We start from the raw sequence: 71,530 nt of genomic DNA on the forward strand, positions 1-71,530 counted from the left end.
CCTTATCTCCCAGTGTAACCTTTGTACCTAATGACCTGTCGACCTAAACCCACGTCAACCTAAACCCATGTCGACCTTGCTGCCTGTCGACCTAGTTGCTGTAGACCTAATGACCGTATCCTGTATTTAACATGTGGACAGCCACCTGTTGTACTACACATCCCAGCATGCCCTAATAGCAAAACTGTAACAGGGTATGCTGAGATGTGTAGCTCCACATCTGCTGGAGGGGGTTAATTTTGCATACTCATTTTGCACCTCCCATTATTTTAAATTTTCGCAAAAATGAGCATTGACAGTAAAAAATATGGCTGCCAGAGCCTCGTCCTGGCAAGGAAATCACTTCCGCTTTCTGTGCGCACTCTTTCCGGTTAATGCACAGTGTTCCAGCAGTCATGATGGCCGCCCGAGCCTCGTACTGGCATGACAACAACTTCCGCTTCCTGACTCCTTTTCCAACATGGTGGATGAGGCCACTCGCCGGGTGGTGTCTGAGATTCCGCTTCTGAAGACCGGAGCCAGCCCCAGAGACAAGGAGCTGTGGGTGCAGCGGCTGAAGGAGGAGTACCAGGCGCTCATTAAGGTGAGACGGTGTCACATAGTAATCTGTCCTCGGAAACATGTACATGGTAAAAAGGTTCCGGCTGGAGGTATGGTCCCCGCCTGTCATATCTCCCCTAACCGTTAATCTACTGTATACAGCACCATATGTACGGCCTGCACTGCACTTGAACGCTGCAAGTAGTGGAGCTCGGGCAGTGATGGCTCCAGTGCTCAAGTCATACCTCCCAAACCTCTCCAGGAGGACACAATGCTCTGCTCCTGGGCTTCCCTGGTAATGTATGATTGCCAGCACCTGTGGTGACACCTTTCTTATCAGTTACCTAGCTCCCCACAGGTGCTGGCAATCCTACATTATCCATACCTCCCAGCATGCCCCTCTCCAGGAGGACACAATGCTCTGTTCCTGGGCTTCCCTGGTAATGTATGATTGCCAGCACCTGTGGTGACACCTTTCTTATCAGTTACCTAGCTCCCCACAGGTGCTGGCAATCATACATTATCCATACCTCCCAGCATGCCCCTCTCCAGGAGGACACAATGCTCTGTTCCTGGGCTTCCCTGGTAATGTAGGATTGCCATCACCTGTGGTGACACCTTTCTTATCAGTTACCTAGCTCCCCACAGGTGCTGGCAATCCTACATTATCCATACCTCCCAGCATGCCCCTCTCCAGGAGGACACAATGCTCTGTACCTGGGCTTCCCTGGTAATGTAGGATTGCCAGCACCTGTGGTGACACCTTTCTTATCAGTTACCTAGCTCCCCACAGGTGCTGGCAATCATACATTATCCATACCTCCCAGCATGCCCCTCTCCAGGAGGACACAATGCTCTGCTCCTGGGCTTCCCTGGTAATGTATGATTGCCAGCACCTGTGGTGACACCTTTCTTATCAGTTACCTAGCTCCCCACAGGTGCTGGCAATCCTACATTATCCATACCTCCCAGCATGCCCCTCTCCAGGAGGACACAATGCTCTGTTCCTGGGCTTCCCTGGTAATGTATGATTGCCAGCACCTGTGGTGACACCTTCCTTATCAGTTACCCAGCTCCCCACTGGTGCTGGCAATCATACATTATCCATACCTCCCAGCATGCCGCTCTCCAGGAGGACACAATGCTCTGTTCCTGGGCTTCCCTGGTAATGTATGATTGCCAGCACCTGTGGTGACACCTTTCTTATCAGTTACCTAGCTCCCCACATGTGCTGGCAATCCTACATTATCCATACCTCCCAGCATGCCCCTCTCCAGGAGGACACAATGCTCTGTTCCTGGGCTTCCCTGGTAATGTAGGATTGCCAGCACCTGTGGTGACACCTTTCTTATCAGTTACCTAGCTCCCCACAGGGGCTGGCAATCCTACATTATCCATACCTCCCAGGATGCCCCTCTCCAGGAGGACACAATGCTCTGTTCCTGGGCTTCCCTGGTAATGTATCTTTGCCAGCACCTGTGGTGACACCTACATTATCCATACCTCCCAGCATGCCCCTCTCCAGGAGGACACAATGCTCTGTTCCTGGGCTTCCCTGGTAATGTATGATTGCCAGCACCTGTGGTGACACCTTTCTTATCAGTTACTCAGCTCCCCACAGGTGCTGTCAATCATATATTATCCATACCTCCCAGCATGCCCCTCTCCAGGAGGACACAATGCTCTGTTCCTGGGCTTCCCTGGTAATGTATGACTGCCAGCACCTGTGGTGACACCTTTCTTATCAGTTACCTAGCTCTCCACAGGGGCTGGCAATCCTACATTATCCATACCTCCCAGCATGCCCCTCTCCAGGAGGACACAATGCTCTGTTCCTGGGCTTCCCTGGTAATGTATGACTGCCAGCACCTGTGGTGACACCTTTCTTATCAGTTACCTAGCTCCCCACAGGTGCTGGCAATCATACATTATCCATACCTCCCAGCATGCCCCTCTCCAGGAGGACACAATGCTCTGTTCCTGGGCTTCCCTGGTAATGTATGATTGCCAGCACCTGTGGTGACACCTTTCTTATCAGTTACCTAGCTCCCCACAGGTGCTGGCAATCATACATTATCCATACCTCCCAGCATGCCCCTCTCCAGGAGGACACAATGCTCTGTTCCTGGGCTTCCCTGGTAATGTATGATTGCCAGCACCTGTGGTGACACCTTTCTTATCAGTTACCCAGCTCCCCACTGGTGCTGGCAATCATACATTATCCATACCTCCCAGCATGCCGCTCTCCAGGAGGACACAATGCTCTGTTCCTGGGCTTCCCTGGTAATGTATGATTGCCAGCACCTGTGGTGACACCTTTCTTATCAGTTACCTAGCTCCCCACAGGTGCTGGTAATCATACATTATCCATACCTCCCAGCATGCCCCTCTCCAGGAGGACACAATGCTCTGTTCCTGGGCTTCCCTGGTAATGTATGATTGCCAGCACCTGTGGTGACACCTTTCTTATCAGTTACCTAGCTCCCCACAGGTGCTGGCAATCCTACATTATCCATACCTCCCAGCATGCCCCTCTCCAGGAGGACACAATGCTCTGTTCCTGGGCTTCCCTGGTAATGTATAATTGCCAGCACCTGTGTTGAACAAGTTAATTGATAAGAAAGGTGTCACCACAGGTGGCGGTAATCATACATTAAGAGAGAAGTCCAGGAGCAGAGCACTGTGTCCTCCTGGAGAGGGGCATGTTGGGCGGTATGCTAAAGCATATATTAGGTGCAGTGCTGGGCTCATTGCTAGATCTGTGGCTACAATGTAGGATCTTTGCTGGCTATCATGTATCCTATGTGTTTGGTGCAGGGCTTAGTATGCAGTGTGGTGCATAGCATGGGTGCAATACATACTATGGGTGCAATGCAGGGTGTTTGGAGGGGGGGGGGCATTATATCCCCAACGTTTATGTTTGGGGGGGGGGACGGACACTACATCACCACCTTTAATTTAGTTTATATGTCACCCTTTATTCCAACACATTATTTAAACTGAGCGGTTTTAAATCTCTCATGCTGAATCTCCCATTATGAGTATCTGGCACTAATTTCTCACCAGCCATGGTGGGCACACTACAAAGGTTACACTGGGAGATAAGCCATACAAGGACCCAATGAATATATGGGAAAAATATCACACTTATACAATATGATGTATCGCAGGGTTGCCTATCTTTGGGCTGCCCTCTCCGGGAGAGGGCAGCCAGTTGTTCTTTTGAGGCAGGGGGCCGGAGCAGCTGACGGATTAGGAAAGGGGTGGGATGGGGGCGGTGTTAAAAAGGCATAACTTGTTTGGCCGTGTGGCCAGCGTGAGTGCATCCTTGTAGCCACACCCTTGTCGTGCAATTCTGGTATATCAGGCATTACACAGTGTGGGGTGGGGCTACAATGACGCACTATTAGTCATTTGGTCCCACGGACCCCATGCTGACGGGCATAATTCGGGGAGGCTTGCCTACTTTTTTGAGGGCCAAGAGGGGGACCCGATTTCCGGGATCCTCCCAGCTATTCCAGGAGGGTAGGCAACCATGATATATAGGCCTTTATTCTGGTTCACGCGCAAAGGCAAAATTCTTCTAAAATTTACAAAACCATTTGCACTGCAGGTGGGGCAGATGTAACATGTGCAGAGAGAATTAGATTTGGGTGAGTTATTTTGTTTCTGTGCAGGGAAAATACTGACTGCTTTATTTTTACACTGCAATATAGAGCTAGCTTTGATGTAAAACTCCACCGAAATCTATTTCTCTCTGCGGATGTTACATCTGCCCCACCTGCAGTGCACATGGTTTTGTCCATTTGAGAAGGAATTTGCCTTTGCGAGTGAGCCAGAATAAGGGCCATAGTCTGGATCAGGCATTTCCAGACTCAGTTTCCAAAGTGCACCAACAGCCCAGGCCCCAGTAACATCCATGCCCAAGGACAGGTGAACCAATCAGTACCTCAGTTATTCTTATTGAACCATATGTGTCCTGAAGGCTGTATACAGCATCTTCCTTCTGTGTTCTGTATTTATAGATTTCCTTCATAGTGTACACAGCACCCTCTGTGTTCTGCGCAGACCCCACATTCTGTACACAGCACCATCTGTGTTCTGCGCAGACCCCGCATTCTGTACACAGCACCCTCTGTGTTCTGCGCAGACCCCGCATTTTGTACACAGCACCCTCTGTGTTCTGCGCAGACCCCGCATTCTGTACACAGCACCCTCTGTGTTCTGCGCAGACCCCACATTCTGTACACAGCACCCTCTGTGTTCTGCGCAGACCCCACATTCTGTACACAGCACCTTCTGTGTTCTGCACAGACCCAACATTCTGTACACAGCACCTTCTGTGTACAATTCTCATATACTATATACCCCTGCAACAACATTTCCTGGAAGTAAGCGTCTTGAATCCTGTTGGAGAAACTCTGCCATATAAATAAAATGATCAGAAGTACGTTATAAGATATATACTTGAAGTGTTTATTTTGTTGCTTGTTTCTTTTCAGTGTATTTGTGTTATTTAGTCTACTCTGTTGGAAAACTAAACAATCAATAAAATATATTTGAAAATACAAGGGTTGGAGTTTGGGTTAGGCACGGTGGTGGGTCAGGGTTGGAGATAGGAATTGGGGTTGGGAGGAAATACTTATCAGGGTGTGTCAGGATACTGACTGCTGGGATAAACCCTTATCAACCCCTCATCCCACCCTGTCCCTGCCACGCTACCCTGATATATAGGTGCCCTGTTAGTATCTTTTCCGCTATTAGTGACGTAAGTGTCTGTCGTTTCTGCTGCACAGTATGTTGAGAATAACAAGAAAGCCGACAATGACTGGTTCCGACTGGAGTCCAACAAGGAGGGCACCAGGTAAGATCTGCTGACCCCCACCCCATCGTGTCAGCATCAGGCTGGTGATGACCGATTCTCTACCCTTTCTCTTTTGCAGGTGGTTTGGAAAGTGCTGGTACATTCACGAGCTGCTGAAATACGAGTTTGACGTTGAGTTTGATGTGAGGTTACGTACACAAGCCGCTACGCCACCATTTATTCCTTGTTCTAATTGTCCCAACGGCTGATGGCTGTGTTTTACTCTATATAGATCCCAGTGACGTACCCAGCCACAGCTCCTGAGATTGCCATTCCAGAACTAGATGGGAAGACAGCGAAAATGTACAGGTACGCGGTGATGGGGCATCTGCCACAATGGGCCGTAATGGGGTCACCACAGGGGCATCTGCCACAATGGGCGATAATGGGGTCACCACAGGGGCATCTGCCACAATGGGTGGTAATGGGGTCACCACAGGGGCATCTGCCACAATGGGTGGTAATGGGGTCACCACAGGAGCATCTGCCACAAATGGGCGGTAATGGGGTCACCACAGGGGCATCTGCCACAATGGGCGATAATGGGGTCACCACAGGGGCATCTGCCACAATGGGTGGTAATGGGGTCACCACAGGGGCATCTGCCACAATGGGTGGTAATGGGGTCACCACAGGGGCATCTGCCACAATGGGTGGTAATGGGGTCACCACAGGGGCATCTGCCACAATGGGCGGTAATGGGGTCACCACAGGGGCATCTGCCACAATGGGCGGTAATGGGGTCACCACAGGGGCATCTGCCACAATGGGCGATAATGGGGTCACCACAGGGGCATCTGCCACAATGGGCGATAATGGGGTCACCACAGGGGCATCTGCCACAATGGGCGATAATGGGGTCACCACAGGGGCATCTGCCACAATGGGCGGTAATGGGGTCACCACAGGGGCATCTGCCACAATGGGCGGTAATGGGGTCACCACAGGGGCATCTGCCACAATGGGCGATAATGGGGTCACCACAGGGGCATCTGCCACAATGGGCGGTAATGGGGTCACCACAGGGGCATCTGCCACAATGGGCGGTAATGGGGTCACCACAGGGGCATCTGCCACAATGGGCGGTAATGGGGTCACCACAGGGGCATCTGCCACAATGGGTGGTAATGGGGTCACCACAGGGGCATCTGCCACAATGGGGGGTAATGGGGTCACCACAGGGGCATCTGCCACAATGGGTGGTCATTCTTCCAGCAAGTACCTGGCTTGTTCACGGTCTGGTTACTGCTTGTTCGTGTTTGATGCTGGTTCCTCTCACTGTTACTTCTATATAAAACAGTAACTGCTGCTGGTTCTATCTGGACACTGTATTGTTGCTGCAGCCGCATTCAATTGTTATATTTTGTAATATTCCAGAAGTAATTATATATTCTTCTTATATGCAGAGGAGGAAAAATCTGTCTGACCGAACACTTCAAACCACTGTGGGCGCGGAATGTCCCAAAATTTGGAATTGCTCAGCTCATGGCTTTGGGAGTAAGTAAACTACATTATGTATGAACTACAGGTCAGTCATTGCAGGAGGTGCAGGAGGGGGGGTACAGTCAGTGCAGAAGGTGGTGGGTGCAGGAGGGGGGGTACAGTCAGTGCAGAAGGTGGTGAGTGTGTTGGGGGGGGGTACAGTCAGTGCAGAAGGTGGTGAGTGTGTTGGGGGGGGGGGTACAGTCAGTGCAGAAGGTGGTGAGTGTGTTGGGGGGGGGTACAGTCAGTGCAGAAGGTGGTGAGTTTGTTGGGGGGGGGGGTACAGACAGTGCAGAAGGTGGTGAGTTTGTTGGGGGGGGGGTGTACAGTCAGTGCAGAAGGTGGTGAGTGTGTTGGGGGGTACAGTCAGTGCAGAAGGTGGTGAGTGTGTTGGGGGTACAGTCAGTGCAGAAGGTGGTGAGTTTGTTGGGGGGGGGGTACAGTCAGTGCAGAAGGTGGTGAGTTTGTTGGGGGGGGGGTTGTACAGTCAGTGCAGAAGGTGGTGAGTGTGTTGGGGGGGTACAGTCAGTGCAGAAGGTGGTGAGTGTGTTGGGGGGGTACAGTCAGTGCAGAAGGTGGTGAGTTTGTTGGGGGGTACAGTCAGTGCAGAAGGTGGTGAGTGTGTTGGGAGGGGGGGTACAGTCAGTGTAGAAATTGGTGAGTTTGTTGGGGGGGTACAGTCAGTGCAGAAGGTGGTGAGTGTGTTGGGAGGGGGGGTACAGTCAGTGCAGAAGGTGGTGAGTGTGTTGGGGGGGGGGGTACAGTCAGTGTAGAAGGTGGTGAGTGTGTTGGGGGGGGTACAGTCAGTGCAGAAGGTGGTGAGTGTGTTGGGAGGGGGGGTACAGTCAGTGCAGAAGGTGGTGAGTGTGTTGGGGGGGGGGGGGGGTACAGTCAGTGTAGAAGGTGGTGAGTGTGTTGGGGGGGGGGGGGCTACAGTCAGTGCAGAAGGTGGTGAGTGTGTTGGGAGGGGGGTACAGTCAGTGCAGAAGGTGGTGAGTGTGTTGGGGGGGGGGTACAGTCAGTGCAGAAGGTGGTGAGTGTGTTGGGGGTACAGTCAGTGCAGAAGGTGGTGAGTGTGTTGGGGGGGGTACAGTCAGTGTAGAAGGTGGTGAGTGTGTTGGGAGGGGGGGTACAGTCAGTGCAGAAGGTGGTGAGTGTGTTGGGGGGGGGTACAGTCAGTGCAGAAGGTGGTGAGTGTGTTGGGAGGGGGGGTACAGTCAGTGCAGAAGGTGGTGAGTGTGTTGGGAGGGGGGTACAGTCAGTGCAGAAGGTGGTGAGTGTGTTGGGGGGGTACAGTCAGTGCAGAAGGTGGTGAGTGTGTTGGGGGGTACAGTCAGTGTAGAAGGTGGTGAGTGTGTTGGGGGGGGGGGTACAGTCAGTGCAGAAGGTGGTGAGTGTGTTGGGGGGGGGGGTACAGTCAGTGCAGAAGGTGGTGAGTGTGTTGGGGGGGGGGGGTACAGTCAGTGCAGAAGGTGGTGAGTGTGTTGGGGGGGGGGGGGTACAGTCAGTGCAGAAGGTGGTGAGTGTGTTGGGGGGGGGGGGGGTACAGTCAGTGCAGAAGGTGGTGAGTGTGTTGGGGGGGGGGGGTACAGTCAGTGCAGAAGGTGGTGAGTGTGTTGGGGGGGGGGGTACAGTCAGTGCAGAAGGTGGTGAGTGTTGGGGGGTACAGTCAGTGCAGAAGGTGGTGAGTTTGTTGGGGGGGCGGTACAGTCAGTGCAGAAGGTGGTGAGTGTGTTGGGGGGTACAGTCAGTGTAGAAGGTGGTGAGTGTGTTGGGGGGGGGTACAGTCAGTGCAGAAGGTGGTGAGTGTGTTGGGGGGGTACAGTCAGTGCAGAAGGTGGTGAGTGTGTTGGGGGGGGGGGGTACAGTCAGTGCAGAAGGTGGTGAGTGTTGGGGGGTACAGTCAGTGCAGAAGGTGGTGAGTGTGTTGGGGGGGGGGGGGTACAGTCAGTGTAGAAGGTGGTGAGTGTGTTGGGGGGGTACAGTCAGTGTAGAAGGTGGTGAGTGTGTTGGGAGGGGGGGTACAGTCAGTGCAGAAGGTGGTGAGTGTGTTGGGAGGGGGGGTACAGTCAGTGCAGAAGGTGGTGAGTGTGTAGGGAGGGGGGTACAGTCAGTGCAGAAGGTGGTGAGTTTGTTGGGAGGGGGGGTACAGTCAGTGCAGAAGGTGGTGAGTGTGTTGGGGGGGGGGGTACAGTCAGTGCAGAAGGTGGTGAGTGTGTTGGGGAGGGGGGGTACAGTCAGTGCAGAAGGTGGTGAGTGTGTTGGGGGGGTACAGTCAATGCAGAAGGTGGTGAGTGTGTTGGGAGGGGGGTACAGTCAGTGCAGAAGTGTTGAGGGGGGGTACAGTCAGTGCAGAAGGTGGTGAGTGTGTTGGGGGGTACAGTCAGTGCAGAAGGTGGTGAGTGTGTTGGGGGGGGGGGGGGTACAGTCAGTGCAGAAGGTGGTGAGTGTGTTGTTGGGGGGGTACAGTCAGTGCAGAAGGTGGTGAGTTTGTTGGGAGGGGGGGTACAGTTAGTGCAGAAGGTGGTGAGTGTGTTGGGAGGGGGGTACAGTCAGTGCAGAAGGTGGTGAGTTTGTTGGGGGGGGGGGGTACAGTCAGTACAGAAGGTGGTGAGTTTGTTGGGGGGGGGGGGGTACAGTCAGTGCAGAAGGTGGTGAGTTTGTTGGGGGGGTACAGTCAGTGCAGAAGGTGGTGAGTGTGTTGGGGGGGGGGGTACAGTCAGTGCAGAAGGTGGTGAGTTTGTTGGGGGGGGGGTACAGTCAGTGCAGAAGGTGGTGAGTGTGTTGGGAGGGGGGTACAGTCAGTGCAGAAGGTGGTGAGTTTGTTGGGGGGGGGGGGGTACAGTCAGTGCAGAAGGTGGTGAGTGTGTTGGGAGGGGGGTACAGTCAGTGCAGAAGGTGTTGAGGGGGGGTACAGTCAGTGCAGAAGGTGGTGAGTTTGTTGGGGGGGTACAGTCAGTGCAGAAGGAGGTGAGTGTGTTGGGGGGGGGGGGGGGGTACAGTCAGTGCAGAAGGTGGTGAGTTTGTTGGGGGGGGGTTACAGTCAGTGCAGAAGGTGGTGAGTGTGTTGGGGGGGGGTACAGTCAGTGCAGAAGGTGGTGAGTTTGTTGGGGGGGTACAGTCAATGCAGAAAGTGGTGAGTGTGTTGGGTAGGGGATACAGTCAGTGGAGGAGGTGGTGGGGAGAGGGGTTAAAGTCAGTGCGAGAGGTGGGGGGGTAACACAACTGTGCAAAATAATGTATAAGATGAGACTAATAGAAAATTAATTGTTAAAAACTGTCCACATAGGTAGGTAGGTAGACTGGTAGAAGTATTAGCGTACTTGTATTTTTTATACCCTGATGCTTGTAGTAATAGTAAGTAGGATCTGTATGTACATGGTATTATTTGAAATCTAATATTCAATAGTGAATGAAACTGTTTGTAATAAAATACCTGCGAGTGACTATCTTATTATTGGGCAGTACGGATGGTGTAAGGGTTAGTATTACTGCCTCACAGCACTGAGGTCATGGGTTCTATCCCCACCATGTGTTATATATACGGGGCAGTACGGATGGTGTAATGGTTACATTACTGCCTCACAGCGCTGAGGTCATGGGTTCTATCCCCACCATGTGTTATATATACAGGGCAGTACGGATGGTGTAATGGTTAGCATTACTGCCTCACAGCACTGAGGTCATGGATTCTATCTCCACCATGTGTTATATATACGGGGCAGTACGGACGGTGTAATGGTTAGCATTACTGCCTCACGGCACTGAGGTCATGGGTTCTATCCCCACCATGTGTTATACATACGGGGCAGTATGGACGGTGTAATGGTTAGCATTACTGCCTCACAGCACTGAGGTCATGGGTTCTATCCCCACCATGTGTTATACATACGGGGCAGTACGGATGGTGTAATGTTTACATTACTGCCTCGCAGCGCTGAGGTCATGGGTTCTATCCCCACCATGTGTTATATATACAGGGCAGTACGGATGGTGTAATGGTTACATAACTGCCTCACAGCACTGAGGTCATGGGTTCTATCCCCACCATGTGTTATATATACGGGGCAGTACGGACGGTGTAATGGTTAGTATTACTGCCTCACAGCCCTGAGGTCATGGGTTCTTTTCCCACCATGTTTTATATATACGGGGCAGTACGGACGATGTAATGGTTAGTATTACTGCCTCACAGCCCTGAGGTCATGGGTTCTATCCCCACCATGTGTTATATATACTGGGCAGTACGGATGGTGTAATGGTTACATTGCTGCCTCACAGCGCTGAGGTCATGGGTTCTATCCCCACCATGTGTTATATATACGGGGCTGTACGGATGGTGTAATGGTTACATTGCTGCCTCACAGCGCTGAGGTCATGGGTTCTATATCCCCACCATGTGTTATATATACCGGGCAGTACGGATGGTGTAATGGTTACATAACTGCCTCACAGCACTGAGGTCATGGGTTCTATCCCCACCATGTGTTATATATACGGGGCAGTACGGATGGTGTAATGGTTAGCATTACTGCCTCACAGCACTGAGGTCATGGGTTCTATTCCCACCATGTGTTATATATACGGGGCAGTACGGATGGTGTAATGGTTACATAACTGCCTCACAGCGCTGAGGTCATGGGTTCTATCCCCACCATGTGTTATATATACGGGGCAGTACGGACGGTGTAATGGTTAGTATTACTGCCTCACAGCCCTGAGGTCATGGGTTCTTTTCCCACCATGTTTTATATATACCGGGCAGTACGGATGGTGTAATGGTTAGCATTACTGCCTCACAGCACTGAGGTCATGGGTTCTATCCCCACCATGTGTTATACATACGGGGCAGTATGGACGGTGTAATGGTTAGTATTATTGCCTCACAGCACTGAGGTCATTGGTTCTATTACCACCATGTGTTATATATACGGGGCAGTACGGATGGTGTAATGGTTAGCATTACTGCCTCACAGCACTGAGATCATGGGTTCTATCCCCACCATGTGTTATATATACAGGGCAGTACGGACAGTGTAATGGTTACATTACTGCCTCACAGCGCTGAGGTCATGGGTTCTATCCCCACCGTGTGTTATATATACGGGGCAGTACGGATGGTGTAAGGGTTAGTATTACTGCCTCACAGCACTGAGGTCATGGGTTCTATCCCCACCATGTGTTATACATACGGGGCAGTATGGACGGTGTAATGGTTAGCATTACTGCCTCACAGCACTGAGGTCATGGGTTATATTCCTACCATGTGTTATATATACAGGGCAGTACGGATGGTGTAATGTTTACATTACTGCCTCGCAGCGCTGAGGTCATGGGTTCTATCCCCACCATGTGTTTTATATACGGGGCAGTACGGACGGTGTAATGGTTAGTATTACTGCCTCACAGCGCTGAGGTCATGGGTTCTATCCCCACCATGTGTTATATATACGGGCAGTACGGATGGTGTAATGGTTACATTACTGCCTCACAGCGCTGAGGTCATGGGTTCTATCCCCACCATGTGTTATATATAAGGGGCAGTACGGATGGTGTAATGGTTACATTACTGCCTCACAGCCCTGAGGTCATGGGTTCTATTCCCACCATGTGTTATATATACTGGGCAGGACGGATGGTGTAATGGTTACATTACGGCCTCACAGTTCTGAGGTCATGGGTTCTATTCCCACCATGTGTTATATATATATACGGGCAGTACGGATGGTGTAATGGTTAGCATTACTGCCTCACAGCACTGAGGTCATGGGTTCTATCCTCACCATGTGTTATATATACGGGGCAGTACGGATGGTGTAATGGTTAGCATTACTGCCTCACAGCACTGAGGTCATGGGTTCTATCCCCACCATGTGTTATATATACGGGGCAGTACGGATGGTGTAATGGTTACATTACTGCCTCACAGCACTGAGGTCATGGGTTCTATTCCCACCATGTGTTATATATACCAGGCAGTACGGACAGTGTAATGGTTAGCATTACTGCCTCACAGCGCTGAGGTCATGGGTTCTATCCCCACCATGTGTTATATATACGGGGCAGTACGGACGGTGTAATGGTTATAGCATTACTGCCTCACAGCGCTGAGGTCATGGGTTCAATTCCCACCATGGCTCTAACTGTGCGGAGTTTGTATATTCTCCCCGTGCCTGCGTGGGTTTCCTCCGGGTACTCCGGTTTCCTCCCACATTCCAAAAATATACTGGTAGGTTATTTGGCTCCTAACAAAATTAACCCTAGAATGTCTGTGTGTGCGTGTACATGTGGTAGGGAATATAGATTGTAAGCTCCACTGGGGCAGGGACTGACGTGAATGTTCAAATATTCTCTGTACAGCGCTGCGGTATATGTGTGCTGATGAAACTGTTAATATATAAATAAATATTACCAATGTCAGTGTAAAGCGAGGCTGATGACACTGTCTATCTTGTGTCACACAGCTGGGACCGTGGTTGGCGGTGGAGATACCGGATCTGATCAGCAAGGGACTGGTGAAACACAAGGATGACTGAGAGTACAGTTCTGCCATGTTGCCATCCAGCGTGACTGCGACAAGGGGGCCTCCCACGTCTCCCTCCCGCAGCCTATTTATCTGCTACTGAACTTATACAATAGCGTGACACAGATTTACAGACTTTTGCCAAGAGCGATTATGCAGCCATTCTCATCCAGTGTAATAAACATTGTGCAATGCTGACGGTTCCTTGCTGTATTCTGTTACCATGGTGATAAGGTTCTGCACTTCTGGTTATCTTACTATACATCTATCTCCAGTGCATTCAATATGCAGGCCCGCAGCTGCTGTGGAACTGCACATTCCAGCATAGCATGTTGTAATAGCAAAACTGTGGCAAGGCATGCTGGGATTTGTAGTTCTGTTCCACAGCAGCTGGAGTCTGCATACTGTCTGACAGAGGAAATGACTACATCCTAGAACTAGTGCTGTCTGTGTGACCAAGAATGCAGGCATGGAGGATGTGTAGTAGATATGCCTAATAGTGGAGTTGTTGGCAACAATGCCTATGTGGTACGGTGGTACATTCACCTGGGGCACCTGAATACAGTGTTGCACCCCATTGAGGTTGTTGTATTCTGTTCCAGCTATGGTGCGGGTATGGGGTTGATGACCAGTAGATGCCCTCAAATACTGCTTAGAGCAAAGTACCTGATGGAGGGAACACGCCTGCACAACAGGTGCAGTGCCATAAAGAAATGTTGGGCACCAGACCATCTCATGATGCCCCTTTCAATATCCTCAATGGTTACACAGTCTCATCCAGCACAGTACTTGCAGCAAGTGGTAAATTCTGTCTATTGTAATTACAGTCGGATATAGGCCCTTTATTCAGAGCTGATCACAGTACACATTTGTTCTCACCATGTGCACTGCAGGTGGGGTAGATGTAACATGTGCCAAGAGAGTTATATTTGGGTGGGGTGTGTTGAAACTGAAATCTAAATTGCAGTGTACTCTCACAAACCTAACTCTTTGCACATGTTACATCTGCCCCCCTGCAGCGCAGCATGGTTTTGCCCATTTTGAGAACAAATTTGTACAACAAATTCAGTCCAACAAACACAGTAAACAGATGCACTCCAGATTCAAGGCTCGTCCTCATGGGATATACATCCCAACATACAGGGTCTTCTCTGCATCCTGACACCCTCTGCAGCTATTGCATACATTATACTGTCATCTGATGGGCTGGCAGTCCGGGACTCTGCTGCAGCTATTGCATACATTATACCTGTCATCTGATGGGCTGGCAGTCCGGGACTCTGCTGCAGCTATTGCATACATTATACTGTCATCTGATGGGCTGGCAGTCCGGGACTCTGCTGCAGCTATTGCATACATTATACCTGTCATCTGATGGGCTGGCAGTCTGGGACTCTGCTGCAGCTATTGCATACATTATACCTGTCATCTGATGGGCTGGCAGTCCGGGACTCTGCTGCAGCTATTGCATACATTATACTGTCATCTGATGGGCTGGCAGTCCGGGACTCTGCTGCAGCTATTGCATACATTATACCTGTCATCTGATGGGCTGTCAGTCCGGGACTCTGCTGCAGCTATTGCATACATTATACCTGTCATCTGATGGGCTGGCAGTCCGGGACTCTGCTGCAGCTATTGCATACATTATACCTGTCATCTGATGGGCTGGCAGTCCGGGACTCCGCTGCAGCTATTGCATACATTATACTGTCATCTGATGGGCTGGCAGTCCGGGACTCCGCTGCAGCTATTGCATACATTATACTGTCATCTGATGGGCTGGCAGTCCGGGACTCTGCTGCAGCTATTGCATACATTATACCTGTCATCTGATGGGCTGGCAGTCCGGGACTCTGCTGCAGCTATTGCATACATTATACTGTCATCTGATGGGCTGGCAGTCCGGGACTCTGCTGCAGCTATTGCATACATTATACTGTCATCTGATGGGCTGGCAGTCCGGGACTCTGCTGCAGCTATTGCATACATTATACTGTCATCTGATGGGCTGGCAGTCCGGGACTCTGCTGCAGCTATTGCATACATTATACCTGTCATCTGATGGGCTGGCAGTCCGGGACTCTGCTGCAGCTATTGCATACATTATACCTGTCATCTGATGGGCTGGCAGTCCGGGACTCTGCTGCAGCTATTGCATACATTATACCTGTCATCTGATGGGCTGGCAGTCCGGGACTCTGCTGCAGCTATTGCATACATTATACCTGTCATCTGATGGGCTGGCAGTCCGGGACTCTGCTGCAGCTATTGCATACATTATACCTGTCATCTGATGGGCTGGCAGTCCGGGACTTCGCTGCAGCTATTGCATACATTATACCTGTCATCTGATGGGCTGGCAGTCCGGGACTCCTCCCCTCAGGGCCATGTATAAATGACCTCTCCCTCACTATGGGTCAGTTGTTCTCCAGGCCAGGGGCTGTATCCAGCACATCACATAGATCCTCTCACACATGGCTGCGCTCACTGGTCAGCGGCAGGGTCACACTGTACCCTCTCTTCTCCCTACAGGAATGTCACAGCCAGTGGAGGGACCCTCTGTATTACAGGGTGGATGGTGGGGTATCTCAGAGACCATTACCATAATGATGCCCTCCTGGCAGTGCCATGTGCTGCCTAATGCCAAGTTACCAACGGAGCTCTCTCTTCCCAATCCTATCAAAATCATCAATGGTCGATGAAAACAATGTGTACCATCGCTAGGGGAGCATCAGCAATTATTTACATTTTTTAATTTTCAAGGTGGTGACTATCAGTTGGTTATACATTGCATAGACGGCTACATGCAATGTCAAGGGCTGTTTGTGCCCATCGATGGTGCACATACTGATGATCGTCTTACTCTACACCGAATGCTTGGAACATCGATGGTATAGGACTGCAAACTTTACATGGAGGCCACGCCCCCTGCGCGGCTAGCTCCCATAGCCCTCCCATGGCTTGGTAAGGGGCGGAGCTTCAGTACTTTGTGGCCGGGTATGATACCCACAGTTAAGATGGCCGCCGTCAGGTTACGGTTGCCGTGTTCTGGGCGGAACAGCTTTGTGTACGTGCGCATGCGCAACTCCCAGGTCGCTGCTCTCCATGGTAACGGGTGTAAATAGTGGGTGGGGCTGTGGCACTCAGCACGCATGCGCAGGAAGAAGCAGCGAAGGGAAAATGGCTGAGGATGCTGCGGTTGCTAAGAGGCCAGGGAGGGGTAGGCCCTGACACCGACACATCGCGGGACCGCGGCCTCAGGTAATCTATGTCTCCGCCGGGAGCAGGTGTCACTGTGCCCAGCTCTGACCAGTATACTGTGGATTAGGGACCCGGTGTACCCCTGCGCGTGTGGGGGACCAGTGACCCGGTATACTGACCCCACTGCATGTAGGGACCAGTGACCCGGTATACTGACCCCACTGCATGTAGGGACCAGTGACCCGGTATACTGACCCCACTGCATGTAGGGACCAGTGACCCGGTATACTGACCCCACTGCATGTAGGGATCAGGGACCCGGTATACTGACCCCACTGCATGTAGAGATCAGGGACCCGGTATACTGACCCCACTGCATGTAGGGATCAGGGACTCGGTATACTGACCCCACTGCATGTAGGGATCAGGGACCCGGTATACTGACCCCACTGCATGTAGGGATCAGGGACCCGGTATACTGACCCCACTGCATGTAGGGATCAGGGACCCGGTATACTGACCCCACTGCATGTAGGGACCAGTGACCCGGTATACTGACCCCACTGCATGTAGGGATCAGGGACCCGGTATACTGACCCCACTGCATGTAGGGATCAGGGACCCGGTATACTGACCCCACTGCATGTAGGGATCAGGGACCCGGTATACTGACCCCACTGCATGTAGAGATCAGGGACCCGGTATACTGACCCCACTGCATGTAGGGACCAGTGACCCGGTATACTGACCCCACTGCATGTAGGGATCAGGGACCCGGTATACTGACCCCACTGCATGTAGGGACCAGTGACCCAGTATACTGACCCCACTGCATGTAGGGACCAGGGACCCGGTATACTGACCCCACTGCATGTAGGGACCAGGGACCCGGTATACTGACCCCACTGCATGTAGAGATCAGTGACCCGGTATACTGACCCCACTGCATGTAGGGACCAGTGACCCGGTATACTGACCCCACTGCATGTAGGGACCAGGGACCCGGTATACTGACCCCACTGCATGTAGGGACCAGTGACCCGGTATACTGACCCCACTGCATGTAGAGATCAGGGACCCGGTATACTGACCCCACTGCATGTAGAGATCAGGGACCCGGTATACTGACCCCACTGCATGTAGGGATCAGGGACCCGGTATAATGACCCCACTGCATGTAGGGATCAGGGACCCGGTATAATGACCCCACTGCATGTAGGGATCAGGGACCCGGTATACTGACCCCACTGCATGTAGGGACCAGGGACCCGGTATACTGACCCCACTGCATGTAGGGACCAGTGACCCGGTATACTGACCCCACTGCATGTAGAGATCAGGGACCCGGTATACTGACCCCACTGCATGTAGAGATCAGGGACCAGGTATACTGACCCCACTGCATGTAGGGATCAGGGACCCGGTATACTGACCCCACTGCATGTAGAGTTCAGGGACCCGGTATACTGACCCCACTGCATGTAGGGATCAGGGACCCGTTATAGGGCCTCCCATATATAATTAACACTGGTTCCCAGTATCACCCAGCCATTATGGAAGAGGGTACCCAGTAATAGTCCCTGATCCTCCCCTATATAATGGGCACTGGTTCCCAGTATCACCCAGCCATTATGGAAGAGGGTACCCAGTAATAGTCCCTGATCCTCCCCTATATAATAGGCACTGGTTCCCAGTTTAACCCAGGTGTTGTCCGTACGTTCTGCTCCCCCCTACACTGTATGTAATATAAATGCAGGGTAATCACACAATACAATGAGGCTGCATTGTTTATATCACATCATTGTTCTCCAGTCTACATTACTTCAGCTGTGCGAGGGTTAAGCCTACTCTCATAGGGTGAGAAATCCCAACAGGATGCCATTTTTTACCCCTGGCATTATAAAGTCCTCTGCAAATGAGTGCGGTTTAACTGCTTCCTCCTTTCCCAGGCTGCAGAGATGTGAGCTGAGCGAGCAGGACTGGGACCCAGCACCCGCAGAACGTGGACAATGAGGTACTTTGAAGTGTACACCCCTTTACCCCTTGCTGGAGGTGAACCTACAAATGCAGTAGTGTTGTAGAACAGAAGCAGCTTAAACCATTTCTGTGCTAAGTGTTTCTTGTGTCCCCCCCAGGGTGCACCACTCCATACGACCTGCGATGCCCCAAGCATGTGAGTCCAGGTTTGCACGGAGCCGCGAGACACCACTGATCACCTCTCAGCCTCCCGCAGTTGGCAAGGTCCTCACTTCCCTTCGCACTGTCAGCCAGGAGCGCTCGGCCCATGCTGCCACAGTCTACAGTAATGGGACGGCCTCTGCTCCCAAGCTACGGCCGCTGCCTCCCTGTCCATTGGTGGAGAAGAGTAAATCAGACCGCGGTAGGAGCGCACAGCGTACGGATGCAGTCAGCAAGAGGGGGCCAGTGAAGGCTAATCACATGCTCACCGTCACCAGCCCTCCTCCCCCCATCAAAACATCCACTCACACCCCTCAGGCCAGAGCTGGCAGTCTCTCTCGGTCCAAATCTGTCAGTCACGGGGACCTGAGCCTGAACAGAGATAAGACAGAAGAGATCAGCAAAGGTCTGGCCCAGGTGGTGGTCCGAGAGCGCAGCGCTTCGACCAGCCGGAAGCCCCCATTAGACACTGCATCACTGAAGAGAAGCAGCTCTCTCAAAAGACTCAACGTGTTGCCCACTGTGGAGGCTCCGCGGAAGTCATGCAACAGCTCCCAGCTGCCACTACGGGCCAAAGTGCCTACCAAGACAGCGCTGCGAGACCCCCAAGAGTCCTGCCAACCCCCGGACAGCCCATCTCTGTCTTCTCCTGTAAGTACCTGATTGTCCAATGTTGTGCCATAGAGGAGATTCATTCTTATGTCACCACTGGGATCACTTTCACGTTTATTCCTAATCCTGGTTTTGTCAATCAGCGATTGGCCACTAAGGACCAGCGGGCGACTGCCCTGACAGGGGCTCATTGACCAGATTCGTATTGTGTCCAGATGTTTGTTATACCACATTAGCACTGGCCACCCGGCAATTACCCGGCATTTTTGAATGCTGGGTAATTTTGCCGGGTGCACCCTGACCCTGATTCACACCACCTGCAAATTACCGTGTTAAAGCTTTTTGGGATATGATTGGATGGTTGACCTAAAGATGGTCGACATACTGCAAGGTCGACATGGGACAAGGTTGACACAAGCATTAGGTCGACATGGTCTAGGTCGACAGTCAAAAGGTCGACATGGGGTTTTCACTGTTTTTTACATGTGCCGACAGGCAGTATTTCGTGCCCTACCATCCACTAGGGAGTGGTGGGAGAATAAAATAGTGTGCCCGAAGCGTGGCGATTGCAGCGATGCACTTAATCATGTGTCCATGTCGACTGTGTCGACATTCGGGTAAAAAAAAGTGTAAAACAAAAACCCATGTGGACCTTTTGACTATCGACCTAAACCATGTTGACCTAATGCGTGTGTCGACCTTTAACACCTGTCAACCTAGGACCACATCGACCTAATGACTGTCGAACATATGATCCCGCTCCAAGCTTTTCAACCCGGGAATTTGCTGAAAAACCTGGGTTTTTGTGTGGTGTGAAAGGGTCAACACTTAAATCCCTGGTCAAGAGCAGGGTTCGGAGTGCCGGGATGTATGACCGCTGTTGGCCTTTTCACACCAAAGAAATTCCTGGGTCCAGAGTTTATACCAGTCGATAGCCTACCAATGTTTTGTTACGACCCTTTGTCAAGGCGATGGCAATATAAGCATCAGTAGTCAAGCGCAACCCATGGGGTAGGGGTACTGGGGCAAGGCCCCTTCCTTGAGAAAACTGGTGAGTGCTGTTTTTCCCTCTTTTGGGATTCCTGGCTATGTAATTGGGATTGCTGACTCATTACAAGGCCCCCCAGCGGGCAGCTGGGCTAAAGGTGAGAGTGCAGGGCTTTTGGTTCTATAGATAGATATAGTAAGGCTATATTTGCTGTATATATGCACCCAGTTGTGTGTATCCTTATGTAACTATGCTGCATACATTGCCAAGGTCGGAAGGTGTTCTCTCTACGCTGCTGTTGTACGTTCCCCTCCCCTTCTCCTTAACGGAGATAGCGAGGGCTAATTAATCCCAAGGAGATGAGCCTGCTGAAGCACCTTGAATAGTCCCTGTGACAATCTGCTGAGAGACCGTCCCACTAATCCCTTCAGTCTCCAAGGTGCTAGCGTACGGAGAGGACAGACTGGCACCCTCGCAGAGCCGCATCATGCCTGGGCTGCAGGGAACCGGTCTGGTGGAGCTCCCCCAGAATCTGCAGCGTACCTTGGCCGACAGGAAGGAAGTACAGGGGAAGGGGGCTGACATCTCCGAGTCTGTGGTGCATAGTGCTGTGATGGGTCTACTGCTTATGACCAGTGAGGTAACGACTAGAATGGCCCCCTTGATGTTTGAGATGCCACCCACGCTCATGCCAGTTACCTGCACATATTACTGGCAGCAGCTGATTGCTGTCTCTGCTTTCTCCTGCAGCCGCCGCCGCGTGTGCCCGTTCTCGGCACAGGACATGTCGGACTGAGGAATTTAGGCAACACGGTAGGTTTTCTGTGGCAGCATTTCTATTCCTTCCGTAGATAAAGCTTGAGGAAACTCCTGTGGAACCACAAGTACCAGTGTGCCCTTGCTAACGTGTTCCTGAGAAAACGCTCTCACCCCACTCGTTGCTAACATTTATCGGACTGGTTAAGCTGTCCCGGATTGTTGTTCAATGTCATTATTCTAATCATCGTGTCGTTTTTGTATAAATAACATTCTACAGCAACATATCTGCTTTAATCTTAGCCCCCCGGTGTCTACTTACTGAAATAATTGTATAACTTTATTGCTGGAAATAGATTAGTTTATGCTCCGCCCACTGTATACATCTGGCTGCTGTACGAATGGATAGAAAAAAAATCCCAGCCATTGTATCACTTTTGCTGATGTCCCTGGGGAGGAGCCCCGGGCGTGATGTCACTGGGGAGGAGCCCCGGGCGTGATGTCACTGGGGAGGAGCCCCGGGCGTGATGTCACTGGGGAGGAGCCCCGGGCGTGATGTCACTGGGGAGGAGCCCCGGGCGTGATGTCACTGGGGAGGAACACCAGGAATGGGTAGCCTATATGGAAAGAAGGAGTTACGTAGGTCTTCGAGTTCCACAGTAAGCTTATTGTACAGAGGGAATGATGAGGTGATGTTAGATCCATTCTACCCCAGAATGCATCTAACGAATGGTTAATAGGATATGGAGGATACTTTACATATAGTGGGGATTCAGCTTTTCACCAAGAGCGACCCTGAAATTTAGTAATTTTTGCCCGGAAAGTAATTTTTTTTTTTTTCAGATAATTCTTTTATTTTTTATCTGTTATATAATTTTCTCTTCAATTAAACTTTTTTTTCCCAGACTTTATTTTTAGTATTAGAAGGATAAGTGACAATAAATATTATTGGGAAGGCAACTTGCAGAGTGCAGGTATAGGGGGGAAAAAACTATTTTTCTCCTTCCTCTGTGTTTTTACATAAAAGTTATTTTATGTGTAATAATTTGTGCTTACAGGTTCATTTTGTTGTCGCATTATGATATAGATCTTCCCCTGTTGTTTGAAGCCCTAACAAAGTTGGGAAATTATGTTTATAACCACCCTGTATTTATAATATTATATGCTTTGTACACTTATAACCAAATATGGGGCGAACCACAAGTCCCAGCATGCAGGGCATTAATGGGCCCTCTTAGACTTCTAGTTCACCTGTAAAAAGAATGTTACATAAATACACACACAGGATAGTACAGTTTTATTATCCCCCCTCTCACATATTCACAAAGTTCACATTCTTCCATTTTTCATGTTATTTCAGTACTTTTTCAAATGAACTTTGGGATAATTTGATTCGGAATGGTGTTTACACAATTTCTGGGGTTGCCTGGATGTGTCCACATAAATTTCTCAAAGAAGAAAATGGTAAAGATAGGGAAGAGTATACCGTGTTTGAATGGAATTAATAATTACGTATACTATGTTCCAACTTCAAGGTGTTTGAGGATCGCCTTGCAGTTGTCCGAATGAGCTGAAACATTGCACACCCCTTTTTTGTTGATTGAAACATTGTCCTTATTTCTTGCAGTGTTTTCTAAACGCCGTTCTCCAGTGTCTTAGCAGCACGAAACCCCTGCGGGATTACATCCTCCGCCAGGAATTCCGCCGTGAGCAGGCTGTAAGCTCCAGGACACCGCGAGACCTCACAGAAGGTACCCTGCCAGATCTCACACTGCCCACAGTTACCACCCGACGCTCGCGTCTGATACTTTGTTCACCTGCCGATATTCGCAGTGTAACCAGTAACATTGTGGAAAGTGCATTTATATACACCTGGCAGAGTAATACAAGAGGATGTTGGTCGCTGGGATTATACCTTGTACTGCGTGTGGTACGGGACGCCCGGTAGCTTCTGAAATGCATGGACTTTATCTCAAGCAGTGATTTTAGTAACTGTTCATGTTATATGGGCATAACGTGCATCCACACCTTATAAACCCACACACAGCCAGCAGCGCGCAACACGGGACATACTACATGTGTGCAGATGGCCTATCGCACACCTTATATACCCACACAGCCAGCGTGCAACACGGGACATACTACATGTGTGCAGACGGCCTATCGCACACCTTATATACCCACGCAGCCAGCGCGCAACACGGGACATACTACATGTGTGCAGACGGCCTATCGCACACCTTATATACCCACGCAGCCAGCGCGCAACACGGGACATACTACATGTGTGCAGACGGCCTATCGCACACCTTAAATACACACACACAGCCAGCGCGCAACACGGGACATACTACATGTGTGCAGACGGCCTATCGCACACCTTATATACACACACAGCCAGCGCGCAACACGGGACATACTACGGGACATACTACATGTGTGCAGACGGCCTATCGCACACCTTATATACACACACAGCCAGCGCGCAACACGGGACATACTACGGGACATACTACATGTGTGCAGACGGCCTATCGCACACCTTATATACACACACAGCCAGCGTGCAACACGGGACATACTACGGGACATACTACATGTGTGCAGACGGCCTATTGCACACCTTATATACACACACAGCCAGCGCGCAACACGGGACATACTACATGTGTGCAGACGGCCTATCGCACACCTTATATACACACACAGCCAGCGTGCAACACGGGACATACTACATGTGTGCAGACGGCCTATCGCACACCTTATATATACCCACACAGCCAGCACGCGACACGGGACATACTACATGTGTGCAGACGGCCTATCGCACACCTTATATATACCCACACAGCCAGCACGCGACACGGGACATACTACATGTGTGCAGACGGCCTATCGCACACCTTATATACCCACACAGCCAGCGCGCAACACGGGACATACTACATGTGTGCAGACGGCCTATCGCACACCTTATATACCCACACAGCCAGCGCGCCACAGGGGACATACTACATGTGTGCAGACGGCCTATCGCACACCTTATATACCCACACAGCCAGCGCGCAACACGGACATACTACATGTGTGCAGACGGCCTATCGCACACCTTATATACCCACACAGCCAGCACGCGACACGGGACATACTACATGTGTGCAGACGGCCTATCGCACACCTTATATACACACAGCCAGCGCGCAACACGGGACATACTACATGTGTGCAGACGGCCTATCGCACACCTTATATACCCACATAGCCAGCGCGCAACACGGGACATACTACATGTGTGCAGACGGCCTATCGCACACCTTATATACACACAGCCAGCGCGCAACACGGGACATACTACATGTGTGCAGACGGCCTATCGCACACCTTATATACCCACACAGCCAGCGCGCAACACGGGACATACTACATGTGTGCAGACGGCCTATCGCACACCTTCTATATACCCACACAGCCAGCGCGCGACACGGGACATACTACATGTGTGCAGACGGCCTATCGCACACCTTCTATATACCCACACAGCCAGCACGCGACACGGGACATACTACATGTGTGCAGACGGCCTATCGCACACCTTATATACCCACACAGCCAGCGCGCAACACGGGACATACTACATGTGTGCAGACGGCCTATCGCACACCTTATATACCCACACAGCCAGCGCGCAACACGGGACATACTACATGTGTGCAGACGGCCTATCGCACACCTTATATACCCACATAGCCAGCGCGCAACACGGGACATACTACATGTGTGCAGACGGCCTATCGCACACCTTATATACCCACGCAGCCAGCGCGCAACACGGGACATACTACATGTGTGCAGACGGCCTATCGCACACCTTAAATACACACACACAGCCAGCGTGCAACACGGGACATACTACATGTGTGCAGACGGCCTATCGCACACCTTAAATACACACACACAGCCAGCGTGCAACACGGGACATACTACATGTGTGCAGACGGCCTATCGCACACCTTATATACCCACGCAGCCAGCGCGCAACACGGGACATACTACATGTGTGCAGACGGCCTATCGCACACCTTATATACACACACAGCCAGCGCGCAACACGGGACATACTACATGTGTGCAGACGGCCTATCGCACACCTTATACACACACACACACAGCCAGTGCGCAACACGGGACATACTACATGTGTGCAGACGGCCTATCGCACACCTTATATACACACACAGCCAGCGCGCAACACGGGACATACTACATGTGTGCAGACGGCCTATCGCACACCTTATATACACACACAGCCAGCGCGCAACACGGGACATACTACATGTGTGCAGACGGCCTATCGCACACCTTATATACCCACACAGCAAGCGCGCAACACGAGACATACTACATGTGTGCAGACGGCCTATCGCACACCTTTATATACCCACACAGCCAGCGCGCAACACGGGACATACTACATGTGTGTAGACGGCCTATCGCACACCTTATATACACACACAGCCAGCGCGCAACACGGGACATACTACATGTGTGCAGACGGCCTATCGCACACCTTATATACACACAGCCAGCGCGCAACACGGGACATACTACATGTGTGCAGACGGCCTATCGCACACCTTATATACCCACACAGCCAGCGCGCAACACGGGACATACTACATGTGTGCAGACGGCCTATCGCACACCTTATATACACACAGCCAGCGCGCAACACGGGACATACTACATGTGTGCAGACGGCCTATCGCACACCTTATATACCCACACAGCCAGCGCGCCACACGTGACATACTACATGTGTGCAGACGGCCTATCGCACACCTTATATACCCACGCAGCCAGCGCGCAACACGGGACATACTTGCATGGGCTACGCTTTGCCAACGTCAAATGTAGCAGTTGGTCATTAAAATGTGATTTGTGTGCAATTATACTTATTCTGCGGGACACATCAGGGGCCACAGGCTAACGCTGGGTAGTTGGAGGGGGAGAGAAGCTGTCAGCACCCAAGAGGTTAAACTTCTTCTGCCCCCAGGCAGACCAGGCTCCTCCCCTCCTCTACCCCAGGCAGACCAGGCTCCTCCCCTCCTCTACCCCAGGCAGACCAGGCTCCTCCCCTCCTCTACCCCAGGCAGACCAGGCTCCTCCCCTCCTCTACCCCGCCTCCAGGCAACTCAGTTTTTTAAGTGCTGGCAGGAGCCACGTGCACCATAGAGAGGGGCTGCATTATGCAGCTTAACTTTATCATTCTTACACGGACAGTGACAGAGAAGCAGCCAAGGGGGACTATTAGACAGCAGTGTTGCTGCTCCATCGTCCGAGCCTGGTGGCTGCAGTACCATGCATCGGTGTGTGATGGCAGCCATTCCAACGGGCCACCTCAGGTAGGTAAGACGCTCCTAGCAGGGAGCTAGCGTGATGGGGTTAGATGCGGCTGAGTAGCCTGATGTTTGGGACCGCCGGGCAGCGCTAGCATGTGGATGGCTGGTACGCCACCCGCTCCTACTGGACCACCAAGGAGACTTTGTGTCGGTTACCCGCCGCTGTATAGGGCGCCATATGGTGGCCATTTTCTAGCAGGGGAGTGGCCTCTTTTCACAAGCCACTCCCCTGGAGACAGTAGGCGCCCTCAGCTACTGCGGCCATGGACACAGAGAGTCTCTAAGCCGCAAGTAGATCCACTGCTTCGCCGCCAGAGGGCTTGGGCTGGTCCTCCCTGTACCACAGGTTACAGAGTGTGCTCCAGTCAGACATAACTGCTTAAGGAGCTGAGTGCCCAAACTTTATCTCTTTGCATCATATGCCTTGTAAGCTTGCTGTGTATTGTGTACTGCATTAACTGCCTGTCAGCAATGTACGGTGTTAGCTTTACCTTGATAGCTTCCTATCTATTTCACTATTTAAGTGTGGGAAATGGCTCCTAAGATAGACGCGCTTGTGGCTAAGCTAGTAAGATCTTCTACGCTGCCCATCCCTGCGTCTCTCAATCCCTGCGTCTCTCAATCCCTGCGTCTCTCAATCCCTGCGTCTCTCAATCCCTGCGTCTCTCAATCCCTGCGTCTCTCAATCCCTGCGTCTCTCAATCACTGCGTCTCTCAATCACTGCGTCTCTCAAAGACCCTGCTAATCAGGAGTTGGAAAACTTCCTCAAGCTTATCTACACTACTGCAGGGGCTAGACCTACCCTGGCATCAGCCTGGGTGGCTAAGGCCATGGTCGAATGGGCAACTACTCTCGCAGCTGACGCGTCCTTGGCCATGTGTACTAGACTTGTGTGAGTCCGCACATAATCATACAACATAAGAACCATTACAGATTGTATTCGTGTCCTTGGCCATGCCAGCAGAGAACCTTCTACCTACTATTGAGCCGCCCTCTATTTAGGCGAGACAGCTATTAATGCGGTCACCCTAACCTCTCGAGTGCCGGCTTCAGCAGTCCCGGCATGGTGATCTTTGTGGCTGGGCTCTTGGAAGACGGACCCCGGCTCCAAGAAAGTCTTTAAAGGCGCTACCATTCGAAGGTTCAATTCTGTTTGGGTCCGAGCTAGATAAATTAGTAGCTACGGTAGCGGCTTCCAAGGCAACTTTCCTACCTTCTGCTCCGAAACAACGTCCCCGTGTTACCTTCCAGTTCTTTCATTTCCAGGGCAGAGTTAGGGGACATTCCTTATCTAGGACGCAACCCCAGGTTGTCAGCATTCCTTGGCCACCAGGCGCACTGACCCTAAGCTTGAGGACAAATCCTCCACATGACGGGGCGGGCCTTCACCTGGCTGGCATCCACGACAGACGCATGGGGTCGGGATGTCATCTCCCGAGGCTACTCCCTAACCTTCCGGATGGGGCTTATATCAACCTCCAGGAGGGCAGTCAGGCTGCCATGGCAGAGACCTCTCGCATCTTTCTGTGGGTGGAGAAGAAGTTCCCTGCTCTCTGTGATCTTTATCCCGGGAGTCCTCAATTAAGAAGTGGAATTCCTGATCCATCAGACTCTGGATGCCGGAGAATGGGCCCTTCATCCAGAGGTATTCCAGATGCTGGGACAAACCCGAGGTGGACCTGACGGTGTCATGCCATAACCACAAGGTCACCCTATACGGGTCCAGGACACTCAACCCATGGGCTTGCATGGTAGACACCCTGTCAGCCCCGTTTGCCCTGATGTACGCCTTCCCTCCAATTTCGCTCCTCCTAAGAGAGATCTACAAGTTGAAGGCGGATCGTGGCATGCTGATCCTGGTGGCTCCCAGTTGGCCCAGAATGGATTTGGTTCTCTGTGAGTGGCCCGCTCTGATCCGCCCAACTCTACGTCTAGACCTGCTCTCTCAAGGCCCGTGTCTACACCCGGATTCGGGGCATCTGGCTTTGATGGGGTGGCTGTTGAGACTTCCCTGTTCAGAGCCAGGGGCTTGAACTCCAGAGTCATTTCGAACATGCTTTGGCGTGCAAACCTTCTTCAGCGGATGCTTACCATTGCATCTGGCGGGCTTACTTTTCCTGGTGTTGTGCTCGCCGATTCAATCCCAGGACTTGTCCAGGATTCTCACCTTCTTACAGAAGGACCTGGAGGCCAGATTGCGCTTCTTTACTTTGAAGGTACATGTTTCCGCTTTGTCCATCTTGTTCAGTAAGAAGTTAGCGTTGTTGCCGAATGTCCACACATTCATGCAGTTTTGTTTTGTTTTGGCCAGGAGAGTGTCCGACCTGTCAGCTCTTTCTTGACGGTCAACGTTTCTGATCTTCCAATCCGATCAGGGCGGTACTTAGAACTGTTCCTTCTCACCTCCCTAAAGTGGTGTCCAGGTTTGACGTCAACCAGGAGGTTGTGGTCCCTGCCTTTACAGGGCCGGATGCTTCTCCTGCACAGTCTTAAGTGGACGTGGTCCGTGCCTTATGCATCTATGTGCGCTGCACTAAAATTGGCTATACACACGCAGATTTATCCTCAGATCTGGCTGGTTGGAACAAAAACATGGTTATGGATGAGAGCAAATTACATTTGACCATTTGCTTGGAAATGCTGGAAACCTGACAAACTGTCACTCATCCATTACCATGTTTTTGTTCCAACCAGCCAGATCTGAAGATAAATCTTACTAGTGTATGGGCACCTTTTAGTCCTCCCGGAAATCTCTCTTTTTGTGCACTATGGGTTTCAAAAGAGAGGTTGGCCTGCTACTAAGCAGACAATTGCCCGCTGGCTTCGCTCTGTCATCAGGCAAGCATACTTGGATGCCTCCTTCCCAGTTCCTGCAGGGGTCCGGGCTCATTCCACTAGGTCTGTGGGGGCGTCTTGGGCTGTTAGGGGCAGTGCAATAGCTGAGCAAATTTGCAAGGTGGTGACTTGGTTGTCCGCCAATACTGTCTTGTGCTTTTATACCTTCACTACGTTTGCCTCCCAGGACTCGGATTTTGGCCAGAGTGTAGTTGCTGCGGCACAGGCGCATCCCCACCCTTAGGTGGCTGCTTTAGGACATCTCAGCATTAGCCCTTTGGCCCCTGATGTGTCCCGAAGAATAAAAGGAGATTTATGTCTTACCTGTTAAATCTTTCTTCGAGGAAGTCAGGGGCCACAGGGATCCCTCCTTGCCGCACCTGCTTTAGTTCTGTTACTGTAATAGTGACCTGGTTCCTCTGTTGTATGATCTAGAATGTGTTTCTGTGTGGTGCTTCTCTTCTTTCTCTCTTGCCTCCTGCCTTGGCTTGTTCAGAAACTGAGCTTCCTGGCCTGGAGGCGGGGTAGAGGAGGGGAGGAGCCTGGTCTGCCTGGGGGCAGAAGAAGTGTAACCTCTTGGGTGCTGGAAGCTTCCTCCCACTCAGACTACCCATAATTAGCCCTGTAGCCACTGACGTCCTCGAAGAAAGAGATTTAACAGGTAAGACCTAAATCTCCTTATTAGAATATTGGTTTAGTTATAGGCCACTAGGTGGAGCTGTTGCCCCTGAAGCCTACAGAGCATTTGTGCTCTATGCTTATAGACTGATGTGAATGTCAGGGAGGTATGTTGTGCTACACAACAAGCATCCTGCTCATTATTGCAGCCTCTCACTAGCTGCATATGAGATCACTGGAGGGTTGCCCCATTCTTCATCACATCAGGTAACTCTGTATTGTCTGTCTCATCCCAGCTTTCGCTGACGTCCTCACCTCCTTGTGGAGCCCAGAGCCCCCCGACTCTGCTAACCCTGCTCGGCTTAGAGCGGTCTTCCAGAAATACGTCCCGTCTTTTACAGGATACAGGTAACTGTGATTCATAATATCATTTCTTACAGTATAGGATAGGGAGTAGCAGCTGATTAACACCAGTGTATTATACTCTCTTTTTAAAAATGCATGAGTTACCGAACGGATAGGCGGCACTCTCAGTGATGTCACTGGCTCCTGGTGACTGGATAGTCTGCGCTCTCAGTGATGTCACTGGCTCCTAGTGACTGGATAGTCTGCGCTCTCAGTGATGTCACTGGTTCCTAGTGACTGGATAGTCTGCACTCTCAGTGATGTCACTGGCTCCTAGTGACTGGATAGTCTGCGCTCTCAGTGATGTCACTGGTTTGTGGTGACTGGATAGTCTGCGCTCTCAGTGATGTCACTGGCTCCTGGTGACTGGATAGTCTGCGCTCTCAGTGATGTCACTGGTTCCTAGTGACTGGATAGTCTGCACTCTCAGTGATGTCACTGGCTCCTAGTGACTGGATAGTCTACGCTCTCAGTGATGTCACTGGTTCCTAGTGACTGGATAGTCTGCGCTCTCAGTGATGTCACTGGTTCAGAGTGACTGGATAGTCTGCGCTCTCAGTGATGTCACTGGTTTGTGGTGACTGGATAGTCTGCGCTCTGTGATGTCACTGGTTCCTAGTGACTGGATAGTCTGCGCTCTCAGTGATGTCACTGGTTTGTGGTGACTGGATAGTCTGCGCTCTCAGTGATGTCACTGGTTCCTAGTGACTGGATAGTCTGCGCTCTCAGTGATGCCACTGGTTTGCGGTGACTGGATAGTCTGCGCTCTCAGCGATGCCACTGGTTTGCGGTGACTGGATAGTCTGCGCTCTCAGTGATGTCTCTGGTTTGCGGTGACTGGATAGTCTGCGCTCTCAGTGATGTCACTGGTTTGCGGTGACTGGATAGTCTGCGCTCTCAGTGATGTCACTGGTTCCTAGTGACTGGATAGTCTGCGCTCTCAGTGATGTCACTGGTTTGCGGTGACTGGATAGTCTGCGCTCTCAGTGATGTCACTGGTTTGCGGTGACTGGATAGTCTGCGCTCTCAGTGATGTCACTGGTTTGCGATGACTGGATAGTCTGCGCTCTCAGTGATGTCACTGGTTTGCGGTGACTGGATAGTCTGCACTCTCAGTGATGTCACTGGTTTGCGGTGACTGGATAGTCTGCGCTCTCAGTGATGTCACTGGTTTGCGGTGACTGGATAGTCTGCGCTCTCAGTGATGTCACTGGTTCCTAGTGACTGGATAGTCTGCGCTCTCAGTGATGTCACTGGTTCCTAGTGACTGGATAGTCTGCGCTCTCAGTGATGTCACTGGTTTGCGGTGACTGGATAGTCTGTGCTCTCAGTGATGTCACTGGTTTGCGGTGACTGGATAGTCTGCGCTCTCAGTGATGTCACTGGTTCCTAGTGACTGGATAGTCTGCGCTCTCAGTGATGTCACTGGTTTGCGGTGACTGGATAGTCTGCGCTCTCAGTGATGTCACTGGTTCCTAGTGACTGGATAGTCTGCGCTCTCAGTGATGTCACTGGTTTGCGGTGACTGGATAGTCTGTGCTCTCAGTGATGTCACTGGTTTGCGGTGACTGGATAGTCTGCGCTCTCAGTGATGTCACTGGTTCCTAGTGACTGGATAGTCTTCGCTCTCAGTGATGTCACTGGTTCCTAGTGACTGGATAGTCTGCGCTCTGTGATGTCACTGGTTCCCGGTGACAGGATAGTCTGCGCGCTCAGTGATGTCACTGGTTCCCGGTGACTGGATAGTCTGCGCTCTCAGTGATGTCACTGGTTCCTAGTGACTGGATAGTCTGCGCTCTCAGTGATGTCACTGGTTTGCGGTGACTGGATAGTCTGTGCTCTCAGTGATGTCACTGGTTTGCGGTGACTGGATAGTCTGCGCTCTCAGTGATGTCACTGGTTCCTAGTGACTGGATAGTCTGCGCTCTCAGTGATGTCACTGGTTCCTAGTGACTGGATAGTCTGCGCTCTCAGTGATGTCACTGGTTCCTAGTGACTGGATAGTCTGCGCTCTCAGTGATGTCACTGGTTTGCGGTGACTGGATAGTCTGTGCTCTCAGTGATGTCACTGGTTTGCGGTGACTGGATAGTCTGCGCTCTCAGTGATGTCACTGGTTCCTAGGGACTGGATAGTCTGCGCTCTCAGTGATGTCACTGGTTTGCCGTGACTGGATAGTCTGCGCTCTGTGATGTCACTGGTTCCCGGTGACAGGATAGTCTGCGCTCTCAGTGATGTCACTGGTGTGCGGTGACTGGATAGTCTGCGCTCTCAGTGATGTCACTGGTTCCTAGTGACTGGATAGTCTGCGCTCTCAGTGATGTCACTGGTTTGCGGTGACTGGATAGTCTGTGCTCTCAGTGATGTCACTGGTTTGCGGTGACTGGATAGTCTGCGCTCTCAGTGATGTCACTGGTTCCTAGGGACTGGATAGTCTGCGCTCTCAGTGATGTCACTGGTTTGCCGTGACTGGATAGTCTGTGCTCTGTGATGTCACTGGTTCCCGGTGACAGGATAGTCTGCGCTCTCAGTGATGTCACTGGTTCCCGGTGACAGGATAGTCTGCGCTCTCAGTGATGTCACTGGTGTGCGGTGACTGGATAGTCTGCGCTCTGTGATGTCACTGGTTCCTAGTGAGAGGATAGTCTGCACTCTCAGTGATGTCACTGGTTTGCGGTGACAGGATAGTCTGCGCTCTCAGTGATGTCACTGGTTTGCGGTGACAGGATAGTCTGCGCTCTCAGTGATGTCACTGGTTTGCGGTGACAGGATAGTCTGCGCTCTCAGTGATGTCACTGGTTTGCAGTGACAGGGTAGTCTGCGCTCTCAGTGATGTCACTGGTTTGCGGTGACAGGATAGTCTGCGCTCTCAGTGATGTCACTGGTTTGCGGTGACAGGATAGTCTGCGCTCTCAGTGATGTCACTGGTTTGCAGTGACAGGGTAGTTTGCATATTAATAAGTGTTTATCGAAGTCTTTACACTTTCAGTTTTATTTTATTCCGCTGCTGCTGTACAGTATTGTGTAATAAATGTTTTATGTCATCTAATTATTCCTCACTGCAGTTTATGTGATCAGTTCCCTGTGTCACAGTGTTGGTACTGTAACCCCTTGTAGCCAGCAAGATGCTCAGGAATTTCTCAAGTTCTTCATGGATCGAATCCATATAGAAATTAACAGGAAATGTAGGAAAACTCCCAGCATTCTCTCTGATGCCAAACGTCTAATCTTACTAGAACCTCAGGATTCCCTCAGGTAACAAGCTAATGCCCAGTCCTGGTCTCTTGTATGGTGAGATTAAATACAGTGTCATAGTGTATTTGTGCTGACACGTGATTACCCACAACCAATAGAATGTAATAATGCAGCATGCTTTGTAATGTATGGGAGACTTACAGGAACCTATAGAGGCGGGGCCTGGTGACTTGTGGGAACCTATAGAGGCGGGGCCTGGTGACTTGTGGGGACCTATAGAGGCGGGGCCTGGTGACTTGTGGGAACCTATAGAGGCGGGCCCTGGTGACTTGTGGGGACCTATAGAGGCGGGGCCTGGTGACTTGTGGGAACCTATAGAGGCGGGGCCTGGTGACTTGTGGGGACCTATAGAGGAGTACACTGGGAGGTGGGGACCGGAGAGTCACTGACTTTTACCGCTCCTTTTCTCCAGTGATGACGAGCGAGCCAATCAGATGTGGAAGCAGTACCTGGAGAGAGAAGATAGTAAAGTAGTTGGTGAGTGATCAATGTGACACTGATTTTGGTTATTATTAAGGGGTCTATGTACTATCCATTGGCTAGAGATAAAGTACCGGCAGACCAACTTCTGTCACTTTTCATACACAGCCTGTAACATGCCAGTTAGGAGCTGATTGGCTGCTACTTTATCTCTGTCAAAGTCTTAGTACATAGACCCCTGAGATATTGTACCACATACAGGCAGATATTATTTGGGGACAGTATTGGGGTTGTCCGCGGTCAGATGTCTCTGTCATTGGTTACTGAGTCCTTCATTATCCCGAATTGACGCCACATACGGCGGCTGTGCGGGTACAGGTGCATCCCATACAAAGATAACCTATGTCGTACCCAAGGGTGACACACATACATAACACCTATAAAGGAAGATAGAGCAGCAGTATGGTAATAAAGAAACCAGGAGTTACACTGTCTCTATATACAGTCCTTTTCTAGCAGTTTATGAACTAAAAGTACCAGCATGCCCTTTTAATGCCCTCTGTTTTACATTTGCACCATCAAGATCATTGTGTCTATCCTAATAATCCATTTCTGCCACCAGATTTATTTGTGGGCCAGTTAAAGAGCTGCCTTAAGTGCCAGGCTTGTGGCTACCGATCGCCGACGTTTGAGGTCTTCTGTGATCTGTCTCTGCCCATCCCCAAGGTACGGAAAGGGTGGTGTTTGGTATCTTTGTTGTCGCCTTGTTACCCTGAATATTGAGGCTGATCCCTAAGAGATAATACAGCCGTAATCTTACAGCAGGGGACGGTTGTTACACGTACGTTTCCCCGTCCGTCCCTGTGTAACATGAGTTAGGCCGACCTGTGCAGGAGAGGTTATGATAATAATACCCATCGCTGACCAATAGACTCATCGAGGGGACCTGCCAGATCCACCAGCCAGCAGGATATGTATATATAGACCTGAAGCAATGTACGCCACAGTCCCAGAGTGACCGTGAGACCAGGGTATTATCTCTCAGCCTCTAACCTTGTGTTCCTTATTCTTTGTCCCCCCTGCAGAAGGGTTTCACCGGTGGTAAAGTCTCCCTAATCGATTGCTTCAGCCTGTTCACTAAGGAGGAAGAGTTAAACTCCGAGAACGCCCCGGTAATGCTCCCCCCTCCCCCCAGCTCAATATCATGAGTGTAATGAAGGTGCTGCCAGTCCTGTTTATCATGACACATATATGTATGATTGGGATGTTCCGTGTTCCAGGGTAACACTGTTGAAAATATATTACAGTACCTCATTCATGTGAAGCTATAGCTGTACCCGATGGAGGCGGCCATTTTGTGACCTTGACCGATATTCATCCAGTCAGTCAGGCCACAGACGACCAGCGACCATTAATCAGGCCCATAGACCAGGCATGTCCAAACTACGGCCCTCCAGCTGTTGTGAAACTACAAGTCCCATCATGCCTTGCCACAGTTTTGCTATTAGGGAATACTTAAACTATGGCAAGGCATGCTGGTATGTGTAGTTCCACAACAGCTGGAGGGCCATAATTTGGACATGCCTGCCATAGACTGTTAAATGACACTGCTTGTCCTCTCCCCAGAGTTATGGAAGGTAGAGAGGCTAAACGCATCTGTGTCACGTCCATATATCCAGAAAGCACAGCGCCAGCGTCTCCGTTCCTGCGGCTGTGGATGAACTGCAGTGGATACGGCGCCTTAGCATGCTATTGCTATCTGCACAGATCCCAGCGGCTGAGACATTCGCAGATTTTCTCACAATAACCGCTTATGGGACGTGAGAACATTGGCACACGTCTAGGAATCGGCCCTTTAAACCTGTTTTTAAATAAATGCACTTGTTGTTTGGGGGTAACTTGTGCGCTGAGGTGTTTGTATAAGAGATGCCGATCGCTCCAGTATCTGATGGTTTCTGTCTGACAGATCTGCGATCGCTGCCGGCAGAAGACGAAAAGTACCAAGAAGCTGACCATCCAGCGCTTTCCCAGAATCCTCGTGTTACGTATCCTTTATTGTGTCCTGGGAGTTACAGGCAGGAATATCTCCTGGTTCCCCAATTAGAGATGTGCTGTGCGTAGTCTGCTTACATATGACATGTACCTAAAGCATTGCCTGCAGTGTGACAGAGGGAGGAGTCGGCATTTGGAGAGGCTGCGTCGGCTGATATATTGTACAAGCTCGGCATTAACCAAACGTCCTAATCAAAATCAGACCTGTGCTGGTGAAGTCATAATGTAACTGATTATACAGTACCACACACCCTCTACATTCACCAGGGGAAGGCGCTACATTCTGCTGCTGATATATCAGGAATCTACAAGTATTATTAGGAGGGATTTTCTGATTATGATGTCACTGGCTCCTAGCGACTGGATAGGCTGCGCTCTCAGTGACGTCACTGGCTCCTAGCGACTGAATAGGCTGCGCTCTCAGTGACGTCACTGGCTCCTAGCAACTGGATAGGCTGCGCTCTCAGTGACGTCACTGGCTACCAGAGACTGGATAGGCTGCGCTCTCAGTGACGTCACTGGCTCCTAGCGACTGTATAGGCTGCGCTCTCAGTGACGTCACTGGCTCCTAGCAACTGGATAGGCTGCGCTCTCAGTGATGTCACTGGCTCCTAGCGACTGGATAGGCTGCGCTCTCAGTGACGTCACTGGCTCCTAGCGACTGGATAGGCTGCGCTCTCAGTGACGTCACTGGCTCCTAGCGACTGGATAGGCTGCGCTCTCAGTGACGTCACTGGCTCCTAGCGACTGGATACGCTGCGCTCTCAGTGATGTCACTGGCTCCTAGCGACTGGATAGGCTGCGCTCTCAGTGATGTCACTGGCTCCTAGCGACTGGATAGACTGCGTTCTCAGTGACGTCACTGGCTCCTAGCGACTGGATAGGCTGCGCTCTCAGTGACGTCACTGGCTCCTAGCGACTGGATAGGCTGCGCTCTCAGTGACGTCACTGGCTCCTAGCGACTGGATAGGCGGCACTCTCAGTGACGTCACTGGCTCCTAGCGACTGAATAGGCTGCGCTCTCAGTGATGTCACTGGCTCCTAGTGACTGGATAGGCTGCGCTCTGTGACGTCACTGGCTACTAGCGACTGGATAGGCTGCGCTCTCAGTGACGTCACTGGCTCCTAGCGACTGGATAGGCTGCGCTCTCAGTGACGTCACTGGCTCCTAGTGACTGGATAGGCTGCACTCTCAGTGATGTCACTGGCTCCTAGTGACTGGAAAGGCCACACTGTCAGTGATGTCACTGGCTCCTAGCGACTGGATAGGCCGCACTCTCAGTTATGTCACTGGCTCCTAGCGACTGGATAGGCTGCGCTCTCAGTGATGTCACTGGCTCCTAGCGACTGGATAGGCTGCGCTCTCAGTGACGTCACTGGCTCCTAGTGACTGGATAGGTTGCGCTCTCAGTGACGTCACTGGCTCCTAGCGACTGGATAGGCTGCGCTCTCAGTGACGTCACTGGCTCCTAGCGACTGGATACGCTGCGCTCTCAGTGATGTCACTGGCTCCTAGCGACTGGATAGGCTGCGCTCTCAGTGACGTCACTGGCTCCTAACGACTGGATAGGCTGCGCTCTCAGTGATGTCATTGGTTCCTAGTGGCTGGATAGGCCGCACTCTCAGTGATGTCACTGGCTCCTAGTGACAGGAAAGGCCGCACTGTCAGTGATGTTACTTGCTCCTAGTGACTGGTTAGGCCGCACTCTCAGTTATGTCACTGGCTCCTAGTGGCTGGATAGGCCGCACTCAGTGATATTAGTTTAGTCCCTGCAGGTCCAGGCAGTAAGAATCTCCCAGTTTGGTCAACTGTGCTACATCTTCCATAACTTTCCATCTCACAGACCTGAACAGATTCTCCAGCACCAAGTTTTCCATCAAGAAGTGTTCGGTGTTTGTAGACTTCCCCTTACACCGACTCAGCCTCAAGGAGTTTGCCAGCGAGAAAGCCGGTAGGTTGCCTGATTCTGTGCCATACCTGCTCTGCAGAATCCTCTTGTCTCAGTGGTGATAATCGGTGACTCAGTATTGGCTGATAGTTGTACCAATAGCTGGCAGAGAAGTTGGAGATCCGGTGAAACCTGGCTGATGTGCAGGGCTCCTGTAACGTCACTGTGGACCTGCACAGACAATGACTCCATAGAATAACATTACCGGAGGAGTCCCCGACAGGGTGCTGATGGGTGCAGAGCCCCCTGTGAACTCCTGGCCCCCACCGCTATGTCACAATCCCAGCATCCATATGCTATGAATAGAGGGAGGCAAATAGCTTTTCCCACAGATCAAACTACTGTTATCTCCTACATGACACAGCTGCGGGGTCTGGTGTAGACACCGGACTGTAGTATCCGCAGCCCAGAGCAGGTACATGCAAGTCTGCAGTAAATGGGAATGCTGGGTACCCTCTGATAGAGAATGTACCTAGCACATGATTAGACTAGTCTATGACTGTGGATTTATCCCATTGGCCTCACACACTGCTTCTAGTTACTCTGTGATGGACTATGGCAGCGCAAGGAGTGGGACAGCAATCATGTACTTTGTCTCCTCTCTAATCCTTGTTGCTGTCTAGACAGCAGCATAAATACCATATACACAATTGGGATTTCTCTGGGGTCCTTGTCAATCCTCCCAGCCGTACAGTAGCACCGAGTAGGACCACCATAGCGGCTGCCGCGGCGGTGAGAGGGGAAGCGACCTGGTGTTCCTGGCAGCCTGTGAGTGAAAGTGGATCATTCCGGGGATTGTAGGCTATCCCGGTAACAGTGAGAGGGATTGTCAGGGATTAGTGTCAAGGTCTCGTGTGTTAGGATTAAGGTGGATTAGGGAGTCTCCTGCTAGGATAGGCCCGATCTCAGATTATATGGCAATGTCACCTAAACATAGAAACCCCCGAGACCAGGAAGTGTGGTACCAGTCCGTAAAGTATGTTTTACCCACAGAGCTTGCACTTTATTGGTGTAATGATGAAACCTATCTAAAAAAATGTTAATCTTTTATATAAAGGGAGATGTGACCAAGAGCTTACACTTTAGTAAAGTTGCAGTTCCAACGTCCTTACAAAGCACTGGTGTAAAGGGAGGATCTTGGGCTTCATTTACTACAGATTCCAAAAAATTTAAAGAGGGGATGTTTCCCATGGCAACCATTTTGTCAATCTGATTGGTTGCAATGGGCAACACCACCTCTTATATATATTTTTTTAGAAGCTTTGTCATGTGACATCAGCCACCCACCTCTGGCACACTTCGTCTTGCCCGCATTCCCATGGGAACGCCCATCTGGTCCTGATGAAGCTCTGTTTGCGAAGTGTACACTGACCTAACCCTCAGTGTGTTATTCCCTCTTCCCCTCCCCACTTATACTGCATTTTGATTGTGTCCAGTTTTATCTTTAGACCGAGTGAACGCCAGTCTCCACTGGGCTCACTAATTGTCTCAGGCTGCAGCGTGAGACGTCTGCGCTGCAGCTTGCTGTTTTACAGAGCTGGTGTTAAGTCGGACGGCGTTGTATTTGGCACGCCGCCGCTCACCATAGTCTCTGTTTACTTTTGCCGCTACCTGGTATTTATTAGGAGCAGGCTATAAGACGGACAGCGTTGTACTTGACACGCTGCCGCCTGCCTTGCTCGCTGTGTATGAGCTCCCTCCTTACCTTCTAGAGCGGGCAATAACTCGGACGGCGCTGTAATTGACACGCCACCGCATGCCTTAGCTCTTGAAGGGTTAACCACCAGTGTATCATCTCTATACCCCTGGCTAACACGGGGTGCCAGAGGAGTGGCAGTCCTCATTGGCTACCGCAGGCTGGGGAGATCTGCAGTCCCAATTGTATGGTGATTGCTCAGACACTGGTGTGCTTTTTGGAGGGGCCTCTGTAACTCCCTAATTAATACCACACTATCTGGGATTAATTGGTATATTGGTTACACAGTTTCCAAGCCATAGTGCTTAAGGTGATAGGCATTTCCAGATTTCTGGACACAACTCCAATCTGACAGGGCACATATAGTAAAGCATGTTGTACTCCCACAATACTAGTACTCACTGCCTGTCAGCACGGTTCTAATTAAAAAAGAAACACCGTTTGCAAACTCTTAAAGGGGGCCACAGGGGAATTGGGCCACACTGAGTGAGGATAAATTCGCTTATCCTTTTTAATACACTGTCCGTGTTTTATGTTTCACTGTTTTGTCTATATTTCGCCTCTTTGTCTTTTAATATAAGTTAATAAAAGCTAAATGTGATGCTATTTTTCTCATGAGGTGCACCACACAGAAAGACATTTCCTTTTCTCCTTTTTGCTTGAACCTCCATCCATGTCCAGTGGTAGCACACCCTCTTCCTAAATATAAAGGAACAATTCTACTTCCATGAGGGTCCTGTCTGAAATACATTTGTAAATAAACCTGTGCGACTGACCGTCCTTTCCCCCTGTCCCCCAAAAAAACAAGATTATATGGGGACATCCATGAAACGCTGGGTATTGCCATGTCCCAGCACCGCCCCCTGTCCCTCCCTCCCCGATGTGAATGGCTACGGCGACATTGTCAATCACCAAGGCCATTGGCACATGCGCAAATCCTGACCATTGGTGATCACTAAGAATGAACCAGAATCGGACCCTTAGTCTTATGGAGGGTGTGTTATATTTCACCAACAGTCATTACTCAGACGTCGGAATCCCGACTGCACAGCGGGGGGGGGGGGGGCGCAATGAAGCCCCTTGCGGGCTCACTGCGCTCGCCACGCTGCGGGCATGATGTGCGCTGCGCTCGCCACCTATTTTATTCTCCCTCTATGGGGGTCGTGGACCCCCACGAGGGAGCAGTCGGGATTCCGACGTCGGAGTAATGACTGTCGGGGAGCCGTCCGGCACCCCCTATGGATACACTGGGAGACCCCTGGAGCTTACAATCTAGTGCAATGTCTATATCATTGATCCTATAGGCGTGCATTGTTAATGTGTGTGATCGCTGATTGCAGGAAGCCCTGTGTACAACCTCTACGCCCTCTGCAATCACTCAGGCAGCGTGCACTACGGGCACTACACCGCACACTGTAAAGACCAGACCGGGTGGTTCTCCTACAACGACTCCCGGTGAGTCCCGTTACCTCTCCCTGTGACTAAATCTTGTGGAACTTGTCTGATGTAAGTTTTGTCCCCGCAGAGTCTTGTCCATCAGCGAGAGCCAAGTACAGACCAGCGAGGCGTACGTCTTATTCTACGAGCTGGAGGACTCCTGTCTGAAGAAATAGCCTATTGGGGACACTGGAGCATCTCTTGGGGGGTCTTGTAACCTCGCTCTTGGCAGCTGATTGAATGAGCCGACCGAATCTTCCCTCCGCTGTGCACGATTCGTGGGTGCCGCTACTGAGCTGCCGTCTCAGATCAGATCTTCAAGCAATAAATGGTTCTTTACGAATTTGTCTAATGGATTCAGAAAGTGCGGCCTACCGCTAAAAATGTGATTTATGGCCACTGGGCTGTCCGGCGCAGGGTCCGATGACAGCGCTGACCAGAAATGGTTGTCGCATAAGACATCTCAATAATTTATTTGCTCAGGCTTTTTACTTGAACTACAAGTCCCAGCAATTCCTGCTGTAGTATGATCATTGTAACTCACTGGGACGAGAGGACGGTTCTGGGATCACGGATGAAATTCGATTTATTTATTTTTTCACACGCGGCTCGTGATAAAGGAGCACAGCGCTCAGGCTCAGTGGGGAAAACGCAGCACAATTCGCTAAAATAATATTTAGGTTAACAGATAAAAGACTGATAACTAATTATAGCAAAAACTATCCGGATCGGAGGTTCTCCCTAAAGGAAAGGATCACAAAGAAATGATATATTTTTCATATTTTTTATGCCATGAACAGCAAGCATCTTATTTCATCAGGATCTTTGTTTTTTATTTAATTTACTTTTATTGTTTTTTTGTGAGCGTTACGGTCACCATAATAGGTCATTATGGTTCCGGTGTCCGTTTTATGTAGAGCTGAGGTAGACGGCTGTGCTGGAACTACAAGTCCCAGCACACGTTCCGTATACCTGGCAGGTCATGCTGCCTGTGGAGCAGTGGAGGCGGCCATTTTGTGTGAGCACACACGGCAGAAGGCGTCTCGTACCTCAGGGGTGTGGCTGTTTCCCGGTGAATCGGTGGGCCAGGTTTTTTGTCCGTGTTCAGCCCACACAATGGCCGCGCCGGCGAGGGATAAATGCACCATTTAACATCACAATCTCCCGCAATATAAATGGATAAAATGATACGTTGCTCCGCATGTATGTTCCTCCCCATAGGTCATAGGGTTGACTGTATAAAGGTTGACATACATTAGGACAACAGGGCTTAGGTCGACAGGATGACACAAGCATTAGGTTGACAATGGAAGGTTTTCTTACTGTATTATTTTGCTATGGTATGAAATACCGCCTGTCGGCTAAAAATAAATACTCTTGCTGACTATTTGACTGTCAACCTTATGCTTGTGTTGACCTATTTCAGGTGTCGACCGTATGTGTGTCGACCTAGTGCCCTGTATCCCCCTCCCTGTTACAGTACTATGTTGTAATAACTCATTTATTAATATATATATATATATATATATATATATATATATATATATATTATGTATCTCTGCGTCCATTTCAGGCTGTTACAGGAAGATTTTAATATTTTTGGTACTATACTGATTGTTTCTATGTAAATATACGATCCTGTCCTGCTAAGTATATTGACATTTTTGCAGTAAATTGACTACAAAAAACAGCAAGCCTTGGTGTTCTATCTGAACTGCAGGAGCCACTGCAGGGCAACAACAAATGACCACATTTATAACTAAGTGGCGTAATACCAGAAATACCTTTCTACTACTAGACAACTGACTGCGCTCTCAGTGATGTCACTGGGTCCTAGTGACAGGATAGGTTGCGCTCTTAGCGATGTCACTGGCTCCTTTTGACCGGATAGGCTGCGCTCTCAGTGATGTCACTGGGTCCTAGTGACCGGATAGGCTGCACTCTTAGTTATGTCACTGGCTCCTAGTGACCGGATAGTCTGCACTCTCAGTGATGTCACTGGCTCCTAGTGACGGTATAGGCTGCACTCTCGGTGATGTCATTGGTTCCTAGTGACTGGATAGGCTACGCTCTCAGTGATGTCACTGGTTCCGGTACTTGTGGATTATCACGGCTCCCACGATGGCCATCGTATGCGAAAAAATCGCATCGCATGCAATTTTTCACTGAAAAGCATCCAAATGCATTGGAATTAGTATGAAACTTGTTCAATGGCCCCCAAATGGCATTTTTGAGGCTGTACCACCCCCACTATCAACGTGAACCCGAAGCGTGGTGAGCGCAGCGAGCCCGCGAGGGGCGGCGGTACGCGTCCTACGACCTTTTCATACCCCCACTATCCACGTCGGCGTTGAGTTGAGAATAGAAAGTGTGGCGAGCCACCGAGCCCGAAGTGTGGCGAGCGGACACCTGTGAAGCCCGTGTGGGGACGCGGATACCTGTGAAGGTATCCGCGTCCCCACACGGGCTTCACAGGTGTCCGCGTCCCCTCGCGGGGCTCACTGCGCTCTCCATGCTTTGGGCTCGGTGGCGATTAGATAGATAGTGGGGGTATGAAAAGGTCGTAGGACGCGTACCGCCGCCCCTCGCAGCCTCTCTGCGCTCGCCACGCTTCGGGTTCGCGTTGATAGTGGGGGTGGTACAGCCTCAAAAATGCCATTTGGGGGCCATTGAACATGTTTAATACTAATTCCAATGCATTTGGATGCTTTTCAGTGCAAAATCGGATGTGATCGCATGCAATGCGATTGCTTACGATTTTGACAAAAAACGGCAAAAATTGGTAAGCATCGCATGCCACTATATATGGCATGCGATGGGAGCCGTGATAATGATCATGAGCATCAAGGGTCATGATGTCACTGGTTCCTAGTGACCAGATAGGCTGCACTCTCAGTGATGTCACTGGTTCCTGTGACCAGATAGTCTGCACTCTCAGTGATGTCACTGGTTCCTAGTGACCAGATAGGCTGCACTCTCAGTGATGTCACTGGCTCCTAGTGACCAGAAATGATGCAAAAAGTTTTTAAACACTGCGCTCTACCTGTGTGGTGTCCTGAACTAGGCGCAGGTGCTGCTGTTCCCTAAGGGTATCCCGGTCCCTTGTTGGTTACAATAAAAAAGTTTGGAATGGGAAAGCGCTATCCTGCTTGTGTTGGAGGTGTTGATGTGTAAATGATTGTCAGAGTATGCAGTATAGGGGTAAAAAATAAATCTTTACTAAAAATACTATGTGTGAGACAGACTCTGTAAATGGGGGCAGTGGTAGGGCCTTGTTACCCTAGGGGTAAAGGGTTACCTTGTAAGGTATACTTGGTGTTTCGGTACACCTACTCGGGGTCCCCACTGTATGGAAATATTCCAGCACAAGTGTCGTCAGGGAGAGTTCCCAACGGGTTTTCAGAAAGTCTGTACTAGACCTCTTTAGCTGCCGTGGGTCCTGAGCCCAGGACCCACGACCTCTCCTGGCAATTTGTGTGGGAAATGAAAGTTAGAATGTGACAGTCTGGCCTGGTGGAGTGCGCAGAGAGGTGCCTCTGGGTGGGCTCCCCGGGGGAACTGCATGTGATAAATCGCATGCGATTTATCACATGGAAAACCTGGCACATCAAGTGCCAAATCGTATGTGACCTCCCAGGGGAGTTGTCAGTAGATTAGGTCCGACTTGCCTAATGTATGGGGGCCTTAAGAAGAGGAAGAAGTTTCCTTTCGCCATGGAAGAGAACCATATTGTGCCATTTCCGCTTTTGTCTCCAGCGTCTCTTTGTGCTTTTGCCCGACCAGCAATCCACTGGGTGCAACCCGCACTGCCCTCCGACATCAGCTATCATCTGTCTCGCGCTGATACGGGTGGATCAGGCTGCAGGCACTAGCGGGAACCCTGGAAACAGTACACAGCCAGTAGCCAGACACAGGGGCCGATTCCTAACCGCACACTACTCTGTATATAAGGACACACATACTGCTCACTTCCACTCATAAGTACTGGAGCTAGTGAGAGGAGGGTGCTCATACATCAAGGGGTACGGGAGAGAACAAAGGTTGGGAACAGCTGCATTAGTGGGAAGATTTCGGGCTGCAGGGTGAGGGGTTAAGGTTCGGTACTAGACTAGTGGAAAGACAAGGCTGTGGGGGGTTACGTACTAGCGGGGGTGTTATGGGGCAGGGTACAGGGGTTAGGAATAGGCACTAGTGGGCAGGGAAGGGTCCGGCTATAGAGGGGTCAGGCTGTGGGGGTGTTAGGGTGTAGGGTACAGGGGTTAGGTTTTGGCACTAGTGGGGAGGGGGAGGGTCAGGGTGTAGGGTACAGGGGTTAGGTTTTGGCACTAGTGGGGAGGGGGAGGGTCAGGCTGGGGGGTGCTAGGAGGGTCAGGCTGTGGGGGTGCTAGGAGGCAGGGTACAGGGGTTAGGAATAGGCACTAGTGGGGAGGGGAGGGTCAGGCTGTGGGGGTGCTAGGAGGCAGGGTACAGGGGTTAGGAATAGGCACTAGTGGGGAGGGGGAGGGTCAGGCTGGGGGGGTGCTAGGAGGCAGGGTACAGGGGTTAGGAATAGGCACTAGTGGGGAGGGGAGGGTCAGGCTGGGGGGGTGCTAGGAGGCAGGGTACAGGGGTTAGGAATAGGCACTAGTGGGGAGGGGAGGGTCAGGCTGTGGGGGTGCTAGGAAGCAGGGTACAGGGGTTAGGAATAGGCACTAGTGGGGAGGGTCAGGCTGGGGGGGGGGTGCTAGGAGGCAGGGTACAGGGGTTAGGAATAGGCACTAGTGGGGAGGGGGAGGGTCAGGCTGTGGGGGTGCTAGGAGGCAGGGTACAGGGGTTAGGAATAGACACTAGTGGGGAGGGGGAGGGTCAGGCTGTGGGGGTGCTAGGAGGCAGGGTACAGGGGTTAGGAATAGGCACTAGTGGGGAGGGGGAGGGTCAGGCCGTGGGGGTGCTAGGAGGCAGGGTACAGGGGTTAGGTTTTGGCACTAGTGGGGAGGGGAGGGTCAGGCTGTGGGGGTGCTAGGAGGCAGTGTACAGGGGTTAGGAATAGGCACTAGTGGGGAGGGGGAGGGTCAGGCTGGGGGGGTGCTAGGAGGCAGGGTACAGGGGTTAGGAATAGGCACTAGTGGGGAGGGGGAGGGTCAGGCTGTGGGGGTGTTAGGGTGTAGGGTACAGGGGTTAGGTTTTGGCACTAGTGGGAAGGGTCAGGCTGGGGGGGTGTTAGGGGGCAGGGTACAGGGGTCAGGAATAGGCACTAGTGGGGAGTGGGAGGGTCAGGCTGTGGGGGTGCTAGGAGGCAGTGTACAGGGGTTAGGAATAGGCACTAGTGGGGAGGGTCAGGCTGTGGGGGTGTTAGGGGGCAGGGTACAGGGGTTAGGTTGTGGCACTATTGGGGAGGGGGAGGGGGAGGGTCAGGCTGTGGGGGTGCTAGGAGGTAGGGTACAGGGGTTAGGTTTTGGCATTAGTGGGGAGGGTCAGGCTGTGAGGGTGCTAGGAGGTAGGGTACAGGGGTTAGGTTTTGGCACTAGTGGGGAGGGGGAGGGTCAGGCTGTGGGGGTGCTAGGGTGTAGGGTACAGGGGTTAGGTTTTGGCACTAGTGGGGAGGGGGAGGGTCAGGCTGTGGGGGTGCTAGGAGGTAGGGTACAGGGGTTAGGTTTTGGCACTAGTGGGGAGGGGGAGGGTCAGGCTGTGGGGGTGCTAGGAGGTAGGGTACAGGGGTTAGGTTTTGGCACTAGTGGGGAGGGGTAGGGTCAGGCTGTGGGGGTGTTAGGGGGCAGGGTACAGGGGTTAGGAATAGGCACTAGTGGGGAGGGGCGGTCAGGCTGGGGGGTGCTAGGAGGCAGGGTACAGGGGTTAGGAATAGGCACTAGTGGGGAGGGGGAGGGTCAGGCTGTGGGGGTGCTAGGAGGCAGGGTACAGGGGTTAGGAATAGGCACTAGTGGGGAGGGGGAGGGTCAGGCTGTGGGGGTGCTAGGAGGCAGGGTACAGGGGTTAGGAATAGGCACTAGTGGGGAGGGGGAGGGTCAGGCTGGGGGGGTGCTAGGAGGTAGGGTACAGGGGTTAGGAATAGGCACTAGTGGAGAGGGGTAGGGTCAGGCTGGGGGGTGCTAGGAGGCAGGGTACAGGGGTTAGGTTGTGGCACTTTTGGGGAGGGGGAGGGTCAGGCTGTGGGGGTGTTAGGGTGTAGGGTACAGGGGTTAGGAATAGGCACTAGTGGGCAGTGGGAGGGTCAGGCTGGGGGGGTGCTAGGAGGCAGGGTACAAGGGTTAGGTTTTGGCACTAGTGGGGAGGGGGAGGGTCAGGCTGTGGGGGTGTTAGGGTGTAGGGTACAGGGGTTAGGTTTTGGCACTAGTGGGGAGGGGGAGGGTCAGGCTGTGGGGTGCTAGGGTACAGGGGTTAGGAATAGGCACTAGTGGGGAGGGGGAGGGTCAGACTGTGGGGGTGTTAGGGGGTAGGGTACAGGGGTTAGGAATAGGCACTAGTGGGGAGGGGGAGGGTCAGGCTGGGGGGGTGCTAGGAGGCAGGGTACAGGGGTTAGGAATAGGCACTAGTGGGGAGGGGGAGGGTCAGGCTGTGGGGGTGCTAGGAGGCAGGGTACAGGGGTCAGGAATAGGCACTAGTGGGGAGGGGGAGGGTCAGGCTGTGGGGGTGCTAGGAGGCAGGATACAGGGGGTTAGGAATAGGCACTAGTGGAGAGGGGGAGGGTCAGGCTGGGGGGGTGCTAGGAGGCAGGGTACAGGGGTTAGGTTTTGGCACTAGTGGGGAGGGGGAGGGTCAGGCTGTGGGGGTGCTAGGAGGTAGGGTACAGGGGTTAGGAATAGGCACTAGTGGGGAGGGGCGGTCAGGCTGTGGGGGTGTTAGGGGGCAGGGTACAGGGGTTAGGAATATGCACTAGTGGGGAGGGGGAGGGTCAGGCTGTGAGGGTGTTAGGGTGTAGGGTACAGGGGTTAGGTTTAGGCTTTAGTGGGCAGGGAAGGGTCCAGCTATAGAGGGGTACAGGGGTTAGGTTTTGGCACTAGTGGGAAGGGGGAGGGTCAGGCTGGGGGGTGCTAGGAGGGTCAGGCTGTGGGGGTGCTAGGAGGCAGGGTAGAGGGGTTAGGAATAGGCACTAGTGGGGAGGGGGAGGGTCAGGCTGGGGGGTGCTAGGAGGCAGGGTAGAGGGGTTAGGAATAGGCACTAGTGGGGAGGGGGAGGGTCAGGCTGTGGGGGTGCTAGGAGGCAGGGTACAGGGGTTAGGAATAGGCACTAGTGGGGAGGGGGAGGGTCAGGCTGTGGGGGTGCTAGGAGGCAGGGTACAGGGGTTAGGAATAGGCACTAGTGGGGAGGGGGGAGGGTCAGGCTGTGGGGGTGCTAGGAGGCAGGGTACAGGGGTTAGGAATAGGCACTAGTGGGCAGTGGGAGGGTCAGGCTGGGGGGTGCTAGGAGGCAGGGTACAGGGGTTAGGTTTTGGCACTAGTGGGGAGGGGAGGGTCAGGCTGTGGGGGTGCTAGGAGGCAGGGTAGAGGGGTTAGGAATAGGCACTAGTGGGGAGGGGGAGGGTCAGGCTGTGGGGTGCTAGGAGGCAGGGTACAGGGGTTAGGAATAGGCACTAGTGGGGAGGGGGAGGGTCAGGCTGTGGGGGTGTTAGGGTGTAGGGTACAGGGGTTAGGTTTTGGCACTAGTGGGAAGGGTCAGGCTGGGGGGTGTTAGGGGGCAGGGTACAGGGGTCAGGAATAGGCACTAGTGGGGAGGGGGAGGGTCAGGCTGTGGGGGTGCTAGGAGGTAGGGTACAGGGGTCAGGAATAGGCACTAGTGGGGAGGGGGAGGGGCAGGCTGTGGGGGTGCTAGGAGGCAGTGTACAGGGGTTAGGAATAGGCACTAGTGGGGAGGGTCAGGCTGTGGGGGTGTTAGGGGGCAGGGTACAGGGGTTAGGTTGTGGCACTATTGGGGAGGGGGAGGGGGAGGGTCAGGCTGTGGGGGTGCTAGGAGGTAGGGTACAGGGGTTAGGTTTTGGCATTAGTGGGGAGGGTCAGGCTGTGAGGGTGCTAGGAGGTAGGGTACAGGGGTTAGGTTTTGGCACTAGTGGGGAGGGGGAGGGTCAGGCTGTGGGGGTGCTAGGGTGTAGGGTACAGGGGTTAGGTTTTGGCACTAGTGGGGAGGGGGAGGGTCAGGCTGTGGGGGTGCTAGGAGGTAGGGTACAGGGGTTAGGTTTTGGCACTAGTGGGGAGGGGGAGGGTCAGGCTGTGGGGGTGCTAGGAGGTAGGGTACAGGGGTTAGGTTTTGGCACTAGTGGGGAGGGGGAGGGTCAGGCTGTGGGGGTGTTAGGGGGCAGGGTACAGGGGTTAGGAATAGGCACTAGTGGGGAGGGGCGGTCAGGCTGGGGGGTGCTAGGAGGCAGGGTACAGGGGTTAGGAATAGGCACTAGTGGGGAGGGGGAGGGTCAGGCTGTGGGGGTGCTAGGAGGCAGGGTACAGGGGTTAGGAATAGGCACTAGTGGGGAGGGGGAGGGTCAGGCTGTGGGGGTGCTAGGGTGTAGGGTACAGGGGTTAGGAATAGGCACTAGTGGGGAGGGGGAGGGTCAGGCTGTGGGGGTGCTAGGAGGTAGGGTACAGGGGTTAGGAATAGGCACTAGTGGGGAGGGGGAGGGTCAGGCTGGGGGGGTGCTAGGAGGCAGGGTACAGGGGTTAGGAATAGGCACTAGTGGGGAGGGGGAGGGTCAGGCTGTGGGGGTGCTAGGAGGTAGGGTACAGGGGTTAGGAATAGGCACTAGTGGAGAGGGGTAGGGTCAGGCTGGGGGGTGCTAGGAGGCAGGGTACAGGGGTTAGGTTGTGGCACTTTTGGGGAGGGGGAGGGTCAGGCTGTGGGGGTGTTAGGGTGTAGGGTACAGGGGTTAGGAATAGGCACTAGTGGGCAGTGGGAGGGTCAGGCTGGGGGGGTGCTAGGAGGCAGGGTACAAGGGTTAGGTTTTGGCACTAGTGGGGAGGGGGAGGGTCAGGCTGTGGGGGTGTTAGGGTGTAGGGTACAGGGGTTAGGTTTTGGCACTAGTGGGGAGGGGGAGGGTCAGGCTGTGGGGTGCTAGGGTACAGGGGTTAGGAATAGGCACTAGTGGGGAGGGGGAGGGTCAGGCTGTGGGGGTGTTAGGGGGTAGGGTACAGGGGTTAGGAATAGGCACTAGTGGGGAGGGGGAGGGTCAGGCTGGGGGGGTGCTAGGAGGCAGGGTACAGGGGTTAGGAATAGGCACTAGTGGGGAGGGGGAGGGTCAGGCTGTGGGGGTGCTAGGAGGCAGGGTACAGGGGTCAGGAATAGGCACTAGTGGGGAGGGGGAGGGTCAGGCTGTGGGGGTGCTAGGAGGCAGGATACAGGGGGTTAGGAATAGGCACTAGTGGAGAGGGGGAGGGTCAGGCTGGGGGGGTGCTAGGAGGCAGGGTACAGGGGTTAGGTTTTGGCACTAGTGGGGAGGGGGAGGGTCAGGCTGTGGGGGTGCTAGGAGGTAGGGTACAGGGGTTAGGAATAGGCACTAGTGGGGAGGGGCGGTCAGGCTGTGGGGGTGTTAGGGGGCAGGGTACAGGGGTTAGGAATAGGCACTAGTGGGGAGGGGGTGCTAGGAGGCAGTGTACAGGGGTTAGGAATAGGCACTAGTGGGGAGGGGGAGGGTCAGGCTGTGGGGGTGCTAGGAGGCAGGATACAGGGGTTAGGAATAGGCACTAGTGGAGAGGGGTAGGGTCAGGCTGGGGGGGTGCTAGGAGGCAGGGTACAGGGGTTAGGTTTTGGCACTAGTGGGGAGGGGGAGGGTCAGGCTGTGGGGGTGCTAGGAGGTAGGGTACAGGGGTTAGGAATAGGCACTAGTGGGGAGGGGCGGTCAGGCTGTGGGGGTGTTAGGGGGCAGGGTACAGGGGTTAGGAATAGGCACTAGTGGGGAGGGTTAGGGTCAGGCTGTGGGGGTGTTAGGGTGTAGGGTACAGGGGTTAGGAATAGGCACTAGTGGGGGGGGTCAGGCTGTTGGGGTGTTAGGGTGTAGGGTGCAGGGGTTAGGAATAGGCACTAGTGGGGAGGGGGGTGTCAGGCTGTGGGGGTGCTAGGAGGCAGGGTACAGGGGTTAGGAATAGGCACTAGTGGGGAGGGTTAGGGTCAGGCTGTGGGGGTGCTAGGAAGCAGGGTACAGGGGTTAGGAATAGGCACTAGTGGGGAGGGGGAGGGTCAGGCTGTGGGGGTGCTAGGAGGTAGGGTACAGGGGTTAGGAATAGGCACTAGTGGGGAGGGGGAGGGTCAGGCTGGGGGGTGCTAGGAGGCAGGGTACAGGGGTTAGGAATAGGCACTAGTGGGGAGGGTTAGGGTCAGGCTGTGGGGGTGCTAGGAAGCAGGGTACAGGGGTTAGGAATAGACACTAGTGGGGAGGGGGAGGGTCAGGCTGTGGGGGTGCTAGGAGGTAGGGTACAGGGGTTAGGAATAGGCACTAGTGGGGAGGGGGAGGGTCAGGCTGGGGGGGTGCTAGGAGGCAGGGTACAGGGGTTAGGAATAGGCACTAGTGGGGAGGGGGAGGGTCAGGCTGTGGGGGTGCTAGGAGGTAGGGTACAGGGGTTAGGAATAGGCACTAGTGGAGAGGGGTAGGGTCAGGCTGGGGGGTGCTAGGAGGCAGGGTACAGGGGTTAGGTTGTGGCACTAGTGGGGAGGGGGAGGGTCAGGCTGTGGGGGTGCTAGGAGGTAGGGTACAGGGGTTAGGTTTTGGCACTAGTGGGGAGGGGGAGGGTCAGGCTGTGGGGGTGCTAGGAGGTAGGGTACAGGGGTTAGGTTTTGGCACTAGTGGGGAGGGGGAGGGTCAGGCTGTGGGGGTGTTAGGGGGCAGGGTACAGGGGTTAGGAATAGGCACTAGTGGGGAGGGGCGGTCAGGCTGGGGGGTGCTAGGAGGCAGGGTACAGGGGTTAGGAATAGGCACTAGTGGGGAGGGGGAGGGTCAGGCTGTGGGGGTGCTAGGAGGCAGGGTACAGGGGTTAGGAATAGGCACTAGTGGGGAGGGGGAGGGTCAGGCTGTGGGGGTGCTAGGGTGTAGGGTACAGGGGTTAGGAATAGGCACTAGTGGGGAGGGGGAGGGTCAGGCTGGGGGGGGGGGTGCTAGGAGGCAGTGTACAGGGGTTAGGAATAGGCACTAGTGGGGAGGGGGAGGGTCAGGCTGTGGGGGTGCTAGGAGGTAGGGTACAGGGGTTAGGAATAGGCACTAGTGGGGAGGGGGAGGGTCAGGCTGGGGGGGTGCTAGGAGGCAGGGTACAGGGGTTAGGAATAGGCACTAGTGGGGAGGGGGAGGGTCAGGCTGTGGGGGTGCTAGGAGGTAGGGTACAGGGGTTAGGAATAGGCACTAGTGGAGAGGGGTAGGGTCAGGCTGGGGGGTGCTAGGAGGCAGGGTACAGGGGTTAGGTTGTGGCACTTTTGGGGAGGGGGAGGGTCAGGCTGTGGGGGTGTTAGGGTGTAGGGTACAGGGGTTAGGAATAGGCACTAGTGGGCAGTGGGAGGGTCAGGCTGGGGGGGTGCTAGGAGGCAGGGTACAAGGGTTAGGTTTTGGCACTAGTGGGGAGGGGGAGGGTCAGGCTGTGGGGGTGTTAGGGTGTAGGGTACAGGGGTTAGGTTTTGGCACTAGTGGGGAGGGGGAGGGTCAGGCTGTGGGGTGCTAGGGTACAGGGGTTAGGAATAGGCACTAGTGGGGAGGGGGAGGGTCAGGCTGTGGGGGTGTTAGGGGGTAGGGTACAGGGGTTAGGAATAGGCACTAGTGGGGAGGGGGAGGGTCAGGCTGGGGGGTGCTAGGAGGCAGGGTACAGGGGTTAGGAATAGGCACTAGTGGGGAGGGGGAGGGTCAGGCTGTGGGGGTGCTAGGAGGCAGGGTACAGGGGTCAGGAATAGGCACTAGTGGGGAGGGGGAGGGTCAGGCTGTGGGGGTGCTAGGAGGCAGGATACAGGGGTTAGGAATAGGCACTAGTGGAGAGGGGGAGGGTCAGGCTGGGGGGGTGCTAGGAGGCAGGGTACAGGGGTTAGGTTTTGGCACTAGTGGGGAGGGGGAGGGTCAGGCTGTGGGGGTGCTAGGAGGTAGGGTACAGGGGTTAGGAATAGGCACTAGTGGGGAGGGGCGGTCAGGCTGTGGGGGTGTTAGGGGGCAGGGTACAGGGGTTAGGAATAGGCACTAGTGGGGAGGGGGTGCTAGGAGGCAGTGTACAGGGGTTAGGAATAGGCACTAGTGGGGAGGGGGAGGGTCAGGCTGTGGGGGTGCTAGGAGGCAGGATACAGGGGTTAGGAATAGGCACTAGTGGAGAGGGGTAGGGTCAGGCTGGGGGGGTGCTAGGAGGCAGGGTACAGGGGTTAGGTTTTGGCACTAGTGGGGAGGGGGAGGGTCAGGCTGTGGGGGTGCTAGGAGGTAGGGTACAGGGGGTAGGGTCAGGCTGGGGGGGTGCTAGGAGGCAGGGTACAGGGGTTAGGTTTTGGCACTAGTGGGGAGGGGGAGGGTCAGGCTGTGGGGGTGTTAGGGGGCAGGGTACAGGGGTTAGGAATAGGCACTAGTGGGGAGGGTTAGGGTCAGGCTGTGGGGGTGTTAGGGTGTAGGGTACAGGGGTTAGGAATAGGCACTAGTGGGGGGGGTCAGGCTGTTGGGGTGTTAGGGTGTAGGGTGCAGGGGTTAGGAATAGGCACTAGTGGGGAGGGGGGTGTCAGGCTGTGGGGGTGCTAGGAGGCAGGGTACAGGGGTTAGGAATAGGCACTAGTGGGGAGGGTTAGGGTCAGGCTGTGGGGGTGCTAGGAAGCAGGGTACAGGGGTTAGGAATAGGCACTAGTGGGAAGGGGGAGGGTCAGGCTGTGGGGGTGCTAGGAGGTAGGGTACAGGGGTTAGGAATAGGCACTAGTGGGGAGGGGGAGGGTCAGGCTGGGGGGGTGCTAGGAGGCAGGGTACAGGGGTTAGGAATAGGCACTAGTGGGGAGGGTTAGGGTCAGGCTGTGGGGGTGCTAGGAAGCAGGGTACAGGGGTTAGGAATAGGCACTAGTGGGGAGGGGGAGGGTCAGGCTGTGGGGGTGCTAGGAGGTAGGGTACAGGGGTTAGGAATAGGCACTAGTGGGGAGGGGGAGGGTCAGGCTGTGGGGGTGCTAGGAGGCAGGGTACAGGGGTTAGGAATAGGCACTAGTGGGGAGGGGGAGGGTCAGGCTGGGGGGGGGGTGCTAGGAGGCAGTATACAGGGGTTAGGAATAGGCACTAGGGGGAAGGGGGAGGGTCAGGCTGTGGGGGCGTTAGGGGGTAGGGTACAGGGGTTAGGAATAGGCACTAGTGGGGAGGGGGAGGGTCAGGCTGTGGGGGTGCTAGGAGGTAGGGTACAGGGGTTAGGAATAGGCACTAGTGGGGAGGGGGAGGGTCAGGCTGTGGGGGTGCTAGGAGGCAGGGTACAGGGGTTAGGAATAGGCACTAGTGGGGAGGGGGAGGGTCAGGCTGGGGGGGGGGGGTGCTAGGAGGCAGTGTACAGGGGTTAGGAATAGGCACTAGGGGGAAGGGGGAGGGTCAGGCTGTGGGGGCGTTAGGGGGTAGGGTACAGGGGTTAGGAATAGGCACTAGTGGGCAGTGGGAGGGTCAGGCTGTGGGGGTGCTAGGAGGTAGGGTACAGGGGTTAGGAATAGGCACTAGTGGGGAGGGTCAGGCTGTGGGGGTGCTAGGAGGTAGGGTACAGGGGTTAGGTTTTGGCACTAGTGGGGAGGGGGAGGGTCAGGCTGTGGGGGTGTTAGGGGGCAGGGTACAGGGGTTAGGAATAGGCGCTAGTGGGGAGGGGAGGGTCAGGCTGTGGGGGTGCTAGGAGGCAGGGTACAGGGCTTAGGAATAGGCACTAGTAGGGAGGGGGAGGGTCAGGCTGTGGGGGTGTTAGGGGGCAGGGTACAGGGGTTAGGAATAGGCACTAGTAGGGAGGGTCAGGCTGTGGGGGTGCTAGGAGGCAGGGTACAGGGGTTAGGAATAGGCACTAGTAGGGAGGGGGAGGGTCAGGCTGTGGGGGTGTTAGGGTGTAGGGTACAGGGGTTAGGAATAGGCACTAGTGGGCAGTGGGAGGGTCAGGCTGGGGGGGTGCTAGGAGGCAGGGTACAGGGGTTAGGTTGTGGCACTATTGGGGAGGGGGAGGGTCAGGCTGTGGGGGTGTTAGGGAGCAGGGTACAGGAGTTAGGAATAGGCACTAGTGGGCAGGGGGCAGGTCAGGCTGGGGAGGGGGGGGGGGGGGTGCCAGGAGGCAGGGTACAGGGGTTAGGTTTTGGCACTAGTGGGGAGGGTCAGGCTGTGGGGGTGTTAGGGGGCAGGGTACAGGGGTTAGGTTTAGGCACTAGTGGGCAGGGAAGGGTCCGGCACCCGGCTATAGAGGGGTCAGGCTGTGGGGGTGCTAGGGGGCAGGGTACAGGGGTTAGGTTTAGGCACTAGTGGGCAGGGAAGGGTCCGGCTATAGAGGGGTCACGCTGTGGGGGTGCTAGGAGGCAGGGTACAGGGGTTAGGAATAGGCACTAGTGGGGAGGGGGAGGGTCAGATTGTGGGGGTGTTAGGGGGCAGGGTACAGGAGTTAGGTTTTGGCACTAGTGGAGAGGGGGAGGGTCAGGCTGTGGGGGTGCTAGGAGGCAGTGTACAGGGGTTAGGAATAGGCACTAGTGGGGAGGGTTAGGGTCAGGCTGTGGGGGTGTTAGGGTGTAGGGTACAGGGGTTAGGAATAGGCACTAGTGGGGAGGGGGAGGGTCAGACTGTGGGGGTGCTAGGAGGCAGGGTACAGGGGTTAGGAATAGGCACTAGTGGGGAGGGTCAGGCTGTGGGGGTGCTAGGAGGTAGGGTACAGGGGTTAGGTTTTGGCACTAGTGGGGAGGGGGAGGGTCAGGCTGTGGGGGTGTTAGGGGGCAGGGTACAGGGGTTAGGAATAGGCACTAGTAGGGAGGGGGTGTCAGGCTGTGGGGGTGCTAGGAGGTAGGGTACAGGGGTTAGGAATAGGCACTAGTGGGGAGGGATAGGGTCAGGCTGTGGGGGTGTTAGGGGGCAGGGTACAGGGGTTAGGAATAGGCACTAGTAGGGAGGGGAGGGTCAGGCTGTGGGGGTGCTAGGAGGCAGGGTACAGGGGTTAGGAATAGGCACTAGTGGGGAGGGGGGAGGGTCAGGCTGTGGGGGTGCTAGGAGGCAGGGTACAGGGGTTAGGAATAGGCACTAGTAGGGAGGGGGAGGGTCAGGCTGTGGGGGTGTTAGGGGGCAGGGTACAGGGGTTAGGTTGTGGCACTTTTGGGGAGGGGGAGGGTGAGGCTGTGGGGGTGTTAGGGTGTAGGGTACAGGGGTTAGGAATAGGCACTAGTGGGCAGTGGGAGGGTCAGGCTGGGGGGGTGCTAGGAGGCAGGGTACAGGGGTTAGGTTGTGGCACTATTGGGGAGGGGGAGGGTCAGGCTGTGGGGGTGTTAGGAGGCAGGGTACAGGAGTTAGGAATAGGCACTAGTGGGCAGGGGGCAGGTCAGGCTGGGGAGGGGGGGGGGGGGGTGCCAGGAGGCAGGGTTCAGGGGTTAGGTTTTGGCACTAGTGGGGAGGGTCAGGCTGTGGGGGTGTTAGGGGGCAGGGTACAGGGGTTAGGTTTAGGCACTAGTGGGCAGGGAAGGGTCCGGCACCCGGCTATAGAGGGGTCAGGCTGTCGGGGTGTTAGGGGGCAGGGTACAGGGGTTAGGTTTAGGCACTAGTGGGCAGGGAAGGGTCCGGCTATAGAGGGGTCACGCTGTGGGGGTGCTAGGAGGCAGGGTACAGGGGTTAGGAATAGGCACTAGTGGGGAGGGGGAGGGTCAGGCTGTGGGGGCATTAGGGGGTAGGGTACAGGGGTTAGGAATAGGCACTAGTGGGGAGGGGCGGTCAGGCTGTGGGGGTGCTAGGAGGCAGGGTACAGGGGTTAGGAATAGGCACTAGGGGGAAGGGGGAGGGTCAGGCTGGGGGGGGGGGGGTGCTAGGAGGCAGGGTACAGGGGTTAGGAATAGGCACTAGTGGGGAGGGTTAGGGTTAGGGTCAGGAGGTGGGGTAGTGGTTATACTTACCTGATCCCTGCCAGGATTCCATCCTTAAGTATTTTGCCCGGTTGTCAATCTGCCCAAGCTGTGATATGTGAAGCGAACTGGGATCAGGCTGCTGTACATTGAGGCCCTTATTCTGGTTCACTCGCAAAGGCAAATTCCTTCTCAAATGGAGAAAACCATGTGCACTGCAGCTGGGGCAGATGTAACATGTGCAGAGAGAATTAGATTTGGGTGTGATTTTACCTCAAAGTGAGATCTATATTGCAGTGTAAATATAAAGCAGTCAGTATTTTCCCTGCACAGAAACAAAATAACTCACCCAAATCAAATTCTATAAGACGCCATTTTGTCCATGAGCTGAGGTATGGCACCCTATTGTTGTGACGTGTCTTCTGGAATAAATGGGGACTGGTGATGTCACTGCCGTGTCACCAGAGATGGCCAAGAGCGAGAGCGTAGCCTCATAAGTCACAGCTGACGGGGCACCTGTGTGCAAGCATGAATTAGGCCCTATGGGTCTCACATATACCGGAGACTGTATACTGACAATACCCGTATATCACCACCCTGGCAATATTGCATTAACCCTGCAAATACCAAATGTTCCTGTGTATCTGTACCTGGAGCAGACGCATTTAACCCCGTGTTATCCTGCCCATGTCCACAATGCTTAATAAGTCACCAATTATTGTGTAGATTCCTATCCATCGCACATGCATCCTGGAGGAATGATTTAGGAAACTGGTGTTACATTGTCATGGTAACCAGTCACATGATGGTTTTAGTGACTGACGGGGCGTCGTCTGCGGGTAGGGCTTATTCTCATTGTTTTGTGCAAAGCATAGCCACATTACATGTCCGTCAGTAAAGACAGGTCTCTAATTGTGGCTGGGGATCATCCCCACAGGGTGTGAGAGGTCATTTAACAATAGGGACTAACCATTTACAGTAACAATAACATAACAGGTTCTCAAGGGATGGTGCTAGGGCAACCAATCAGAATCGACTTATTTATTTAACACCTTCTACAAAATAATAGGTAATATCTGATTGGTTGTCCAGAGCAACAACCCTTGTGAGATAGACAACCCCAATACCTGACCACCCAGGTGACAACCAGACAGGGCCTCCCCAATACCTGACCACCCAGGTGACAACCAGACAGGGTCTCCCCAATACCTGACCACCCAGGTGACAACCAGACAGGGCCTCCCCAATACCTGACCACCCAGGTGACAACCAGACAGGGCCTCCCCAATACCTGACCACCCAGGTGACTACCAGACAGGGCCTCCCCAATACCTGACCACCCAGGTGACTACCAGACAGGGCCTCCCCAATACCTGACCACCCAGGTGACAACCAGACAGGGGTCTCCCCAATACCTGACCACCCAGGTGACTACCAGACAGGGCCTCCCCAATACCTGACCACCCAGGTGACAACCAGACAAGGCCTCCTCAATAACCCAGGTGTTAGACCTGTACACTGAGCGATATATCGCTGAGAGATATTAGACTAGTACACCGAGTGATATATTGCTGAGAGATATTAGACCAGCACACTGAGCGATATATCGCTGAGAGATATTAGACCAGTACACTGAGCGATATATCGCTGAGAGATATAAGACCAGTACACCGAGCGATATATCACTGAGAGATATTAGACCAGCACACTGAGCGATATATCGCTGAGAGATATTAGACCAGTACACTGAGCAATATATTGCTGAGAGATATTAGACCAGCACACCGAGCGATATATCGCTGAGAGATATTAGACCAGCACACTGAGCGATATATCGCTGAGAGATATAAGACCAGTACACCGAGCGATATATTGCTAAGAGATATTAGACCTGTACACTGAGTGATATATCGCTGAGAGATATTAGACCTGTACACTGAGTGATATATCGCTGAGAGATATTAGACCAGTACACTGAGCGATATATCGCTGAGAGATATTAGACCAGCACACTGAGCGATATATCGCTGAGAGATATTAGACCAGTACACTGAGTGATATATCGCTGAGAGATATTAGACCAGTACACTGAGTGATATATCGCTGAGAGATATTAGACCAGTACACTGAGCGATATATCGCTGAGAGATATTAGACCAGTACACTGAGCGATATATCGCTGAGAGATATTAGACCAGTACACCGAGCGATATATCACTGAGAGATATTAGACCAGTACACCGAGCGATATATCGCTGAGAGATATTAGACCAGTACACTGAGCGATATATTACTGAGAGATATTAGACAAGTACACCGAGTTATATATCGCTGAGAGATATTAGACCTAAACACTGAGTGATATATTGCTGAGAGATATTAGACCAGTACACTGAGCGATATATCGCTGAGAGATATTAGACCAGTACACTGAGCGATATATCGCTGAGAGATATTAGACCAGCACACTGAGCGATATATCGCTGAGAGATATTAGACCAGTACACTGAGCGATATATCGCTGAGAGATATAAGACCAGTACACCGAGCGATATATCAGTGAGAGATATTAGACCAGCACACTGAGCGATATATCGCTGAGAGATATTAGACCAGTACACTGAGCAATATATTGCTGAGAGATATTAGACCAGTACACCGAGCGATATATCGCTGAGAGATATTAGACCAGCACACTGAGCGATATTTCGCTGAGAGATATTAGACCAGTACACTGAGCGATATATCGCTGAGAGATATTAGACCAGTACACTGAGCGATATATCGCTGAGAGATATTAGACCAGTACACTGAGCGATATATCGCTGAGAGATATTAGACCAGCACACTGAGCGATATATCGCTGAGAGATATTAGACCAGTACACTGAGCGATATATCGCTGAGAGATATTAGACCAGTACACCGAGCGATATATCGCTGAGAGATATTAGACCAGTACACCGAGTGATATATCGCTGAGAGATATTAGACCTAAACACTGAGTGATATATCGCTGAGAGATATTAGACCAGTACACTGAGCGATATATCGCTGAGAGATATTAGACCAGTACACTGAGTGATATATCGCTGAGAGATATTAGACCAGTACACTGAGCGATATATCGCTGAGAGATATTAGACCAGCACACTGAGCGATATATCGCTGAGAGATATTAGACCAGCACACTGAGCGATATATCGCTGAGAGATATTAGACCAGTACACTGAGCGATATATCGCTGAGAGATATTAGACCAGCACACTGAGCGATATATCGCTGAGAGATATTAGACCAGTACACTGAGCGATATATCGCTGAGAGAGATTAGACCAGTACACTGAGTGATATATTGCTGATAGATATATCGCTGAGAGATATTAGAACAGTACACTGACCGATATATCGCTGAGAGATATTAGACCAGTACACTGACCGATATATCGCTGAGAGATATTAGACCAGTACACTGAGCGATATATCACTGAGAGATATAAGCCAAAATTGCTCAGTGACCGTGTGTACCGTGTGTACACAACTGATGTCACTGTTTTTCTTGTGTATGAGTGTAAGAGAGAGAGTGAGAGCATTGCACAGAGTGTGAGCTGACATCAGGAGGAGGAGGAGCAGTGTCAGGAGGGGACGAGGAGGAGGGATGTGAGGCAGCAGCAGCAGCAGCCATCACACACTCACAGGGAGGGGGAGGAGGAGGAGGAGGAGGAGGAGGAGGAGGAGGAGGAGGAGGAGGAGGAGGAGGAGGAGGAGGAGGAGGAGGAGGAGGAGAGGGAGAACCTCTGGTGCCATGACAGAGACATCCTGATCTTATACAGCGGCCGCCTGGAGCTCAGGGATCAGCCAGCTGCAGCAGCACAGAGGTAAGCAGCCGGCTCTTGCACACACTGCTCCCGCCCTGGTAGCCCTGTGCCCCCCCCTGGTGCTGCCCCCTATCCTCTGCATCATGCAGCCTGTTGCTGCCGCCGGACAGAGTGCAAGCTCTGCTGCTCAGGCACCGGTGTCCTTGTAACCATAGCAATGGTTAAGCACTGCACAGTGCTGTTGGGGTGTATAGGTGTACGGGGCCCTTGTGGGGTGTGCAGGGTCCTGGTAATGTGTATAGGGCCCTGGTGAGGTGTGTAGGTGAGATCACAGCAATGCTCTGCTCTCCCCATCCATATATATTACACACCGCTTCCATTGCTCTCAGGTAGTGTACCATATACAGGAGGTATACAGGACAGGTGTGCGTAGCATAGTACAGGGCAGGTGTGCGTACCATAGTACAGGGCAGGTGTGCGTACCACAGGGCAGGTGTGTGTACCATAGTACAGGGCAGGTGTGCGTAGCGTAGTACAGGGCAGGTGTGCGTACCATAGTACAGGGCAGGTGTGCGTGCCATAGTACAGGGCAGGTGTGCGTACCATAGTACAGGGCAGGCGTGCGTACCATAGTACAGGGCAGGCGTGCGTACCATAGTACAGGGCAGGCGTGCGTACCACAGGGCAGGTGTGCGTACCATAGTACAGGGCAGGTGTGCGTACCACAGGGCAGGTGTGTGTACCATAGTACAGGGCAGGTGTGCGTACCACAGTACAGGGCAGGTGTGCGTACCACAGTACAGGGCAGGTGTGCGTACCACAGTACAGGGCAGGTGTGCGTACCACAGTACAGGGCAGGTGTGCGTACCACAGTACAGGGCAGGTGTGCGTACCACAGTACAGGGCAGGTGTGCGTACCATAGAACAGGGCAGGCGTGCGTACCATAGTACAGGGCAGGCGTGCGTACCGTAGTACAGGGCAGGCGTGCGTACCGTAGTACAGGGCAGGTGTGCGTACCGTAGTACAGGGCAGGTGTGCGTACCATAGTACCGGGCAGGTGTGCGTAGCATAGTACAGGGCAGGTGTGCGTACCACAGGGCAGGTGTGCGTACCATAGTACAGGGCAGGTGTGCGTACCATAGTACAGGGCAGGTGTGCGTACCATAGTACAGGGCAGGTGTGCGTACCACAGGGCAGGTGTGCGTACAGGGAGTGTACTGTATACAGGACAGGTGCATTACAGCATACAGGGCAGGTGAGTGTACTGTATACAGGACAGGTAGATTACAGAGTACAGGGCAGGTGAGTGTACTGTATACAGGACAGGTACATTACAGCATACAGGGGAGGTGCATTACAGCATACAGGGCAGGTGAATGTACTGTATACTGGGCAGGTGCATTACAGAGCAGGTGAGTGTACTGTATACAGGACAGGTACATTACAGAGTACAGGGCAGGTGAGTGTACCGTATATGGGGCATGTGCAGTACAGCGTACAGAGCAGGTGCATTACAGCATACAGTGGAGGTGCATTACAGCATACAGTGGAGGTGAGTGTACTGTATACAGGACAGGTAGATTACAGAGTACAGGGCAGGTGAGTGTACTGTATACAGGACAGGTGCATTACAGCATACAGGACAGGTGCATTACAGCATACAGGGCAGGTGAGTGTACCATATATGGCGGTGGGGTGAGGCAGGTGAGGTACAGCTTTCCTGTCATACTAGCGCATATGCCGGCGTTTTGAATTGATAAAGTATGTCAAACATACAAATAATTTATAAAACAATACTTATTTTTATTATTCTAATCATTTTTATAGTCAGAACTCTGGAGTAGAAAGTCTATGGCAGGTGAGGCAGTGCCTCACCTACAGTGCCTCACCTACAGTGCCTCACCTACAGTGCCTCACCTGCACTGCCTCACCTACAGTGCCTCACCTGGCTGCCTTTTCTGCACATCTCTTATGAAAACTCAGTGAATCTCCAGCAGTGTATACTGCTGCACATGTGTATACTGCTGGTATGTACCCCATGGCTCATATATTGTGTGCAAATCTGACTCAGGTACTTGCCAGGGACTCTTGAGCCATTTACCTCACCAAACGTCCATGGTATATGGGGCAGGTGCATTACAGAGTACAGATCACAGAGCAGGTGGGTGTACTGTATACAGGAAAGGTGAAGTACAGTATGCAGAGCAGGTGAGTGTACTGTATACAGATCAGGTACATTACAGCGTACAGGGCAGGTGAGTGTACTGTATACAGATCAGGTACATTACAGCGTACAGGGCAGGTGTGCGTACCGTAGTACAGGGCAGGTGTGCGTACCACAGTACAGGGCAGGTGTGCGTAACCACAGTACAGGGCAGGTGTGCGTACCACAGTACAGGGCAGGTGTGCGTACCGTATACAGGGCAGGCGTGCGTACCATAGTACAGGGCAGGTGTGCGTACCATAGTACAGGGCAGGTGTGCGTAACCACAGTACAGGGCAGGTGTGCGTACCACAGTACAGGGCAGGTGTGCGTACCGTATACAGGGCAGGCGTGCGTACCATAGTACAGGGCAGGCGTGCGTAGCATAGTACAGGGCAGGTGTGCGTACCACAGTACAGGGCAGGTGTGCGTACCATAGTACAGGGCAGGCGTGCGTACCGTAGTACAGGGCAGGCGAGCGTACCGTAGTACAGGGCAGGCGAGCGTACCGTAGTACAGGGCAGGCGAGCGTACCGTAGTACAGGGCAGGTGTGCGTACCGTATACGGGACAGGTGCAGTGCAGGTGATTGTACCATTTACGGGGTAGGTGCAGAGCAGGTGAGTGCACAGTATTCAGGAAAGGTGCATTACAGTGTACAGGGCAGGTTAGTGTACCGAATACGGGGCATGTGCAGTACAGTGTACAGAGCAGGTGATTGTACGGTATACAGGGCAGGTTAGTGTACTGTATTCAGGACAGTTGCATTACAGCGAACAGGGCAGGTGAGTGTACCGTATATGAGGCAGGTGCATTACAGTGTACAGGGAAGGTGAGTGTACCGTATATGGGGCAGGTGCAGTACAGTACAGTGTACAGGGCAGGTGAGTGGACTGTATACAGGGGAGGTGAGTGTACTGTATACAGGGGAGGTGCATTACAGCGAACAGGGCAGATGAGTGTACCGTATAAGGGGCAGGTGCATGCACAGCATTCAGGACAGGTTCATTACAGCATACAGGGGAGGTGAGTGTACTGTATACTGGACAGGTGAAGTACAGGGCAGGTGAGTGTACCACAGTACAGGGCAGGTGTGCGTACCACAGTACAGGGCAGGTGTGCGTACCACAGTACAGGGCAGGTGTGCGTACCATAGTACAGGGCAGGTGTGCGTACTGTATACAGGGCAGGTGTGCGTACCACAGTACAGGGCAGGTGTGCGTACCACAGTACAGGGCAGGTGTGCGCACCACAGTACAGGGCAGGTGTGCGTACCACAGTACAGGGCAGGTGTGCGTACCACAGTACAGGGCAGGTGTGCGTACCACAGTACAGGGCAGGTGTGCGTACCACAGTACAGGGCAGGTGTGCGTACCACAGTACAGGGCAGGTGTGCGTACCATAGTACAGGGCAGGTGTGCGTACTGTATACAGGGCAGGTGTGCGTACCACAGTACAGGGCAGGTGTGCGTACCACAGTACAGGGCAGGTGTGCGCACCACAGTACAGGGCAGGTGTGCGCACCACAGTACAGGGCAGGTGTGCGTACCACAGTACAGGGCAGGTGTGCGTAACCACAGTACAGGGCAGGTGTGCGTACCACAGGGCAGGTGTGCGTACCACAGTACAGGGCAGGTGTGCGTACCACAGTACAGGGCAGGTGTGCGTACCGTATACAGGGCAGGCGTGCGTACCATAGTACAGGGCAGGTGTGCGTACCATAGTACAGGGCAGGTGTGCGTAACCACAGTACAGGGCAGGTGTGCGTACCACAGTACAGGGCAGGCGTGCGTACCGTATACAGGGCAGGCGTGCGTACCATAGTACAGGGCAGGCGTGCGTAGCATAGTACAGGGCAGGTGTGCGTACCACAGTACAGGGCAGGCGTGCGTACCATAGTACAGGGCAGGCGTGCGTACCGTAGTACAGGGCAGGCGAGCGTACCGTAGTACAGGGCAGGCGAGCGTACCGTAGTACAGGGCAGGCGAGCGTACCGTAGTACAGGGCAGGTGTGCGTACCGTATACGGGACAGGTGCAGTGCAGGTGATTGTACCATTTACGGGGTAGGTGCAGAGCAGGTGAGTGCACAGTATTCAGGAAAGGTGCATTACAGTGTACAGGGCAGGTTAGTGTACCGAATACGGGGCATGTGCAGTACAGTGTACAGAGCAGGTGATTGTACGGTATACAGGGCAGGTTAGTGTACTGTATTCAGGACAGTTGCATTACAGCGAACAGGGCAGGTGAGTGTACCGTATATGAGGCAGGTGCATTACAGTGTACAGGGAAGGTGAGTGTACCGTATATGGGGCAGGTGCAGTACAGTACAGTGTACAGGGCAGGTGAGTGGACTGTATACAGGGGAGGTGAGTGTACTGTATACAGGGGAGGTGCATTACAGCGAACAGGGCAGATGAGTGTACCGTATAAGGGGCAGGTGCATGCACAGCATACAGGGGAGGTGAGTGTACTGTATACAGGACAGGTGAAGTACAGGGCAGGTGAGTGTACTGTATACAGGACAGGTACATTAAAAAGTACAGGGCAGGTGAGTGTACCGTATATGGGGCAGGTGCAGTACAGTGTATAGAGCAGGTGAGTGTACTGTATACAGGGCAGGTGCAGTACAGAGCAGGTGAGTGTACTGTATACAGGACAGGTACATTACAGAGTACAGGGCAGGTGAGTGTACCGTATATGGGGCATGTGCAGTACAGTGTACAGGGGATGTGCATTACAGCATACAGTGGAGGTGAGTGTACTGTATACAGGACAGGTAGATTACAGAGTACAGGGCAGGTGAGTGTACTGTATACAGGACAGGTAGATTACAGAGTACAGGGCAGGTGAGTGTACTGTATACAGGACAGGTGCATTACAGCATACAGGGCAGGTGAGTGTACTGTATACAGGACAGGTGCATTACAGCATACAGGGCAGGTGAGTGTACTGTATACAGGACAGGTAGATTACAGAGTACAGGGCAGGTGAGTGTACTGTATACAGGACAGGTAGATTACAGAGTACAGGGCAGGTGAGTGTACTGTATACAGGACAGGTGCATTACAGCATACAGGGCAGGTGAGTGTACTGTATACAGGACAGGTGCATTACAGCATACAGGGCAGGTGAGTGTACTGTATACAGGACAGGTAGATTACAGAGTACAGGGCAGGTGAGTGTACTGTATACAGGACAGGTAGATTACAGAGTACAGGGCAGGTGAGTGTACTGTATACTGGGCAGGTGCAGTACAGTGTATAGAGCAGGTGAGTGCACTGTATACAGGACAGGTACATTACAGAGTACAGGGCAGGTGAGTGTACTGTATACAGGACAGGTGCATTACAGCATACAGGGCAGGTGAGTGTACCGTATACAGGACAGGTGCATTACAGCATACAGGGGAGGTGCATTACAGCATACAGGGCAGGTGAGTGTACCATATATGGCGGTGGGGTGAGGCAGGTGAGGCACAGCTTTCCTGTCATACTAGCGCATATGCCGGCGTTTTGAATTGATAAAGTATGTCAAACATACAAATAATTTATAAAACAATACTTATTTTTATTATTCTAATCATTTTTATAGTCAGAACTCTGGAGTAGAAAGTCTATGGCAGGTGAGGCAGTGCCTCACCTACAGTGCCTCACCTACAGTGCCTCACCTGGCTGCCTTTTCTGCACATCTCTTATGAAAACTCAGTGAATCTCCAGCAGTGTATACTGCTGCACATGTGTATACTGCTGGTATGTACCCCATGGCTCATATATTGTGTGCAAATCTGACTCAGGTACTTGCCAGGGACTCTTGAGCCATTTACCTCACCAAACGTCCATGGTATATGGGGCAGGTGCATTACAGAGTACAGATCACAGAGCAGGTGGGTGTACTGTATACAGGACAGGTGAAGTACAGTATGCAGAGCAGGTGAGTGTACTGTATACAGATCAGGTACATTACAGCGTACAGGGCAGGTGAGTGTACTGTATACAGATCAGGTACATTACAGCGTACAGGGCAGGTGAATGTACCGTATATGGGGCAGGTGAGTGTACTGTATACAGATCAGGTACATTACAGCGTACAGGGCAGGTGAGTGTACTGTATACAGATCAGGTACATTACAGCATACAGGGCAGGTGAGTGTACTGTATACAGATCAGGTACATTACAGCGTACAGGGCAGGTGAGTGTACTGTATACAGATCAGGTACATTACAGCGTACAGGGCAGGTGAGTGTACTGTATACAGGACAGGTAGATTACAGAGTACAGGGCAGGTGAGTGTACCGTATATGGGGCAGGTGAGTGTACTGTATACAGATCAGGTACATTACAGCGTACAGGGCAGGTGAGTGTACCGTATATGGGGCAGGTGAGTGTACTGTATACAGATCAGGTACATTACAGAGCAGGTGAGTGTACTGTATACAGGACAGGTACATTACAGGTGAGTGTACCATATATGGGACAGGTGCAGTACAGTGTACAGAGCAGGTGAGTGCACTGTATACAGGGCAGGTACATTACAGAGTACAGAGCAGGTGAGTGTACCGTATACAGGACAGGTACATTACAGGTGAGTGTACCATATATGGGGCAGGTGCAGTACAGAGCAGGTGAGTGTACTGTATACAGGACAGGTGCAGTACAGAGCAGGTGAGTGTACTGTATACAGGACAGGTACATTACAGAGTACAGAGCAGGTGAGTGTACCGTATACAGGACAGGTACATTACAGGTGAGTGTACCATATATGGGGCAGGTGCAGTACAGAGCAGGTGAGTGTACTGTATACAGGACAGGTGCAGTACAGAGCAGGTGAGTGTACCATATATGGGGCAGGTGCAGTACAGAGCAGGTGAGTGTACTGTATACAGGACAGGTACATTACAGAGTACAGAGCAGGTGAGTGTACTGTATACAGGACAGGTACATTACAGGTGAGTGTACCATATATGGGGCAGGTGCAGTACAGAGCAGGTGAGTGTACTGTATACAGGACAGGTACATTACAGAGCAGGTGAGTGTACTGTATACAGGACAGGTACATTACAGGTGAGTGTACCATATATGGGGCAGGTGCAGTACAGAGCAGGTGAGTGTACCGTATACAGGACAGGTACATTACAGGTGAGTGTACCATATATGGGGCAGGTGCAGTACAGAGCAGGTGAGTGTACTGTATACAGGACAGGTGCAGTACAGAGCAGGTGAGTGTACCATATATGGGGCAGGTGCAGTACAGAGCAGGTGAGTGTACTGTATACAGGACAGGTACATTACAGGTGAGTGTACCATATATGGGGCAGGTGCAGTACAGGACAGGTGAGTGCACTGTATACAGGACAGGTACATTACAGAGTACAGAGCAGGTGAGTGTACCGTATACAGGACAGGTACATTACAGGTGAGTGTACCATATATGGGGCAGGTGCAGTACAGGACAGGTGAGTGTACTGTATACAGGACAGGACAATTTGAGTTATGTTAGTAGAGTAACGTGGCGCGTACTGATAGGATCTGCCTGGTTTATAACTATAGGGTTTCCCAAAGTTACCCTAGAGTGGACTGGAATATAAAATTGTGGGTGGTATAAATACTTTGGCGCTCCCTTTGGGTTTGAACTGATGTGAAGAATAGAACTAAAAATAAAAATAAAAAATAAATAAATAAAAATAAAATAATGAAAATAAAAATGGAAAGAAAAAAATATAATGTAGAACTTTCCTTGTTGTCGTTTCTGTTGTCCCTTGTTCTCCTTTTCAAACTGAAAAGGAGAACAAGGGACAGCAGAAAAGACAACAAGGAAAGTTCTACATTATATATTTTTTCTTTCCATTTTTATTATTTTATTTTTATTTATTTATTTTAATTTTTTTGTTCTATTCTTCACATCAGTTCAAACCCAAAGGGAGTGCCAAAGTATTTATACCACCCACAATTTTATATTCCTGTATACAGGACAGGTACATTACCGAGTACAGAGCAGGTGAGTGTACTGTATACAGGACAGGTGAAGTACAGGGCAGGTGAGTGTACTGTATACAGGGGAGGTGAGTGTACCGTATACAGGACAGGTGCAGTACAGTGTACAGAGCAGGTGAGTGTACCGTATACAGGACAGGTGCAGTACAGTGTACAGAGCAGGTGAGTGTACCGTATACAGGACAGGTGCAGTACAGGGCAGGTGAGTGTACTGTATACAGGACAGGTGCAGTACAGGGCAGGTGAGTGTACTGTATACAGGACAGGTGCAGTACAGGGCAGGTGAGTGTACTGTATACAGGACAGGTGCAGTACAGGGCAGGTGAGTGTACTGTATACAGGACAGGTGCAGTACAGAGCAGGTGAGTGTACTGTATACAGGACAGGTGCAGTACAGAGCAGGTGAGTGTACTGTATACAGGACAGGTGAAGTACAGGGCAGGTGAATGTACTGTATACTGGGCAGGTGCATTACAGAGCAGGTGAGTGTACTGTATACAGGACAGGTACATTACAGGGCAGGTGCAGTACAGAGCAGGTATACTCTTAGTTCTCATGAGCAGGGCCCACTTACCTCCTGTTCTTTTCCTTCTTTAACCTAATCAACCTCCAGACTTCCCTCTGTAGCATCTGATCCCCGGTGTTACGCCACCCTAATACTTATTGCAGTACCGTCTGTTGGTGCATATCGGTATATAACCTGTACTGCCACCGTTTCTTTGTGTTGCTTACTTGTTGATGAACTCTAACTGGGTGCTACGGGTAATAATTTACAATATACATCACTGGGGCGCTTAGAGTATAGTGTTCAGGCTGTTTTAGCAGGGCCCTGCCAGTTCACCCAGCACTGCACGAATGGGTAACATCTATACATATTAACCTGAGAGCTTTGTGGAAGCCCAGCACCTCTCCGTAGTGTCAGACACACCTCCACAGTGATGGTACAATCACGGTGACCACAGCACCCTGTCGGGCGGGATCACTGACAGTGTACAGCGCAGGTGACTGGTAATGGCAGAGACATGCACTAACAAGTAAGCTGCTTGCATATTCTAATATGATAATAATAATACTTGTATCACCGGCTTTTGACGTAGTAGCCTTAGCCAAATTTAATAATTTGGTACTTGATTCCTAGAACGGCGCCCACGATATTGATCTTGGGCATCGCAGGGAAAAAAATTGCGTTGGTCGCATCACATGCGTCCAAAAAATCGCATGCGATGTGACCGCCGCGATTACCGCGATTTTACATAGGGAACAATGTTAAATGGCCCACAGACCCCAAATAGCCACCCTGAAGTGTGAAATGGCCCCCCCAATTGTTAACACCACCCCACGATCAACGTCAACCCGAAGCGTGGCGAGCGGCGGCGGTACGCGTCCTCCGACCTTTTCATACCCCCACTATCCACGTCGGTGTGGAGTTGAGAATAGAAAGTGTGGCGAGCGCAGCGAGCCACCGAGCCCGAAGCGTGGCGAGCGCACGCGGATACCTTCACAGCTATACACGTCCCCTCGCAGGCTTCACAGGTATCCGCTCGCTTCGGGCTCGGTGGCTTGCTACACTTTCTATTCTCAACTCCACGCCGACGTGGATAGTGGGGGTATGAAAAGGTCTGAGGACGCGTACCGCCGCCCCTCGCGGGCTCGCTGCGCTCGCCACGCTTCGGGTTGACGTTGATGGTGAGGTGGCGTTAACAATTGGGGGGCTCATTTCACACTTCAGGGTGGCTATTTGAGGTCTGTGGGCATTAACATTGTTCCCTATGTAAAATCGGTATGCAATTTTTTTTGGCCGCATGCAATGCGACCTACGCGATTTACATTTTACCATGCATTTCTATGGAAAATCGCGGGCATCGCATCGGTCGCAACGCATGCCATTATAATGGCATTAATGCATTGATCAATTCATGAACTAAAACCCCATTATTTATTTAATTTATTATTTGAATGTTAAGGTGAGTTAGTTTGTTGTAGTGAGTGCTGGGCCCCCTGTGTTTGTATTTACTAGAGTGTGTGGTCACAGGCCACCGCACCCCATCATGGGAAGTGGGTGCTGTTTGCACCTCATTCTTAGGAATGGTGAGTGTGTTGGTACTTCTGTGTGTGTGTGTGTATATGTATGTATGTATGTATGTATGTATATGTGTATCTCTCTCTATATCTATATATATATATATATATATATATATATATATATATATATATATATATATATATATATATATATATATATATATTATATATTTTTTTTTTAACCGACTTGTCCTTTGCGATCCCAGTGGGCATGGAGGGAGAATGTAAGTGAGCCGTGCGCATTGAGCCATGCCAGGGGACATGGCAAACGAATAT

At 52.4% G+C, this 71,530-nt stretch overlaps 3 protein-coding genes across 3 annotated transcripts in view; all 3 read left to right on the forward strand.

The window, feature by feature from the left end:
• Positions 1-423: 423 nt before the first annotated feature.
• UFC1 (ubiquitin-fold modifier conjugating enzyme 1) lies at positions 424-13,607 on the forward strand. Its single transcript, XM_083166359.1, has 6 exons — positions 424-583; positions 5,337-5,404; positions 5,484-5,547; positions 5,637-5,713; positions 6,811-6,901; positions 13,351-13,607. Exons 1-6 carry the CDS (start codon positions 461-463, stop codon positions 13,420-13,422), a joined length of 495 nt encoding a protein of 164 aa, XP_083022485.1. The 5' UTR covers positions 424-460; the 3' UTR covers positions 13,423-13,607.
• A 2,856-nt stretch (positions 13,608-16,463) lies between these two features.
• USP21 (ubiquitin specific peptidase 21) lies at positions 16,464-42,902 on the forward strand. Its single transcript, XM_083167770.1, has 14 exons — positions 16,464-16,673; positions 18,563-18,627; positions 18,749-19,442; positions 21,142-21,204; positions 22,775-22,898; positions 30,297-30,408; positions 33,521-33,658; positions 34,071-34,135; positions 34,701-34,804; positions 35,164-35,250; positions 36,045-36,123; positions 37,975-38,082; positions 41,116-41,230; positions 41,301-42,902. Exons 2-14 carry the CDS (start codon positions 18,623-18,625, stop codon positions 41,386-41,388), a joined length of 1,782 nt encoding a protein of 593 aa, XP_083023896.1. The 5' UTR covers positions 16,464-16,673; positions 18,563-18,622; the 3' UTR covers positions 41,389-42,902.
• An 18,018-nt stretch (positions 42,903-60,920) lies between these two features.
• The window catches only part of B4GALT3 (beta-1,4-galactosyltransferase 3), a 57,955-nt gene continuing 47,345 nt past the window's right edge, over positions 60,921-71,530 (forward strand). Inside the window, exon 1 of the mRNA XM_083167399.1 lies at positions 60,921-61,037. The gene's annotated coding sequence lies outside the window, so the exon portion shown is untranslated. The remainder of the gene's footprint in view (positions 61,038-71,530) is intronic.

Source organism: Crinia signifera, chromosome 12 (assembly GCF_055691185.1).
Source record: "Crinia signifera chromosome 12, ASM5569118v1, whole genome shotgun sequence".
Lineage (NCBI taxonomy): Eukaryota > Metazoa > Chordata > Amphibia > Anura > Myobatrachidae > Crinia > Crinia signifera.

Bases quoted from the DNA above. Each gene is read 5' to 3' on its own strand.
- USP21 (XM_083167770.1), top strand. The intron at 21,205-22,774 runs GTAGGTTTTCTG...TATTTCTTGCAG, and splicing joins TGAGGAATTTAGGCAACACG to TGTTTTCTAAACGCCGTTCT. The intron at 30,409-33,520 runs GTAACTGTGATT...AACCCCTTGTAG, and splicing joins CCGTCTTTTACAGGATACAG to CCAGCAAGATGCTCAGGAAT.
- UFC1 (XM_083166359.1), top strand. From the start codon at position 461: ATGGTGGATGAGGCCACTCGCCGGGTGGTGTCTGAGATTCCGCTTCTG. The intron at 5,405-5,483 runs GTAAGATCTGCT...TCTCTTTTGCAG, and splicing joins TCCAACAAGGAGGGCACCAG to GTGGTTTGGAAAGTGCTGGT. The intron at 5,548-5,636 runs GTGAGGTTACGT...TACTCTATATAG, and splicing joins AGTTTGACGTTGAGTTTGAT to ATCCCAGTGACGTACCCAGC.